The sequence below is a fragment of the Apium graveolens genome, chromosome 4 (assembly GCF_009905375.1).
Source record: "Apium graveolens cultivar Ventura chromosome 4, ASM990537v1, whole genome shotgun sequence".
NCBI classification, from domain to species: domain Eukaryota; kingdom Viridiplantae; phylum Streptophyta; class Magnoliopsida; order Apiales; family Apiaceae; genus Apium; species Apium graveolens.
Genome location: NC_133650.1, coordinates 292,118,995 through 292,191,083, shown reverse-complemented (window position 1 = coordinate 292,191,083; position 72,089 = coordinate 292,118,995). Strand labels below are relative to the sequence as shown.

The window sequence follows — 72,089 nt, the reverse complement described above, 5'->3', positions numbered from 1 at the left end:
TTGGTGATTTCTTATTTTGACGGTGGTGATTATATGTTTGACGGTGGTGATTTTTTGGAGGTCGCCGGAGGTAGTGGTTGCCGGAAATGGTGATGTCCAGTGGTTGGAGGTGGCGGTGGTTGGCTGGTTTAGAAAGAAGAGGGGGAGTTGATAGTTAGTGAAGATGATGTTGAGATTTAAAATGAGTGGTGTAGATTAAAAGTAACTTTAAATTTTGTGTGGTGTATATTAGATCTCATATCTCATTTTAAAATGGGTTCTCATTTGAGTAAGACCCCATATATATATAGGAAGTTACTCAAATGAGAACCACTATTATTGTGAGAACTGAGATCTAATCTCAGCCCTCCATTTTAAAATATTTTTATATTTTTCTTTTTAATCCACACCGTACATTTCTCTCTCCTACTCCTTCACCCAACTCAATCTCATTTCTCTCGTCGACACCCTACACTTCTGCCCTGTCTCTCTCCACCCTACACCACCGTTTTTCCGCCACACCATCGGTAATCACCGAACCACCACCCACATCCACTGTCCTCTCTCTTGATATTCACCATTCACCCACGAGATCCCTCTCTCTCTTCTCCACCGTTGTCATACCCGTACTTTCACCGTACCCATACTTTCACCAGCAATAACAACCACGACCTGCTACACATTCCGCCCCACCTCTTACGCCGTTGCGCCTCCTTTCTCCGCCCCTCGTTGTCACCACTTCTCCGCCCACAAGCTTTCTTTTTCCTCCATTCTTTTTCAACCACCATCTCCGACGAAGCCAACCTTCTCTCTTTTCGTGCTCAGATTTGGTGAAATTTTTTATGGTAGTGGTGATGTGGTGGTTATAATTCTGCTGTTATATTTTGTAAATAGATCTGATGATTTTTGTTATAGTAATGGTGATTGTAGTTGATGAACGGAGTTGGTGGCCGGATCTGGTGGGTGGAGGCAGTGACCAGTTGTGGTGATTTCTTTGTTCCGGTGGTGATTTTTTGTTTGTTGGTGGCCGGATGTGGTGATTTTTATGTTTCTGGTGGTGATTTGATATTTTGACGGTGGTGATTTTATGTTTGACGGTGGTAATTTTCTGGAGGTCGTCGGAATTGGTGGTCGCCGGAATTGGTGGTCGCCGGAAATGATGATCGCCGGTGGTTGGAGGTGGTAGTGGTGGGTTAGTTTAGAAAGACGATGGAGAAGGTGATGGTTGGAGAAGATGATGGTGAGATTTAAAATGAGTGGTGTAGATTAAAACTAGTTTTAAATGTGTGTGGTCTAGATTAGATCTCATATCTGATTTTAAAATGAGTTCTTATTTGAGTAACTCCCTATATATATATATATATTTATTAATTTATTTTATTTAAATTTCAATTCTATTTTAACTTTTGAAATTGATAATATAAATATTATATATTAATATGTTATTGACATGATTGAAAATTTAAGTCTTTTTAATTATTATATTTTAGTTTTTAGAATTAAATTGTTGTTGACGGATATCGAACTCTGACCTCCTGTAGTAATTTTAAATTATCCCCCTTTTTGTTTTATATATAGAATATAATATGTTAAAGTATTATTAAAGTAATTAGTAAAATATAAAAATCCTACAAACTAGTAAAGAAAAACTAGTAATTATTAAATTGTATCTGGTACATGTGTTTCCCAGGTGATGACAACAAAACATAACTAATTTACTGAAAGCAATGTTAATTTTATTTAGGTAATTCAGGAAATTTTAACTTGAGGTCACAACATTCCAATAATTTAACCCACAAACTCAATACATAGGTTGATAAATCACTAATATTGCACATGAAAACAGTTGTCTAAATCATTTCATCCATTGGATTACAAGATGGATATTTGTAATAATTTTGTACTTGAACACCGCGAGCTAGTGCAGAGAGAACTCATCACATGTATTTGGTAAATAGAGGATTTAGTGTACGTATGACTGTGTACCTGCAATGATTCATATGTGGTGATGCCTCAGAAGAAACAGGGAATAAGCACTTATATATAATGAAATTGATGCCTTACCAGGAAGCAGTGAGGCCGACGATGATGATGTAACCGGAGGACCCAGGTGAAGCTCTAAATCAACTTCTGCCTCAGACATCATCTGGCAGGGAGGAGTGTTTCCAGATGGTGGTTGGCCCTCAGGAAAGTTAAGCTTTGCCCGGCAGCATTGTCGTATGCTTCTGCAGCTTCCACAGCAGTGTCAAATGTCCCCAGCCAGTGACGGTGTCCTCGGGGTTGCCGTATCTCAGCTACCCACTTCCCCCACGTTCTTTGTCTAACACCTTTAAACTTACAACTAGCATTCTCCGGGCCACCTTTTCCCTTCATCTGCCCCTTCTTTGAGCTGGCTTGAGCCTTTTCAGGCTTCCCCTCTTCTGAGGGTGATGGAAAGACCACCTGGTTGGACATCTCGAATACAGAGATTGAATTCAGAGATGGCTGGTGAGTAGATTTGTAGAAATGATTGATGGAATGATGAAAATAGTGAAGCTTATTCACAGTATTTATAGCAAAGTAGTGATGCTACGTGTTGGTGTATCGGGGAAGAGAAGACACTTGGCAAGCGGCTTCTTTAATCCAGTTACTCATTTTACAAGTACACCTCAGTCCTCAGCACAAACATTTGGCGAAGTACCTTGCTCGCCATGCATGCAGATGAGGATTACTATATAAAGCTAGACAATTCTGAAAAGTAAAGCAATTAAGATTGGACTCATTGCATTGAATGTACTCTACTTTAATTGATAAGGATGAACTCCTGGCAGTACTAGGCACAATATTTGAAATGAATAGCTTTTAATCAAGATGCACATACTTCATTCTTTGCAAAGTACATATGTAGTGGTAAATTATAAACTTCTGCGGTAAATAAACATAGTTGCTCAACACAAATTGTGAATATTGCCACTTAAAGAGGTCGTGCATTACTTGACTATTCATTCAGATTTCATTTGGCCATGTTTGTTGCTCACTATGCATGCAAATGCTGAGCATGCAGATGTAGTTTACTGAACATAGCTGCAAGACAAAATAGAGAAGTAACTGAAATGTAGATTATGACGCATTCTTGGACTGATTGCACTTGATGCCGACACATAGGAGATAGAAATAACACAATTTTTTGGTTCTCTGGTTGATTTGGATATATGAACTCGTTGAAGTGCTAGCACAACATTTGAAACCAATAGTGTTTTTAATTAATCACAATTAGCTAGCATGCACTTAAACTATACTTTTCATATTACAAAAAACAGAGGTAAATCAATTAATTCAGCAATTAGGCATACATGCTGAACCAAACTGTGAGCCATGTCAACATGCTTAAATTTATATAAAAAATACTGGATTCCGTATATATTATTAATCAACACTAGAAAATGTTTTGGCCAAGTTAAACTGTACAACACAGATGCTATCGCCTAGAAATCATATAAATGCATCAATGCAATTTAGCGAAAAAATTAATAATTGCATAAATGCAGAAAAACAAATGGCCGTCTGTTTAACACTTTCTAGTTTTTTACTATACCAGAAATTCGTTTTGATAGCGACACTTTCATCAAACTATTGTGTAATCCTTAACTCTTTGGTGATATATGGTCCATTTTCTACAAGTAGCACAGGACAGATCTTTCTTTCTGAACGTTGGGTTCATTTCGACTTAACAAAATAAACATAAATCAGCTGACTCCATTCGCATAGCATCTATGTTACGTAATGTATATCATACTGCATGACTTACATCGAAGTCTCAAATGCTATATAAATAGTTCCATACATCCATCAGAAATACCGCCATCTGCGCGTTGAGACTGTGACAGCTAGCGCTACTACAGCATGTCCAAATATTTGTTCCGCTTTGCAAAGAACAACAATACAAGACTTTTTTAATCAGCATTTTCTAACACGTCAGTTCCCTTGCAACAAACGACATGATGAACCATTTTTCATACCTATCTCTAATCATTATTGCATATAAGTACCAAAAGAAGACCCAATTTGCATTGAATTCTATATAGGTCTCTTCCGCAAGAACGTTCAAATCTTTTCATGAAATATAAAATTGGAAATGGTGTCAAAATGGTGATATTAAAGTTAGTTCTATTTTAAAGCCCATTTATTTAGCTAAAAAATCTTTATAAGCTGCATAAAATATAGTTTAATTAGAACTACAATGTTTTACTCCTTTAGAATGGTGTTGAATGCAAATGGCAGAAAACATATACTTTAATTTAGGTGTGGTAGCTAAATAACCTCAAGAGCATGACTTTTAATATTTCTTAATATTCACAATGCAATTAATGGCCGTCCAGATAAACAAAAAAGTAAAAGGTAACAATCTGGTAATATACAGAAAATACACTGTTACCAGCCTGTGAAATTTGCATTCAAGCATATGTAATGATTAGAAGGGAGAAGCTCAAAAAGTGGTTTGTGGTTCCCCAAGCTTGGAAAGCTCAAGAATTACTATGGTTATAGGCTTATACGTAGGGACGGTAATGTATGACAGGACTGAGACCCGGTGTGATTTTCGACACGATTTACAAAGAGAAAACACAAAGATCATACGGACACAACTATATCAACTCAAATGAGCCCAAAACTCACTCATTTATTACAATTATTAATTATATTACCTCAAGCTTATATATTCATTTATAGCAAATTTTGAAAGTTATACGTTAGAACATCATGATATCAGCATGTTTACGAACATATTACTATGTGTTAAAAAAATGAGTAAATGACACTTTTCACCCCTTATAAATATTCACTTTTTCGGTTTGATCTCAAACTTTTAATTTTGGCAGAATGCATCCCATAATTTTAAATTTCACTTCATACTGCCATTTTTTAATAATTTTCGTCCAAAATAACCGTTATTGTCAGGGGTAAAGTCGGAATTATTTTTTAACTTTATATAATGACGATATGCACCCCATAGTTTTAATATTTTGACGATATGCACCTTATATAGTTTTATAGTTTATACTTTATTTTAAATTTTCATAACTTTTAAAATCGATAAAAATATATATTAAAAAGGTAAAATAAAAAACAAAACATATAACAGACAAACTGGCTAGGGTCGAGTGTGATTTTTTTTAAAAAATAAACCGAAACCTAAAATTAATGCTATAAAAATGATCCAAATCAAAACCAGATGCTATAAAATTAACGAAATCTTGAAGCCAAACATAAACATAAAAATTTTGTGGTTTTTAGTAAATTATCATTTATGAAATCCAAACCAAAGCTAATAAAGTAGAAAATTTTGGTTTGTGTAATTTAGTTAAGTGGATTCCGAGAAAAAGAATGTTTAATAACACTGCATGCATTTTACGAATTTTTAATTTGATACATATTTTGTAGCTAACTTATTATAAAAATAAACATAAGAACATGAATCAAATGAAGTATTTAGTAACAGTAAAAATTTTGAAAAATTAGGAAACTTATAGTTTTAATAGAGATTTATTATAAAAATATTAAAAAAAAATAAAAAATAAAAAATTATAAAGATTGTGCCAAAAAGTGATATCAAAACCTAGACACATATTTGATAAAAAAATATCTTTTGATATTATTATTTAAAAATATGTATAATTTAAAATTATCTGCATATTATTTAAATTAAATTAATTTGGATAAATGACTTTATGTGATTTCTATTCAGATTTAATAGAGATTATTTATATTTTAATTATTTTTAAGTGAAAAAATATTATCTAATATTATCATACAAATTTATATATTTTTTGAAATGAGTCGAAATTAAAATCGGGGTGTAATCTGTTACAATATTATAAATACGGGGTGCACATTGTAATAATATAAACATAAAAAATTTATTCCAATTTTACCCTTAAAAATTGTTAAAAGAGGTGCGATATGAAACAAAATTTAAAGTTGAGGGATGCATTCTGCCAAAATTAAAAGTTTAAGGTCAAACCGAAAAAGTGAATATTTATAAGGGGTGCAAAGTGCGATTTACTCTAAAAAAATTAGTGTTATTAGCATCTTCTATTTCTATTAATATTTTCAGTATCTTCTTTCTAGGAAGTATGTTTTTTTCTATATAATTTGGCAAGCCTTTCATTGTTTGTAATCATCAAGAAAGTTGTAAGGAAGTAGTATTGCTAATATAGCAGCTACAGATATGCAAAGATTCCTTCATTGCTAATATAGCAGCTACATATAAGCAAAGATTCCTACTCCTATCTATCTATCTCTTTTATACTTGGCTTTACGCCCCTTGGTCTTTCTTTTCTCGTTTATATCATATACACATATTTTAAAAAACCGGGATATGGTATCGGAGCTATCCTATAAGGCAGCAGCAGACAGTATTTTAATTGAGAGAGAATAGAAGTTCCAGTTTAAACTGGTTTTACGAACCTGGTTGCATCTGTTCAAGCATCCAGAAATTCAAAAAGCCTTTTTTTTAAACAGGAGGAACATACTACTGGAAACAGCACTGAAAGACGATCCATAAGCTGTAATTTCTCCACCAGAATTATATCTTTACTAAAATCATAGACTTGGAAACACTTAAACAGGTATGGGAAAAGCTTCGAGGTGAGTACGAGGGCAATAACAGAGTCAAAGCTGTCCAGCTCCTTACCTTATAGAGAGAATTTGAACTGATGAAGATGGAAAGATGATGAATCTGTTGAAGATTATTCTGGCAGCTTAATAGATGTTGTAAATTAAGTGAGGCTACTTGGCGAAGCATTCAAAAATCAAAAGATAGTTGAAAAAATCATGGTTTCAATGCCTCAAAAGTTTGAAACCAAGATCTCTGCAATTGAAGTTATGTGACCTGCAAAACCCAACAATTGCAAAGATAACCAGCAAGCTTCATGCACAAGAGCAGAGAATTTTAATAGAAGTGACGAAGCTACTGAAGGAGCATTTCAAGCAGATTTACCTTAATTCTCTGCTCTTGTGCATGAAGCTTGCTGGTTCACACTCAGTCTAATGAACACTATACTTGGCAGAGTGACAGTGAATTTACCACTCACATGACAAAATCTATGGCAATATCTACCTTAAGTGACAAATCAGTTCGCCTAAACTGAAGCTGGGATATGATGAGTGCTGCAGGCGAAAGTAAAAGGAACAGTTACTACTAACACCAAACGAGGTACGAAAGTAATTACTAATATTCTCTGCATTCCAGATTTTGATCAAAATCGTCTTAGTGTTGGACAAATGGTTAGGAATGGATATGAAGTCTACTTTAAAGATAAATTTTGTTTAATCTATGATGTAAATGGAAAAGAGGTAGCAAAACTAGAAGTGAAATGGAAATAGATTTTATCTTAAGTTTGATGTAGTTGAAGGCCATGTATTTAGTGTTAAGATTGATGAGAGTATAGTATGACCAAAAGATATGGTCATTATAATTACCTTGAAATTCATGCAAGAATCTGGTGCGGTTGAAGATGTCTGAAATCACAGGTAATGTCGAAATTTGTGAAAGTTGTGAACCAGGAAAGGATCACGGAAAATCTTTTCCTCAGATTTTAGCCAAGAAAGCTACTGAGAAAGTAGAATTAATTCATTTAAACATTTCTGGACCTATAAGCACAATGCATTGAGCAACAATGTTTATTCTACTCTACTTATTAATGATTTCAGCCAATGACATGGGTTTAACTTCTAAAATCCAAATCACAAGTGCTTCATGTGTTTAAAATCTTCAAAAATTTGGCTGAAACTCAAATCAGACAGATAATTTTAAGTTCTCAGAACTAACAATGGTGGTAAGTATATCTCCAAAGAGTTCAATGTTTTCTGTGAAAAAGGTGGAATTGTAGATCAGCTTACGGTCCCATACTCACTGCAGCAGAATGGAGTCTCCGAACGAAAAAACAGAACAATGATTGAGTTGGCAAGGTGCAAGTTATTTGAAAAGAAGCTACCATATTTTTTAGGGGATGAAGCAGTCAATTCCTCTGCTTATTTGCTTACTAAATTACCAACAAAATCAAATCAAGGCAAAACACTGATAGAGGCATGGTCTGTTGACAAACCTTCTGTAAACATCTCATTATATTTGGCTCTTTATGCTACTTTCATGTGCCATCTGTCAAGAGAGAAAAGCTTGATGAAACGGCTGAAAAAGGGATACTTACAGTTATGCAGCAGAAGCAAAAGGGTACAGAATTTATAGCTTGGGTGAAAAGAAAATTGTGATAAGTAGAGATGTGCACTTTGATGAACAACCGTACTGGAATTGGGATTTTAACAAAGCGCATTGCAAACAACTCAATCTGCTCCTAAGGTGAGCTCAGTGTCAGATGTTGAAGGAACTTCAGACAATCGTACATCGCTTTTTTAAACTAAATTGATAGACACAATATTGAGAGGATCAAAACAGGTTCATCCCAGACTATATGAATAGAATGAGTGAAATTAGATGATACTTCCTCCGTACCTTATTACTTTTCTCGTTTCATATGTCGGGATTGTTCATAACATGAGACAAATTATTAATTTACGCCTAATCTGTAAGAGTAGATATAGTCACGAGTGATCTTGTTTGATTCATATTTATGAGTACTTTGATACGGTGAAATTTTAATATTTTATATTAATACAAAATTAAAGATATTAACTATCAAAAGTGTGCGTTGGCAAACATGATAAAGACAAACGGGAAAAGTATTAAGGGACGGAGGGAGTATTGTAATAACTAAGGATTCCAAGGTTAGGTACTTAGTACATTTGAATCAAAACTGCGTAGTTGAAGTGAAAGCATAGCATTTAATTAATTATACTCAACATTGTTGTTTATCATAGTAGTTGCTAACTTATTAACTTATCAAAAGTTAGGCAGCAAAAGAGCAAGGATATAGAGTAAACAAATATAAGAAATACTTTCGCATAGCTCAAATGGTTAAGGACTTATCCAGAGTATGGCTCAGCAGTATTATTTGTTAGAACCAAGGCATATATTAGTCCAAAAAAATACACGTAACACTTGAAATTGATACCTTGATTTCAGTAACAATCTCATAGAGATCAGCTTCAGCAGAAAGAAGAATACAGTGAAAAGGAGACTGTTGATCTTCACCTTGTTTCCAAACCATCAAACCCAAAGCGCTGCTAACACTCGGTTACCGCACTGAAGCAATAAGATCATCTTCCAGGGAATTAGAAGATGGGTGTGAATTTTATTTCTGTTCCTATCATTTTCTTTTCTAACAATTATTTAATTTGTCTTCTGGGTTTTTATAGGTTTGTATTATTGCATATTTGCATGCATAGACCAATTTAGGGGCGTTTGATGGTCGATGAAAATGAGAAATTGAGAATGGAAATTTGGAAATGGGTTAACGGGGAAGGGAATAAAATGGAATCGTTATATAAATTGGTGATTTAAATAAAAAAAAATTATTAATCAATTTCAATTTATAATAGGGATCTTTAATTTAATATTTTAATTCTCCGTTATTAAATAAACTAGCGTAAAAGCCCGTACAAGTATTGTTGTAAAAAGCGCAAATCGGACTTAAGTGGTGGGGTCACCTTCTAGTGCTTAAACTCTAAAACGAACGCTTAAGCGGTTTTAAAAGCGGGCCATTAATCGAATTATAAATAAATAAATATATTAAAAATAATGAATATTTTCGAATAAAGAGATAACATCCACATGTTATAATAAATCAATAAAATGATCATTAACAAAGTAATAATTAAATTAAAAAATACAAGTAATATTTAAAAATATCAAATTACACCTCTTTGAAAAATAATATTTTTCTTTTTCTAATTATTTTTAATCTCCGTTTAATTTAGTCACAAACCGCTTAAACGGTCAAAATCCGCTTAATTCCGCTTAAAGTCGCTTAAACCCGCTTAAACTTTATTAAACGCTTAATTATCCGATTTTGTATTAATCCAAACGCTTTTACCTCCGGTTCCGCTTAAGCGTTCGCTTAAGCGTCCGCTTAATGCGCTTTTTACAACACTGCGTACGAGTCACGGACCGACATATATATTTAAATATTATCTCAAAAAAATTGTATCTATACAGAAGTGATTTCCGAATACGACAAATGATATTGTCTTACTTCTCTTTATTTTCATATATATTATTAGAGCGGTATTAGATAACTTAAGTGGTGAGAGCTGATTTTTTATCGTAGAGTTCGATTTTAATTTATTCCGAGAATTTTGAGATTAAATATTTATTGTATGCTATATGATCATAATTAATAAAAAAAATCAAAACTATATTATTATAACAAAAATATTTGAAATTTGTTTGTAGGGATATGAATCGGGTTACTTCGGGGTCGGGAAGTAATATCCCCGCCCCTAATCCCCTGATAGGGAGTAAAATAAACTCTGATTGCGTAATTAATATCACATTAATTATACCTGAATTGGGATGACAATAAAGCCCAATAAAAAGGGCTCAAAACCCTGAATATTAATTAATTTCGTAATTAATTTATAGGGGATAAATTAGTTGATAAGTAAAGTCCAGATAAGGACACAATTCCTTGGAGATTGGTCTCCAAGAAATCTCATAGGATAAAGAATTAATATCCTGCATTATATGACTCCAAAATTCACTTTAAATCTGAGACTTGTCCACCAAGTCCCCTAACCCTAACCTAATTCAAAGGCATCTCATGCCTATATAAGGGGTCTCACCCCACAAATTAGAACTACGTTTTTGACTTGATCATTGACATATAGCATGGTACGTAGGCATCTTGTTAAGGCAGATTGAGTCACGAAACACAAGAGCAGTCAAATCGAGTCTCGAAGCTCATAAACCCTAGTAATAAATATAACAATTAATATATCCTAGTTTTCAATCCATAACATTTGGCGTCGTCTGTGGGAAAGTATAACAACAACCATGGCGAGAACACGGAGTGGAAACAGCGCCCTTGAAGGAACACCGGTTGGAACAACTCAAACGATTTCGTCGACGGTGGAGATATCCCCACACTCGTCCTACGCTTCTACCCAAGGAGGAACCCCAATAGGGGCAACCGAGCCTCAGCCACAAGGGACGAATCCCCCGGCTCCTCAAGGGATGAATTCCCAATTTCAGCAGCTACATGCACCTGTAAATTCTCGACCCGTTGGGTATGAGTATTCCACTATTGTGACCGCTAACCCCCTTTATGGGATGCCCTTGTACCCCGAGGTTGGAGGAAGTGGACATGCAAATCGGAGTGAAGCGCATGGGAAGACGCCTCCCTGTATACGCGGTTTGACTCTTTTTCCGGAGGATCAAGAATTCTTTGGGCCTTACACTGAGAGAGACTCCGAGTCTTCGGATAATAATGTGGCTCCAAGAAGGAGGCGTGCTAGTAAAGAGCCGATGTCTGATGGTAATCAGTGTCCTAGGAGCACCCGAGGGACGAATTCCCAAGAAGTACAAGAGAGGATCAGGGCTTATGAAGCTGAGATCCAAAGGTTGAAGCGCGACTTGGAGGCGCACTTAACCCAAGACCCCTACTACCTCCGAGGAGGAGAGATCCTCCTCCAATCATAGACCTGGATAGTCCCATACCAAGAAGGGCTATTGCCCCAAGGGCTGATCCAAGTGATCTCATGCCCCTAGGAGATCATGATGATCCAACTCCACCATTCACTGAAGAAATAATGAATGCCCACATCTCAAGGAAGTTTAAGATGTCCACCATCAAAGCATACGATGGTACTGGAGATCCCGCTAATCATGTCAGAACATTCTCTAATGCACTATTGTTACAGCCCGTGAATGATGCTATTAAGTGTCGGGCATTTCCTCAAACTCTATCGGGAATGGCTCAAATGTGGTATAGTCGTTTGCCTCTGAATTCAATTGGGTCCTTTAGAGACTTAAGTCAAGCTTTCATTAAGCAATTCATCAGTGGAAGAGTGCATGAGAAGAGTTCAGCATCCCTCATGAGTGTTGTGCAAGGAGCAAAGGAGTCCTTGAGAGATTATCTGAACCGTTTCACAAAAGAAGCTTTGAAGGTCCCGGACCTCGACGATAAGGTAGCTATGATAGCACTGCAGCAGGGAATTAGGGATGAATTCTTCAAGATGTCATTAGCCAAGCGCCCCTGAAAGCATGTTACAGCTCCAAGATAGGGTCGGGAAGTATATCAAAGTGGAGGAAAGCATGAGAAAGACGGTGGTGAACAACGAGCCCGCTGGAGGCAAGAAGCGAAAGACTGATCTAGAATATAATGCCAAGGACAAGTATCCTAGAACTGAGCTAAGTTGGACCTGGACAAAAGTTCACCGAATATGCTAAGTTGAATGCTCCTAGAAGTCAGATCTTAATGGAAATCGAAAGAGATATGGATGTTCGTTGGCCTAAGCCCTTGAAGGTTGATCCTACTAAGCTAGATAAGAGCAAATATTATAAATTTCACAAGGATGCTGGTCATGACACTGATGAGTGCCGACAACTGAAGGATGAGATTGAATTCCTCATTCGGAAAGGAAGGCTGAGCGTATACTGGGAATGGAGAGAAAGATGAAAGAAATAACAGTGGGAGAAGGAACTTCGATGATCGAAGGAGAGATCAAGATGATCAGGGGTGAAATCCCCAACCTCGGGGACCGGTGATAAACGCAATCTTTGGAGGACCCCGACCCCGAGGGCCAGTGATAAATACGATTTTTGGGGGACCAACTGCGGCGGGCTCATCTAGAAACTCAAGGAAAGCCTATACTAGAGAAGTTATGCATATTGTCGGGAAAGCCCCGAAGAGTGCTAGGACAGGAGTTACAATGACGTTCGATGATTCTGACTTGGAAGGTGTTAAATTTCCACACGGTGATCCTCTGGTCATAGCACCGATAATAGGGAACAACCCTGTGAAGAGGGTCCTAGTAGACAATGGAGCCTCGGTGGACATTTTGCTTCATGATAACTTCATAAGAATGGGTTATAATGATTCTCAATTAACCCCAACTGATATGCCGATTTATGGATTTGCTGGAGTAGAATGCCCCGTAGAAGGGATAATTAAGTTACCAATGACCATCGGTCAGGAACCAAGACAAGCGACACAGATGTTAGACTTCGTAGTGGTAAAAGCTGGATCAACTTACAATGTAATCATGGGAAGAACGAGAATACATGCTTTTAAGGCAGTCCCCTCTTTTTACCATTCAGTGATGAAGTTTCCCATCGGAATGGGATTGGAGAAGAGAGAGGAGATCAAAAGATGGCAATGAGTTGTTATGTGGCCTCTCTTAGGGCAGATGGAGTTGGGGGGCAGATTCTGCTTATCGAAGATATGGATATTCGTGAGAATAATGAGAAAAGAGGGAAGCCAGCAGAAGATTTAGTTCCGATTCCTTTGGCTCCCACAGATCATGAGAAAGTAACCTTCATAGGAGCATCACTAGAGGATCCCCTTATAGGGAAGTTGGTAAGGTTTTTACAAGAGAATAGTGATGTATTTGCATGGTCAGCAGTTGATATGTCTGGAATAGACCCGGAACTGATCACTCACAAGCTGAATATGGATCCAAATCGGAAGACTGTGAAATAAAAGAAAAGAAGTTTTGCTCCGGAGAGGCAGGAAACTATTAAGCAAGAAGTAGAGAAGCTCTTAAAGGCCAGTTTCATTGAAGAGATACAATTTCCAGAATGGTTAGCAAATCCTGTAATGGTAAAGAAGGCTAATGGAAAGTGGAGAATGTGCGTGGACTTTATTGATCTAAATGATGCATGCACAAAGGATTTTTTCACATTGCCAAGGATAGATACGTTGATAGATGCTACTGCTGGTCATGAGATATTGAGCTTCATGGATGGATTCAGTGGATACAATCAGATCAAGATGCATAAGGATTACATCCCAAAGGTATCATTCATTACTGACTTTGGTGTTTTTTATTATCTTGTTATGGCGTTTGGTCTCAAGAATGCAGAAGCCACCTATTAAAGGTTAGTAAATAAGATTTTCAAGGATCTTATTGGCAAAATTATGGAAGTTTATGTTGATAACATGTTAGTCAAGAGTTTGTTAAAGGTTGATCGCATAACCCATTTGAGGGAAGCCTTTGAGGTGTTGAGATATCACAAAATGATGCAAAATCCTATAAAGTGTGCTTTCAGAATGGGATATGGAAAGTTTTTAGGTCTGATGGTCTCCAAGAGGGGAATCGAGGCCAATCCTGATAAAATAAAGGCTATCCTGGATATGGAACCACCACGTTCCATAAAGGACGTTCAGAAACTCACTAAAAGAGTTGCAGCTCTAGGACGTTTCATATCCAAATTCGGAGACAAGTGCTTGCCATTCTTTAAATCCCTGAAGAAGGTTAAAGATTTCGTATGGACTGAGGAAAGCCAGAAGGCATTTGAAGAATTGAAGAAATATATGGTTCAAGCCCCGTTGTTGGCCAAGCCATCCCTGAATGAAACTTTATACTTATATTTGGCCGTTTTAGAAAATGCTCAAGCGCTGTATTGGTTAAGGAAGAACTTAAAGTCCAGAAACCCATATACTATGTTAGTAAAATTCTTCATGGAGCTGAGTTAAATTATTCAACTATCGAGAAGTTTGCTTTAGCCTTAGTGATGGCTTCAAGGAAGTTGTGTCCTTACTTCCAGGCTCATAAAATTGAAGTGCTAACAAATCAGCCCTTGAGAAACATCATTCATAGTCCTAAAGCTAGCGGGAGGCTGATTAAATGGGCAATAGAATTGGGAGAATTCGACATCAAGAAGTCGGGGGGCAAGAAGATACTATAACTCAAGACATAGAAGATGATAAGGGAGACAAAGAAAAGGCCGTTACATAGAAGGAATATTGGGTTCTCTATTTTGATGGAGCATCAAAAACAAATTCAAGCGGAACAGGGCTAATTTTACAAAGCCCAGATGGGTTCCTGATTAAATACGCAATGAAGCTAGACTTCCCAACTACAAATAATAAAGCAGAATATGAAGCTCTGATAGCTGGCTTCGGCCTAGCAGGAACATTGATGACTCAGTTCGATGAATGCCATATTGAGCATATTCTGAGAGAAGAAAATGCTAAGGCCGATGCGTTGTCCAAGTTCGCCTCATCGGAAGTAGAAAAAAGTTCTAGGAGCGTGTACTTTCGTGTTTTGAAAACACGCAGCATTGATGTTAAGTTTGTTGCCCCTATAGAGCTTGGGATATCATGGATATATGCCATTAAGGCCCACATCCAAACTGGATGGCTCCCAAACGATGTGACGGAAGCACGAAAATTGGTTGTACGAGCACTGAGGTACTCTTTAATTGACGGGATTATATACAAGAGATCTTATGTGGTTCCCTACCTAAGGTGCCTTAGGCCCGACAAGGCACGTTTAGCCCTCGAGGAATTACACGAAGGTAGTTGTGGACAACACTTGGGGGGCAAAGCCCTTGCGTACAAAATAACTCGTTTAGGCTTCTATTGGCCGGAAATGATGGCTGATGTCAAAGGCTATGTGAAGAAGTGTGATCATTGTCAAAAGCATTCACCAGTTGTCCGACAACCCCCTGAGATGCTAACTTCCATTAACTCCCCCATTCCCTTCGCTATGTGGGGAATGAATATTCTCGGGCCATTTCCCATGGCCACGACACAAAGGAAGTTTTTGATTGTGGCTATTGACTACTTCATTAAGTGGATTGAAGCCAAGCCTTTGGCTAAGATTACGAACAAGCAGGTCCCACAATTCTTGTGGGAAAATATCATGTGCAGATATGAAATTCCTCGCATCTTGGTGACCGATAACGGAATACAATTCAATAACGAGGAATTCAAGAAATACTATGAGGAGAATGAGATTGAACTTTCACTTTCGTGGTGCACCCTCAAGCCAACGGGCAAGCAGAGGTGGCAAATCGAATTATCTTGGATGGATTAAAGTAGAGGATTGAGAAGTCCAGGAATAACTGGGTGGATGAGATACTTCCAATACTTTGGGCATACAGGACCACGTGTAGAGTCACGACGGGAGCAACGCCCTTTATGTTAGCATATGGGGCAGAAGCGGTCTTTCCAGTGGAGATATCACATTCATCTCTGAGAATCCAAGCCTACAATGCTGAGGAAAATGAGGAAGGGCAAAGGTTAGCCCTACATTTGATAGATGAAGTGTGAGATGAAGCACATGCAAATATTGTAAAATACCAAAAGAAAGCTTCTTTGTACTACAATCTGAGGGTAAAAGAAAGATTTTTCAAGCAAGGTGATTTGGTTCTAAGGAAAGTGGAAGCTTCCGGAGCAGGGCAGAAAGGAAAACTCGCCCCGAATTGGGAAGGACCATACAAAGTTAAAAGTGTTCAAGGAAGAGGATCCTACAAATTGGAAACAATGGATGGGGATGAAGTGCCAAAGACTTGCATGCTCAAAACTTGAAGACTTATTATATTTAACTCTTTAGAGAGGAAGTTCTCACTTACTAATATTTATTAAGGCGGTAATAAGGTTCAAAAGTTCCTTGAGCTTAATAGCTCCTTAGGATTTTTATTTCAATTTGTAAGGTTTGAACCCGAGATATTTCAGGATTTTGATATAATAGGATATGTCTCATATTTTTAACATTTAAATTATGTTCATATGGTTTATTATTTTAAATTGATATGTCTCGAGTAAATACACACAAATTAAAGTATGAAAATCCGAATAATAAGGAAACAAAACTACTTATAAAGCCCTGAAAGGTGAGTTCAATACAAGCATAAGTAAAAGATAAAATCCAGTAAGGACTTGGATAAACCCAAAAATGGCAAGTTATAGACAAGCATAAATGAAAATAAAAGAGCCACGCAGGGCTTAAATAAGATAAATCGAAACTAGCCTACTCCTCATCGCGCTGATCATCCACTTGAGGCTCCTCCCTCTGAATCACCTTGTTCTCTCCAACAAAGCCCTCCTGATGAACCCCGGAGGTAATAGCAACTGAAACCAAGTAGGGACTTCTAAAGTCCACAAAAGGATCAAACAATCCCGGGTGCTGAGCTACCACAGAATTAAGGTCCAAACCCTTAGTGAATATCCCGGGAAAGATCCGGTCATCATGGTCGTCAATAAAGTCCATGAGAGCATCTGACCCCATATAGTCATCAATGGCAGTGGATCGGCTTATCACGAGTTTCTGATTTTCAAGTTTAAGTTCGGAAGCCTCCTTCTCAGCAGCGACTGTACGAACTTCGAGCACTTTCTTTTCCTTCTCGAGACGATCATTTTCTTTCTTAGTTGCGTTATACCTTTCCCGAAAATCTTTAGCTTGATAAATGGCTGACTGAAAGTGAGCATTAAACTGAAAAGAAAGGGTTGGGTTAGGATAACAACAAGCGAGAAATCACAAACTTGGAAAAATATAAGTGAAGCCAAGTATAAAATAAAACACTAACCAAGAATGATGCATGAGCGCCCTTTAGCTCAGTCTCATCAACCATATCATTCATATGAACGATGTCCACTAAATCGGCAGCAGGGATTCCGTTCTTCGACCATTCGGCCGCTAAGGCGAAACTCGAAGAAATTGAGTCACGGTCATAGATGCGCCATTCGGGCCTGAAAGCAATGACAGAAGAGCTCTCGGCATCTCGCCTCTTCTTCTCCGCATTAGCACCATAAGTGAGAATCTGTGGTGATGGAGGTTCAGGAGGGTTAGCTTCTCTGATTCTCCTTTGATGAGTCATTTGAGTGACCTCATCGGGACCCCCAACCCCGTGCCTCCCATTAATATTCGTGGCAGCTGAGAAATAAAATATAAAAACAAGTGTTGGAATAAGAACGAATGAATTTCTAATACAAAAGCATTGAAATGAAAGTTACCCTCGTTACTGACTAAACTAAGACCAATAACTTTGAGATTAAATTTATTTAGTAAAGCCCTGTGGTGGGTCCGTCCCTGATCTTTACAAAGTTCCTCCTTTTGCAATATTTCACTCAGAAAAAGCATCTTATCAAAAGACACTGGATCGGTAACTTGGCCAAATTTAGACCTGAAAAGTTTACCCCAATCTCCACATTTCCAACGGACAATTATGAATTTTTTTTCGCCATCCGCGAATGGACTCGGGGGAAGAGTCAGTTTCAAAAATACGAGGCACCCCGGGACTGTGTTGTATAGTAATTTAGCCCGATCGGGTCGATGGGCTATTCCGAAACAAAAATATACTCCTAAACAGGGGAATGCTAAGAGGATACCCTTTTTGGAGACATAGTACCATAAAGCAATAAATTATTATCCATGAATTAGGAGTTAGTTGACAAGGATTGATCCTAACTTCCGCTAATAAATGAACAATGAAATCATGGATGGGGAATCGGAGACCCGATATGAGGGCACGTTTATAAACAAATAGGTTTTCTTTATGCCAGTTACAAGTTCTATCAGCTGGTTCGGGATGAACAACCTCAAAACGGGGTTTAATGGCAAATTTATGAGCTATTTTCCGAGCCTTAGATTCATTCAAGCGAGAAGGAAAAAGAAAAACATGCAAATTTGAATTATTTGGGAAAACATCTCATAACTCTTGTAACAATTCCGAAAGAGGATAAACCTTACGTTCTAAAACGAGAGGGGGATAAGAATTACCTCTCCCAAGAGATCTAACAGCGATCTTTGCAGCAATGTCCTGTGACGAACTTTCAGCCATTTTGAATCTTAAAGATCAAAATTGAGAAAAATGATGAACTAGATGAAGTCACCTCAAAAACAACCCTTGATCTTCAACAAAACTCCCTTCGATCTTCGAAATCTTCAAAACTTCAATGGAATGGCGAACAAACGCTTGAATCTTTGGATTAAACTCCAAAATACGCCTTGAAAATCTAGAAAAACTCAAGAACACTTGAAAAAGGAATTCTTTCTAAAATTACTAAGATTTTGAGAAAGCATCTTGGAAAGAATTTTGGTGGAAAAAATTTTATGAATTGGAGGTGTGGATGAGAAGTCCAATATTACCATTCTTATATAACAAATTCTAGCAGGTCATTGTGACCTACAATAATAGGTAACATGTGAAGAAAGAGGGGAAAATTCAAATTTAGGCTCCAAAGAGAGAGGGGGGGGAATTCAAATTTAGGCTCTAAGGAGAGAGGGGGGAATTCAAATTTAGGCTCCAAAGAGAGAGGGGATATTTTGAATTTTAGGCTCCAAATAGAGAGGGGGGAATTTTGAATTTTAGGCTAAAAACCAAATTCAAATTCAGGCTCCAAAATTTTTGGGAATATAAAATAAATTATATTAATGGTAAGAATGGCCTAAATAATTTCCGAATGGAAATTTCCTACCAAGAAGCAAAATTGCCAAAACAATCCCGAATGGAGGCGAAGTGTTCCAATTGAAAATATTTACTCGATAAAAGTATAAATATTATTCGAGTGAGATTTTTCATAAAGGAAGAAATATTGTAAAAAAAATGAAAAATAAATTTTCCGGCAATGAATTTTCAGTCAGGTGACAAAAAGAAGAACCATTTCTAAACAAATGGTTAAGCATGCGGGCCCAAGGACTTTTTAAGAAGAAATTTCCAGGTGAGTTTTTCCGAGTAAGAGCCTAAATTGCAGAAGTGTACTACTTTCAAATCTGGTGGGACCCGTTGATCTTAAAAAAAAAAGTCAACAAACATTTCCCAACGGAAATTAATTTTAGGAGAAATTTCCTGATGAAGATTCCCGAATGAGGTTAAAAAGCCAAAAGTTGGTCAAGTTGGCAAGCTAAGAAAAAAAGGAAAGAAAAAAAAAAGAAAAAGAGGATTATATAAAAACGAGTTTCTGATTGGAATTACTCGGATAAGCTGCCAAAAGACCATTTCAAAAAAATGGTTGCTTAGTTATGTGGACCCCGTAAAATTAAAAAATATATTTGGAAAAGGAAATTACCGAGTAGGAATTTCCATAGGGTAGGCAAAATTAAAGGATGAAAGCGAGACCCATCTGAGAAGTCAATAACTCTTTATAACAATTCTCGAATGGAAATTACCGAGTAAAGCTAGGCGCGTGGGATTTAATTTTTCTTTTGAAAATTAAAAAACGGGATGAAAAACAGAAAATAATTTATGTTTTATTTTATCAAATTCTAAAAAGATCTTTAAATAATATACATGTATATATATATTCTAAATTCTGGAGAAATTGTATTCTTGGTTATCATTTTTTTTGAATATTTTTGATTAATTCGAAAATATACTTGGAAATGCCGGTTGATAAAAAAAATAATAAATTCTGAAATAATTTCTTGAAAAATTCAAGGAAGCCTTAAAAAATTACAAAAATCCTGAAAATTAAGAATATTTTCTGGAAATCAAGGGAAAATCCCAGAAATTAAGGGAAAATTCTTGAAAATTAGAAAAAAAAATCCAGAAATAAAAAAATCCCAAAAATTGAGGGAAAATTCCTGTAAATTAAGGAAAAATACCAGAAAATTCCTAAAAAGAAGGAATAAGGTAAGGAAAGTAATAGGGAGGTTCCAAAACAACCCTGAAACTACGTACAAGGCAAATCGTTGTAAATGTGTAGGTCGCTCTACACTTTACGCAAAACTGATACCCTATAAGGGAACAAATGAACTTAACTTCTGCGAAATCTTTTACGGTTTCCCAGAAGTTGGGGGGCAAATGATAGGGAGTAAAATAAACCTTGATTGCATAATTAATATCGCATTAATTATACCCGAATTGGGCAGACAATAAAGCCCAATACAAAGGGCCTAAAACCCTGAATATTAATTAATTTCGTAATTAATTTATAAGGAATAAATTAGCTGATAAGTAAAGTCCAGATAAGGACACAATTCCTTAGAGATTGGTCTCCAAGAAATCTCATAGGATAAGGAATTAATTTCCTGCATCATAGGACTACAAAGTCCACTCTAAATCTGAGACTTGTCACCAAGTCCCCTAACCCTAACATAATTCAAAGGCATCTCATGCCTATATAAGGGGTCTCCCCCCACAAATTAAAACTACGTTTTTGACTTGATCATTGACATACAGCAAGGTACGTAGGTATCTTGTTAAGGCATATTGAGTCACGAAATACAAGAGCAGTCAAATCGAGTATCGAAACCCATGAATGCTAGTAATATATACAGCAATTAATATACCCTAGTTTTCAATCCATAACATTCCCGAACACCCCTTAAATCCTTAATGGATATTCTTTTCATTACGGATCCCCGCCAAGACGGGGATTCCCAGGGGGATGCGGGGAAAAAACTAAAAATAATAATTTTTTATTTTTAGTATATTTTTAAATAAAAAATAATCTATTAATTTGTAATATATAAAATTTTTGATAATATCTCATATTTTTAATATCAAATCATATTAATATTGATTTATAATATAAATGAATAACAAATTAAAAATATATATTATATTATAATGTAAAAAATTGACTAAAAAATTATAGATTATTTTAGAAATTATTATAATTTTTTAAATACTGCTTTTATAAAAATTCATTGAATAAAATATAATATATATATTATATATATAATCGGGATTGATTAAAAGAATTTATAAATATGAAATAAGTGAAACAAATTAGAAATGAATATGAGGTGAGGGAAAAAAATATGAGTTGGTGACATTTTTAAAATTTTATAATAAAACTACAAAATCTAAATAAAAAGAAGGCACCTAAATAATATAAATCAATAATTTATTTACTCAAAAATTAAAGTAGTAAAAAAAGATTATGATAAAAGGAGAGAATGTAAATTATCTAATAAGAAGCACAATGACACTGATATGAAATTTTTGAGAAGGAAGTTTGAGATTCATTCTTAATAGATACAACAATATGCCTATTTTTAACAAAAATAGTGTGAAGATGGTATTTTTATAATTTTCAACATAAAAGGGCAAAATTATAATTTGATAGCCATTAAAATAGCTTAATATGCGGGTGAAAAACCACAATACCCACTATTTGGGGAGAAATGTCCAAAATGTCAACTGGCGGTACTATGTGCCCAAAATACCCACTGAACACGCATGTGGGGATGCGTATTAAATTTTTAAAAAATTAACAAAGGATACGCATATTAAACATGCGTATTCACATTTTGTTTTTTTTGAATACGCATGTTGAACATGCGCATTTTTCTTAAAAGTAAAAGTGAATAAGCAAGTATAACATTCGTATATTTTATTAAATTTTGAAATGTTGAATACGCATTTCTGAAATGTGTATTCCATGGATATTTTGGACGATCCGCACACATCTGGGCATTTTGGGGGTTGAAGTTCAAAAATGGTGTATTTTGGGAATTCTTTCTTAATTTGCCCAGTGAGATTCTTTGAACTCTTAAATGTGTTCTACATTTTTTTGGAAAAAAATGTAAATATTTGATTTTTCACTTATTTTCGAATAACTTTTAGGAAAGAAAAGAAAAAGAAAAGCGGCAGACTTGATAAAAAATTTCTTTAATTTTTATTCAAAATCTTTTTTTCTTTGCAGTTGTCTTCAAAATCTTCTTCTCACTTTTACAGAGAGAAAGAAAAATAAGCATTAATCTATTCTTTCCTTTTTTCTAAAGATTTGGGAGTAAAATCGTATATTTGTCATTAATTTTTTCTTTCCACTTTTAAAAAAAATTACCAATAAAAGAAAATAACTCATTTTTCATTGTGTTTTTTCTTTTTTTAATTTTGGAACACACTATAAGTGATTCTCTCGAAATTAAAAAAAAAGCTTAGTTATTTTCCTTTTATTAGGTGTCTTTTTTCTTTTTCTTTATAATATTCAGAATTTGTATATAATTACTTACAAAATTAACTTCACATTCTTCAAGTAAATAATTATGACAATAATTTGTTTGCACTTAAAAAGGTGCCGTAAAATCTAACATAAATCATAAAATGTATAAATTGTATATAATAATTATTTTAGACTTTTTAGAGTATGCATGGCTACTTGAATCATGAATTTTAAGCCGCGGAGTATTTGTATACACAAATTATTATGGTTCATTTGGATAATGAAAAACTATTATCCCGTCAAAATAAGCTATTATAATTCCATATCTTTACCATGTATTTCAACTTTTTTCTTTTATGATCTAACTAATCACTATTTTTTAACATTTAACATGACTAAACGAATTGAACTCGGATGAATTTTTAACGAATTCGGATAAAATCTTAACAAATTAAACATTGATTGGTATAAAATTAAGAATCTGAGCTTGAGTTCGGTAGTATTAGAACCGAACATGAACGGTTCATGAATATATTGAACCGAACACGAACTGTTTGTAAATATTATATGTATATTTTTCTAAAAAAATTAATTTTAAATAAAAAAATACATCAAACTATTTATTAAATATTCTTTATCAATAAAATAATTATTTGAAATCTATACTATATTATAATAACCGGAATGGGGTATAATTTGGTTCAACGGTTATCCCCTAATTTTGGTTATTAAAATAATAAATAAATAGTGTTATATATCCGTTAAACTACTAACTTGTTAAACTACTAGACATATTACCTAATTTATTCTACTAAACTATGACCACAATTTATCCTATTATTAAAAAATAAATAAACAGTGTTATATATCCGCTAAATTACTAATTGTTAAACTACTACTAAATATAGTCTACTTATCCTACTAAATTACGATCACTTATAATTTTAATTATAAATTTATATTATTATATATTTATATAAATATTTTAAAATTATTATATGACGAAATAAAATAAAATATTTAAATATTAACGGGAACCCGTGCATCGTACATGATTTAAGCTAGTAATTATAAAATATAATTGATATATATATATATTATTAATAACACATATTATTTATACATATAATATTACAAATATACTACTCCCTCAATCCCACCCATTGTTATCGTTTTTTAGAGATGGTCCGACACGCAGTTTAAGATAAATATAAAGTATAGTTGTATAACTTTTTTTTAAAAAAAAATATTTTTTGAATAAAAATAGAATGTTTAAACTTTTATTCAGAAAAAAGAAATTTTTAAAAAAAACGTTATAGAACTATACTTTCTATTCATCTTAAAATACGTATCGGACACTCTCTTAGAAACTATAACAATTGAGAGGAACGGAGGGAGTATTTTTTCGAACCGAACTCGAGTTTAACAAACGCACTGAACACGAACCAAATTCAAGTCGAACACTTTAAAAGTTTGGTTCGGTTCATTAAGATTATCAGACAAGAAACGTTGTTCGAATTCGAGTTTGATAAGTTTGTTGGACGAGTTTATTGAACTTGAACTAGCCGAAAGAATTTAAAGAACAGCTCGATTCATTTATAGCCTTAAACATGGCTCTTAAGAGAAAAAAAAATAACTACTCTCTCCATTTAAATTTAATTATCCAGTTTGACTTTTACACATAATTTAAAGTACATTAACCGCATATTTTCGTTAATTATTTATCAAATTTTCTGATTAAAGGAGGTGAATACACTTTGAGGAACTAAATTGGGACGGAGGAAGTAGTTGTTTACTTTTACATTTTTATGTATTTAAAATGTATCCCGTTTTTGTTTTCTAAGTCAACATGACGGTGAACAATAAATTGAAGTATAATTTTGTTTTCCCCGGGATAAATTGTTGTATTTCCATGTACATTATCATATTTTGGTCTTGCTAAAATATAATCACGGCAACATACTGCAACAGCTGTTGTGGAGGTATTCTGGGAACTTTCAATAGATCACATTTCAAACATGAGTACAACCTCATGAGTTTTGTTGACTATAGCTACATGATTATACTTGTATCCATTTGGCGAGCTGTTGTATTGACATGACCAAACCAAGGTTCCAAAAAAAAACCACCCACAAGACTTTTCCAGAAACCCAAAAACAAGAGGACATTGAGCACAAACGTCGCAGAATAGTCAAACCGAGTAGCATTTGCCATACAATGCCAATTGTACTAACATTTCACGACATAATTTGAGATCTTGAGTAATTCCGAGTACGCAGATCCCACACTCTAGCTCTTCAAAAAATCCTTCAAAGAGAACTGTGGAAGACCTTCCTACAGCATAAAAACAGTAGAGAATAAGCAAAGCAGCGGGAAAAAACAGTAGAAAGTAAGCAAAGCAGATACGATCGTAATTTAGCAAATGTACTACCATCTTTCATCAACAGAAAGAAAATGTATTACTCCGTATTAGTAGACAGTAGGGGATATAATACTCAAGGCCAAAGCTAACTGGTCCTGCTCTTGATCTAAGCATTGTCTAACAAATACTGTATGATAAGACTCAAAGACCAAGCTTGTCTTGTCCTACTGATATTTGCATAGTGTTTTTATCCGTATAATATAAAAAAAATCTAATTTTTAAAGTATAAATATTAAATTACATATATACCTTGAAATAAAAGCTCTAACCTCATAAAATGTTTCCATAAATTAGACAGTTAGTCAAACCTACCAAATTTTAATAAGTTAAATATGTTACTATGTAAAGATTCATAAATAAGCTAGTCCCTAGCTTGTTAATAAATGAATTAGTGTTCAGGAATATGTTTCTTATGTTTATAGGGATGGTTGTTACAGATATCGTAGTAGGAATATAGCACTCACTAAATAATAATTTTAACAAGATTCATATAAATTTGGATGATAAAACTCGCTACGGATCACATTAATGGGGGAAAAACAATACTTAAAGCTACCTTGTCCTGCTCTTGATCTAAGTACTGTCTGACAACTACTGTCTGTTGTATTAGCCGTTCCACTGCTGGATAGCTGGGTAGGTCGGCATGTGCTGACAAAAACAAAAGGCACAACAAAAGAGCACATTAAATGACTCCAGAAAAAAAAGGTAATACCGATTAATATTGTTAAGCTAGAGAGCTTAAAGGAGTAGGATAAGAACTGAAACACACCAAGTATCGCTCTGTTCAGGCAGTCCGCAACATGTTGCCGATACTCAAAACTAAGTAAATGAAACATAGGTGATTTTTCTGGTTCTTCGTAAGCTAGCAGCGCCATGAAATCCTGTAGAAAAGAAAATTTTCTCTTCAGTGATGATCCAGTAATTGGATAAAAAAATGCCAAAGATAATTCTAAAACGAAGGGTACTTACTTCAAGCTTTTCTACATACTTCTGCACATCACCAAAAGGAGTTAAGTTTGTTTTAGCGAATTCAACAGCTTCTGTGCTGCCATGAAAGAGAAATATTTTAAATGGAGAGGACATGTGACTCTGTAAACAAAGAGTTTAGTGTTGTACTCTACTCACCATCTTCTGGAGCAGACAAGCTCGACAAAATGAAGGGTCAGAAGATCAAAATGCAAGTCCTTACTTTTATCCAGCAATCCAGGAGCAAGCTGTTCAGTCAGTTCAATGGCTTTTAGTGCATCCTCCTCTAGTGCCAACATATAAACTCCTGAAAGTATTTCAACATGTGCAACTTTATCAAGCACCTCAGACAGAACAGTCGTTTTATTTGAACGACGACACATAGCATCACAGATTCACAATGAGGAGTATAAATGGATGCTTATTGCCTTATGCTTACTATACTAGTCTTTATGATTCATTTCTTTAAAAAGGTCTAACAGTCAGCAATGTGTACCAACTACCAAGTACCAACTATAAGCAACAAAGGTTTCAGGAATAGGAAGGTCAATAATGTATGCACGCTTCAATGTTAATATTGTGGTAACTTTTTTTTTAAAATTCATATACATAATCTCATCTTGTCCGCTGCTTGTAGCCACACAAATTACTCAATAGCATATTATCAGGTTTTAAATTGTAAATATAGAAAGTTGTTAGTCCAATTACATGAAAAATATGAAGTTGCCATCATGCAGGTCAGCAGGTCACTATTATATTTTAGCAGGTATTTTCCGTCACCCAGTTAAACTTGCTTTAAAAAAAGTATAACACTCAGTAGCTTGTATTAGGTAGTCATTACCTCCTTACTATGATCCGGAAATAATAATCAAAAGACTTACGCTTTCTTTTTTCAATATCCTCAACAGGATCAGCAGGCTTCTTCATTCCGGCAGTAGCAATAAATGATTCTACGGTGTCTTTATAGCAGTTATGCACAAGATATGAAAGAACAATGTTGTGGATGTCATCATCATTGATAGTCTGTAAAAAACATACAAAACAGTGAAAATTTATAAGTTCCAAATTCAGGATAATTTTAACTAGAATAGATAGAAAAAGGTTGTGAGGGAACTTCATAACACAAAAAACATAAAGCGGTAGAATCACATATCTGGTTACAGGTAATAAAGCCATGGCCGGGGTCTGATTCCAATTTTAACTATGTTTATTACAAAGAATAGAGTTATAGATAGAATAGAGTTACAAATAATGGAGTAAAAGAACATTAATCAAAATCTCCAGTTCTAACAAAATAAAATCTTAGTATCTTATAGAAGTCCACTAGTGGGTCATCTTTTGTCAGACTCAAGGCATAATAGATCAATTGAAGCCTATCGACATCCAGAAGACATGGATTGAACGGACACTAAATATTTGTTTCCTGCATTTATATATCTATTCGGAAGCAGATGTCTAGCCGATAAAGTTTCTACCAAATGCACATGAAAGATAGGTACATAATTTCAATTTAAGTTTGTCTTCGAGACAGGCAACCCTCCTCAATAGAGTACGTGCTTAATACAAGTGCTTGTTATTAAGACCTTGTTATTGTTTATGTGAAGAAACATACCAGAATCATCAGTTTATTACACACAAAACAAAATGAGTTAGTTAAAAAATGAGATATAGGTAACAGGTATATTGTATACATGTGCACAACACATTACACTCGGACAAATCCTCCAGGTGAAAAAATAACTGAATTAAAAAAATCGAAAAAGTGGAACACAGACTTCTAGGTTTTTTCCACACAAAGCTAAAGATGGAGAAATCATAATTGTGCAAACATATTGTTCTAGTTTGTCATTACATTTGTCGAGTTCTTTTAAGGAAAATACATTTCCATCATCTTTAAACACAATTAACAGCATAATTTAGATAGATTTAATACATTTATTCCCGCGCATTCGTGGTTTTAATGCTAATGTACAACAGTAAATTCCTTCAGCAAGTATAACAATAACAACAATAACATATTTAATACAACAAAGAACCGACTCCTGATTAAAAACATAAAATCCTGCAACGCACATCTATGGAATCTCCTAACTGCACCAAATTAAAATCCCTCAATGCCACATATCAATAACTGCCTTACCTTAATAGCAATCGGCATAATTAATCATCACAAAATCTCGAAAACTATAGAGATAAAAACCTACTTTATCCTGAATTGTAAACATATATAAAGTCCACAACAATCCTAAATTAGCAAAACAATAAATCAATTAAACTAAAACAATTATAGTTGACATAGGTTAAATAAAAAAATATCAACAGAATTGGCGATACAAAAAGCAATCTATACATACAAACATATACAATGACTTACAGTGTTTTGGTATTGACGCGGATCGATGTCCATAGCTTTACTTATCTGTTAGTAGGAGTAGAATTATGTGTGTATTTGTTTGTGTATATACACACAAAATTGATAAAAGAAAGCAATGATTGTGATTGTGGGTTGTATGTATATATGGAATTCCAGTGTGGTATACAAGCTGGCAATTCAATTATATATCCACGACCCACGTAATTGTATGTATCGTCCAGGGATCGAAGAAGAGATATGGTATCTTTTTTTTCATAAATTTTGAGAAATACCGTCCCTTTTTTATTACATTAATAATATATTTAGAACTATATTTTAGATTTTAATTTTAAAAAATATCAAGAGTACTTAATTTTATAATTTTTCTTTCTGATTTTATTATTTTCTGAAAATAATTATAGAAAATACGGTTTACAAGGGAAACAACATCTTTTTATATTTCTTAAAAATATAATTGATGTTGATTTTGTTTGTATTCGAGTTGAATTTGTTTGCAAAATCGTATTTTTGGGGAAAATATATTAAAATATCATATTTTTGCAAATAAAAAAAAGTTGAAAGAAGAAATTTTCTTTTAATTGAAAAAGACCTCCTTAATTTAATACTTTCGTTTATTATTATTCATATTTTGTAACTTGTGAGAAATTTTAAATTATATAAAAAATGATTTATTTCAATTTTTTGCAGTATGTATATTTAGTAAGTATTAAAAATATATTCATCAATAATTTTTAATTTATTTTTTAAATATAGTATACCATACCAAATTGTTATACCAATGTATCAAAAAAAAATTAAAAACAGTTAAGATAAATTGAAAGTGGGTGTAATTTTGAGCGTCGGTTTACTTTCTAATATGGTACGTGACCTTGTTTGTAAAAAAAACCCACCTGACCTTGTTTGTAAAAAAAACCCATCCCGTAATGGGTTCTGTCGAACGAAAACAACACTCTACATCCAAATAAACCAATTCGTTTATTTTCATTGGCCAAATTAATCAAATTTTCAATTCAAATTATGCATATTAACTGTTAAATATGATTTGTAAAAATTGCAATATAAGAAAATGTAAATAATCTTTTTCCACATACAATTTTTAAAGTTGTAAAAACGTAAATTAATAACTTTTAATAGTTAATCAAAATTCGACGAGCTTGACAAAAAAATCTAACTCTTTGAGGGGGTGTTTGGTTCAATAAATCTGGGTATGAGGTATGGGGTTGGAATGGAGAAAACCCATACCAGGTGTTTGGTTAAAAAAATTTTGTTTTAAAACTCATTCCTGAAACCCATGAGGTATGGGGTTTAGAAACCCATGTGAATAGGTGGGTATGAGCTAAATCAAACTCTTGGGTATCATTTTCATTATTTTTTCTGGTCTTTCTTTTTAACTAAAGTATAATTCTTTTTTTAGCTCTAGTTTTAATATTGATGAATAAAAAATGTGAATGTATATTTAATTTTCTTAAATACTACGTAAAAATATTTATAAACTCATATTTTAATAAGAAAAATTATCAAAAATATTAGCTTTTTTTATTTATTTCTTTTTGCAATTTTACTATCCTCTAATTTTTTTGGCAAAAATATAGAATCAACCAAAATCAAGCAGACATACAATTAGTTGAATCAAGTTTTTTTTTGTTGCATTTGAGGTTACATGGAGTGACATAAATTCGTTGAAAATTGCATCTAATTGAATCAAGTTGCATTAAACAGTATTTTCGTAAAAAATTTGGAAAATAGCATTTTTTTTTTAAATAAAAAAGTATTTTTACAATTTTTAAAAAAAAATATAGTATATTTGTAAAAATATCTTTAGCCTTAGGTATTTTTCAAAAAAATTATATTTTATTGTCAAGTGATCGTGTATAATTTTAGATTTTAATAATAAAATAATGTCTTTTGATTGTTGATTCCAATTAATTTATCAAAGAGATATATTCTTATCCTATTTTGAACCAAACAGGTGATATCAAGTATCAAGTTTCAAACCCATATCAGCTTAACCCGATTCCTGATTCCAACCCGATACCACCCAACGAATCAAACGACCCTGAGTGGGATGAATTCCAATTTCATTCTCGAATAATTCATTATAACTTCAACTTCATCGAGTGGATAAACACTGGCCTCGTGGCCTGGGCCAGCTACAAAAGTCAAGTCTTTATACCAAGTCTTACAAAATTGACTATGATTAGATTTCATGCCAAACCCCCAATTCTCTCACTTAATTTGAAGTTAAATAGTATAAACAACACATCTTCAATTAATCAGTGATACCCATATCGTCGCTGGTAATAGTTAGTTAAGCAGCCAATGAACGAAAACCGTACAGAAAATATTTTGAGCCATGAAGTTAATAAAATGAAAGGCTTGGAACAGTCCAGATGCTGTCTAATGTCCCTTCTTTTCTGCTAGACTTCCTTTGGATGCAACCCAAAAGCTTGCAAAACAGTTACAAATTTGCCATCAAACCTGCAGAGGGATATTTAAAAACACATGGTTATACATATAATAGTTGCTATATGAGACTTGGGTATACGCAACAGGGTAACTATGAACCCAAATTTGGCAGTAAATTATAACAATGAGATGCCATACAAGAAATAAAATACTAGACTAGAGCGCAAGTGCCTCTAGTATAAAAGCTAAGTAGCTAACTATTTGCTTGCTTCATTATCTGTACATTACTGACAAGTATCGATCACTTGCGTAGTTGGGCCAATAATAACTGCAGTAAACATACATGAAGAAACCTCACCAAGAGACAGGCCTGTTTAGGAAGATATTTATCAACATCTTCCCGAACTTCATGCCATCACATTCCTATGTTTTTTACTTTTTTATAACTCGTAAATACAATGGATGTGTTGGTAAATACCATTCTTTATTGACAAAAATATAGAGCACTCAATTTTCAAGCAAGTTGCCAACTGCGCTAAATGGCAAATTAAGCCTAACATGATAGTTGTAAGTTTCGGTGGTATGAAATTACTTAAGTATCGCTAAAGATGAAATTGGGGTTTTGTGGCAGAAGAGCATAGAGCTGGGTAGCAGAAGCAGCAGATCTTCTGCGACCAAGAGAAAGTAAATTATAATGGTTAAAATAGCCTATAATTCGACAAAAATGATCAAATTCCTCACGGACGTTTAGCCCTCTATTTAAAGTCTTAATTTATAGCTTTTCTAAAATTAGCATACTTTATGTAAAATAATGCTAATTGTTTAAGACCAAAATCATTGTTAAGTTATACATCAAACATAATTACGACGATCTTCTGTCCTTTTTTAAGGTTAAACAACTCTTTCAAAAATTACCATACAGTAACATGTGTGATATTCATAAACATATCTAGTAGCGACCACATATTATATCTTGTAGAAATAAGTCAACAGAGGGTTCTCACTTCTCATAGAGCCTCATACGTCGTTTCACCCAACGAAACAGTAAATTAGCCAAAATTTGGACATTGCTAGGTACTCAATTTTCTATCATTTAGCTAGCTGTCCAAGTATGCTGAACACAAGACTAATCATCTTGGCCAAGTTCACACACAAACTAACTTTACAACTTCCCCAAATTCATATCCAACTATTCAACAAAATGTGTCAGAGGAGTAGCTAAACCAATGTGTATATCTTTCAAGTCTACCACATGACGTGTAATACATTTATATTCCATAGTTGTAAGTTCTAGCGGTATGATATTTAATAGAGTATCACAATCCATTACATGTTCCTAATAGTTTTTGTTTAGGTCTTAGCAAATAGCATAGTTCTAGGTTGTAAATTTTCAGACACAATTATATTATCTTTCGCAAGTAGTAATTACAAAGGTGTATGATACTCAAGATGAAATAAAAAGGAAAATAAGCTCATACCAGACTTACATTCCAAGAACTCACTACTTGTCTTTACTTCAACAGTCAAAACTTGAAGTTTTACATATTAGATGAATTACTGTGTTAAACTTACCCATCAAGTTCCCACAATTGCATACTAACTTCTTATTCAGTTGACTAAAGCACCAGTTTGAATTCCTTTGCCAGCAAATCATCCCTGTGGAAAACAATACCATGTGTAAACAATCAAGTCACACTACATTGTTTAGGAAGCAGATATATAATATATTAATACCAGCTCTCTGCAGGTGTCCCATGTACATTGTACACCATTAAGATGAAAAGTCACTATCACTAGGCCATGCACTTTAAAAACAAATGATAGTGTTACATGCAAATTGCAGAACTCACAAAAAATAAAAGGTCAATTCAAGATGTAAAGTAGTAAACAGAAAAGTTTTACCTCTCCTGCTGTTTCTTTTGTTTTTTATTAGACCTGTATTAGCAGCATGAGGAAGCTTGACCAGGGATTCAACGGATAGAAATGCCATGCAAATCTCAGGAATATTACGAATACATGCATCCTCAAAAGTTCTTTGTTGAAGGTCGTAGCAAAAGAGCTTCCCACCAAGGAGTACTTGCCAAAGCACTTGTTTGCCATCTTTTGAATATGTAACAGGTGTAGGAAACTCAAATCTACTTATATCAACGATTATTGCAACAGAAAATTGCTTGGTCCATGATTCCTTTACACCGTAGGTATTCATCGCCCAAATATCAATGTGAGACATGTCATATATGCAATGCAAACAAAGTTTCCCTCCTAGTTTACCCACATTGACCAAACAATTCTTATCAGGAAACCGAGGGTGCGGGACCCCATGAAATTTCTCAGTTCCAAGATGAAACCCAAAAATATAAACAATCCCTAAACCATCTTTATCACTCACTAACCAATGCACGGAACAATCAACAAAAACACCATGGCAGGAAGGTGCACGCTCATGAGCAGCAAAACGTAAACGACAATCATCAAGCCTCCGCCACGAATCAGATTTAAGACTATAAATCTTAACCTTATTTCTAACCTCATTATAAAACTGAGAAATGTGTAACAGCTTATAATCATCATTAACATCATCATACCCAAAACCATAGCAGACATATTGTACCTGATTACAAGGCTTAACCGCAAGTTCATACTCCGTAACGGGTAGGTCATAGTGTTTTCGGGTGGATGGATTCCAGAAAACTATACTCGGGTGTTTCAACAAACAAATCAAACCGTTGCAAGAACCGAAAACAATGTTCCTATCTTCAGTTGGAGTATCGAACGGATTGCGTGAAAGTTATTGTTTAAAGGGATGATTTAGCAAAATAGATTCATCAGGAGTGTTCAATTTAGTAGAGTATATGTTAAGAGTATCCCAGATAATAATATTTTGATTTGATTTACTACATTTTATTAGCTGAGATTTAATGAATTTTGGGGAATCAATTAGGGCACAATAGTGTTTGGACACGCACCTGAAGCGGAGTAGAGATTTTACCGGCAAACGTGAGAAGATTTCGCCGTCGAGTAGCTTCGGTGAAAGCTGCCGTGTGTTTGACATTGTTGTGTTTTGTTTAGGGTTTTGCAAGAGCAGTTTGTTTTGTTCACTTCGGTTTCTAAAAAATCTAGTAATAAAGTAATTTTTTGTCGGTTAAATCAAAAATTAAGTTGATATCTGAATATATGAGATTATATTAAGCCCAAAAGGACCAAAACTAAAACAATATTTTTTAATATTTAAGAAGTAAAATATTTCAATTTTCATCTTAACAATTGAATTTACATGATTTAAGCCTCAAAGTGTTAAAAGTTGTTGTTGCATTACGAGAGAAGATGTTATTATAAAAATTTTATATGTGTATTCTTACCGTAAAATTCAAAAATACATAATCTAAGGAGAGTTGATGATGGAATTAATAACTACTTGTAATTAAAAGTTGTAATTGTTTTTCTTCCAGTAATTTTAAGCCTATTTTTGTTATGCCAGTTAACTTTTAGCAAACTTTTTATTAGACAGAACAGTCAATCCTAATATATTTTTAGAAAATAAACGTTCAGATGAATGGAGTGGGTTATAAATAAATAATGCAGTATCTGATTAAAAGAATGTAAACACTTTAATCAACTACAGAAGTTATAGAAATGAGCATTGTTTGTAGAACTACGATACAATATATCAGCACTCAGGTCGAAAAAGAAAGACTTGGAACCCCATCCTTGCTGTAAACTTCATGTGGGTGCATTACCAAACTTGCCAGTTGTAAAACTAAAGAACTGTAATTAGAGGTGGCCACTAGTGCGGTCCGGGCGGTCCGGGTCGGGTTAATTACGGGTTGAGCACGCGAACAACGAATACTGAACCGATACGCAAGTTGAACGAATCGGGCCGGGCCGGATTCGAACTGACAGACACAGACTCGTAACCGGCACAAGATTCGCGAGCCGTGCAGGCTGAGCCGTGCGGGCTTCGCGGGTTGGAGTTCAATTTAATTTTTTGGGCGGGATTGGTCTACGTAGCCATAACATCACTCCAAATCAGTTATGCACTGTATATTTTTGTTTTGATATTTTTTTCAATTTTAATTTAACAAGTCAACATTAATAATTATATTAAATAAATTTAATTTTAATCGATTAATTTTATTATTTTAAGTTATTGGTTAAAAGAGGACGGTTTAATTTTAGGTTTCTAATAATTCTAATTAATTATAATAATTAAGCAGGGAGAATATAAATTTTGAGAAGGTTTTATTTTTAAGAAAATAAAATGGTTAGGGAAAATAATAAAAATCTGGTTGAAACTCGGAAAAAGAAACAGAAATAGGAACGGTGGTCGGTAGCGGAGACTGAAATTGAGGGAGACGGAGAGAGAATGAGAGTTAGAGGGAGAGAGAGAGCATTAGAAATTGAGAGAGACTGAGAGTTAGAGTTAGATGAAGAATTAAAATTAGAGTGAGTGAATAAGGCATAGCTGAAGGTGATCATTGATGGAAATAAGGCAGGTGCGTGCAGCATAACCGCGGGCTCGTGCGGGCTGTGCGGGCTGTGCTCAACGCGCAGCTCGTGCGGTTTCGGTCCGTGCGGGCTCGAGCGGGCTTGTGCGGTTCCGGGTTTTAAATTTACAATTCGTAATCGGTTCATGTAATTTAACGAGTTGGGCGGGTTTGAACCGGCCCGTTTAGTGCCGAATTTTTTCCGGTTTTCTTACGAGCCGGTCCCGAATGAGCGGTTCGAACCCGCACATTTGGCCGGCTCTAACTGCAATACATATATCCGTACAAAATACCCAAACTTCATATCTAATTTAAATAAAATGCAATATCATTGGCATGAAACAGGATTTATCTGGAGTCATATAGTCATAATTAAATGAAAGACGGATAAGATGCTCTCTAGTCTCTAGTGTTCCTTCTTTTCTGCTAAACTTCATCTGTATGCAACCAACAAGCTACCAGAACAGTTTCCAAATTTGCCATCGATCCTGCAGAGAGATATTTTCAGACCACTTAGTTATCCATATAAATAGTTGCTATATATGATACTTAATTATAGACACCGGGGTAACTATGTGCTCAAACCTGAAAGTAAATTTATTACAATGAAATGACATGTAAATATATTTAATACTAGACTATAATGTAAGTGCCTCTGGTATATAACCGAACTATATGCTTGTGTCATCCCTTTTACATTTTCAGATGAGTATCAATCACTTGGGTGTTGGGTCAATTGTTCCTGCATTAAACATGCATAGAGAAACCTAACCAGGAGGCTGGTCTATTTTAGAGTCAACTTATTCTACAAACTTTCTACCATCAATTTCCATTAGCTAGTTTTTTACCAGCATGCATCATTAAAATATACACTAATATAATTATGTAACCTGTTCAAAATATATGTCTACGAACAAATAATTATATAACCAGTTTAAAATACACACACACATACATACATGATTATATAACTAAAATCATTTTAAACTCATTTTACAATGTCATTAAGATGAATTATGGTTCTTCGCAGTTTCACAAATCTCTCCACAAATGATAATCGTAACATGACTCTGAAGTCGATTTCATTAACAAATCTAGGAGCTACTACACATTATATCCAAGGGGTACCAAAAACTCATGCATAAACTAGTTCATTCTTTTTCTTTTCTTTTCTTTTTTGGCAAACAAATAGACCATTCAATTTTCAAGCAATGTGCCAATTGCCTGAGCATGCATGATGCACCTAAGTGGCACACAAATCCACAACAGAAATACTGCGATAATTATTGTGCTGATGCACTGGAAGTAAACAACATAAATAAATGGTCTCTCATAGACCTGTCCCTGTTCATGATTTCTTAACAAATTTTCAAAAAAATTATGTGTTACCTAATTTCAGAGTCAAGTATGATAAAGTTGTGTCCAAGTTCATACTGGAATCAACTTTACACTTTAGCAAATTCGTACTCCCCAAAGTTTACAAAACAGTCTTGTAATTACCTATAATCTATCTGTATATCCTCATTCTTTAAATTTGTAGGGTAATGAATAAATTCAAATTATACTGTTTTTAGTTTTAGTAGTATGACTTTACTAAAGTGTCATGATCCACTATCAAAAAAAAAGTTCATGATAGTTTCCTAATTTTATTAGATTAGGCCTTTGGCAATAACATAGTTCTAGGAGGCAAAGTTTAAGATGTAGGTATATTATCTTTGGCCCAGATGCAAAACATATGCACATTAGAGAACTGGAGTACTTCAAATTCTTTGTGAACACAAAAGAGGATACAGTTAGAGAACCTATTGTTGTCAGTGAGAAAAGCGGAAGGATATGGAAATTTCGAGGACGATATGCACCCGTACAACAACTAAATCAAAGACCACAGACACAGAGCACCATTCTGCCGGCTAGAAAAATTGCTCCAAAAATAACAAACAGGATTGATATTGAGAAACATAAGTAGTAGCTAATACACATCTATCTTTTAGAAAATACTCAACAGAGGGGTTCCCATAGAGCCGCATCCCTCATGCACCGTCTCAGTCGTTTCACCCCAACCAGTGCAGTAAATAATCCAAAATTAATCCAAAATTTTAACTATACTGAGAGCGCTCAGTTTTCTATTAACCTGCTAGCTCTCATAGTATGCTGAACACAAAACTAATCTGCCAGTTGTCCTAGTACGCTGAACACAAAACTAACTACCATGGCGAAGTTCATAAACAAGCCAACTTCACAACTTAACAACATTCATATCCATCAATTCAACAAAATGTATCATATGATATGAGTAACTTCCGCCAATGTGTATAATGCTCAAATATACATATGATGTGCAATACATATATATTTTAAAGTTGTGATCTATAATATATTTCTGGAAATGTTAGTTTAGGTCTTGGCAAATAACATGGTTCAAGGTTGTAAATGTTTAGATGCAGTTATGATTTGGCAAGAAGAAATTACAGAGGTGTACGATACTCAAGATAGAATAAAAAGGAAAGTAAGCACATGCCAGAATTACATTATATGAATTTAGTAATTTACTTCCAACAGTTATAAGTTGAACTTTAACATAAAAGATGAATTACTGCAGAAATGTGTTGTAAAACTTACACATCAAGTTCCCGCAATTGCATACTAATCTATTATTAGTTAACTAAAGCACCAGTCTGAATCCCTTGGACAGCAGAAGAAAATCCTCTCTGTAGAAAACAATACTACGTGTAAACAGTCATGTAAAATAAAATTGTACATGAAGCAAAGATATTGTATAGTAGTGTTTTGTAGAATCCAATCCAGTCTATCACTAGGAAATGCACTTCAAACAAATGCTAGTGTTACATGCCAACTACAGAGCACATATAAAGACTAAATAATGAATTCTAGATGTAAATAGCAGTAACCTTAGAAGTTTTACCTCTTCTTGCGCTCCCTTGTGTGTTTTAACAAACCTATATTAGAAGCATGAGGTTGAGGAATCTTGACCAAGATCTTCACAGATAAAAATGCCATGCAAATCGAAGGAATATCAGGAATACATGCATCCTTAAAAATTCTGAGTTGAAGGTCATACCAGAAAATCTTCCCCGCATATGTTACTTGACAAAGCACTTGGTTGCCATCTTTTGAATACGTAAAAGGAGTAGGAAACTGAATAATTCTAAAATCAACATATAGTTCAACAGAAAATAACTTGGTTCATGATTTCTTTTTACCATAGGTATTCATTGCCCAAATATCAATGTGACTCGTCTCATAAATGCAATGTAGACAAAGTTTGCCTCCTAGTTTATTCAAATTAACAAAAACATTCTTGTCGGAAAATCGAGGGTGCGGAACACCATGATATTTCTCCGTTCCGAGATGAAACGCAAAGATATAAGCAATCCCAAAACCAGATTTTTCACTCACTAACCAATGCACGGAATCATTCAGGAAAACACCATTGATCGAAGGTGAGCCCTCACGAGTAACGAAACGGAAAGGACAAGCATCAAGTATCCTCCAGGAACTAGATTTAAGATTATAAATCCTAACTTTATTTTTAGCCTCACTCAAGTACTGAGTAATGCGTAACAACTTATAATCATCATTAGCACGATCATACCCGAATCCATAACACACAAATTGTATCTGATAAAAAGGATTAACAGGAAAGTCAACCTCGGAAAAAGGTAGGTCATCGTGTTTTCGGGTGGATGGATTCCAGAGAACAATACTAGGGTGATTTAATAAACAGATTAAACCATTACAATAACCCAAAACAACAGTCGCATGACCGTCATCATCAGTTGAGTAACCGACTAATCTAAAACCTTAAGGTATTATAGAGGAAGACCCAAATTAGATCATATATTTAACACTCCCCTCACTCGAAAGCGCATTTATGGGTCGAAGAGTGGAACACCGGCACCATCTTTGGGGCATTAATTGTGTTTAGTGTTTACATTAAATTGTGAGAATGTTGGGGTGGCTGAGAATCGAACCTTAGTTCTCCCGTCAGCCTAAACTCTGATACCATGTTACCTTTTATGTTTAAACAAGCATGAAAAAGGTAGAGTAATAGCACCCAAGAACTTTATAAATTTGGAAAAGATAACTACAAAATGCTTAGGAATAAAATCAGGAGCTAAGGTCCCTAATATCAGTACAGAGACAGTGCATAACTCTAACAAACTATCACACTGAAATTACCACACTATCCCTAGACTTGAAGCACAAACTATGAGTTGTAAGTGGTCCTCAGTGAGAGCAGGAGAGTAAGGTTGAAAAGGCAGGGCCCTACAAGATCACCAACAGGTGCAGAAAATGCTAACATAAAATGTGACACCTTTCTACTTTATTATGCAAGGGAAAATATTAGAGATGGACTAGGTGGCTGCTCCTTGAAGGTGTATCATCACTCCCCCTCAAGTTGCACGACAGTGGGAATAGAAGTGCAAAGCTTGTTGAGTAAGTAATTGTGTTGTTTAGCAGACAAAGGCTTGGTCAGAATATCTACTAGCTGAGCATGAGAGGGGACATACTGCGTCACAATGGAACCTGACTTGATCTTGTCACGCACGAAGTGACAATCCACTTCGATGTGCTTTGTACATTCGTGAAGTACAGGGTTTGCAGCAATGGAAAGGGCTGCTTGATTGTCACATTTGAGAATGGTGAGTGGAAGATTGTGCAGTCCAAGATCTTTGAGAAGAGTAGACAACCAGGTGATCTCATACGCAGTAAAAGCCATAGCACGGTACTCCGCCTCTGCAGTTGATCGAGCCACAATGGTTTGTTTTTTAGATTTCCAGGAAATTGGTGAATCTCCAAGTAAGATACAGAAGCCAGAGGTTGATTTTCGTGAAGCAGCACAGCTGGCCCAATCACTGTCACAATAGGCAGTGACTTGGGCAGCAGAAGAAGGCAAGCAAAATGTCTTGATTAGGATTGCTTGCAAGATATCTTAAAACACGCTGGCAGCTTGCATATGGACAGAAGTGGGTGACTGCATGTATTGAGCTAGAACATGAACGGGGAAGATGATATCAGGTCTAGTAGAGGTGAAGTAGATTAGGTGTCCTAACAGTCTTTGATATACTTGTGGGTTCTACAGAGGTGTGCCCTTTTCAGGAGTGAGTTTGAGGTGCAAGTCCAGAGGAAGTTCAAGGGGTGTGGTGTCGAGTAATTTGTACTCAGTAAGAAAGTTTGTTGTATACTTTCTTTGAGAGAGCCTGATTCTGATCTGCTGATCTCCAACCCCAGAAAGTAAGTGACATCCCCCAAGTCCTTCATGTTGAACACTTGCGAGAACATGGTTTTGAGTGACTCAATTGAGTGATTACAGTTTCCACATATCAGTAAGTCATCAATATAGATCAAAATCAGCGTAATGGAGTGATCTTGAGCAAGAATAAATAAACTGTAATCTGCTTTAGATTGAATGAATTTCATAGAAAGAAGAGTTATTGAGAGCTTACTGAACCAATTTCGCGGTGCCTGCTTCAACCCGTAGAGGGATTTTTTTAGCTTGTAAACCAGTGTACCCGCAGTCAATTTGATTGGAACGGAATCAATAGCTATCCTGCTCCCAACACCAGTATACCCCTTAGGCATGTGCATATAAACTGTTTCATCCAATTCTCCATGTAAGAACGCGTTACTAACATCCATTTGTACAGCAACTCAGTTCTTGATTGCAGTAACAGCTGGAAGAGCTCTAATAGTGGTCATTTTCGCCACAGGGGCAAATGTTTCCCCATAATCCAATCCATGAATTTGTCTGTAGCCTAAAATGACCAGTCTCGATTTATATTTATCGATAGTTCCGTCTGGCAAGTACTTGGTTTTGTATAGCCACTTGCACCCAATGGCTCTTTTTCCTGATGGAAGAGGCACGACATCCCAGGTGCTATTTTTCTCTAAGACATCCAGCTCACAGTTCATGGCGTCGACCCAGTGTTGGTGAGACACAGCTTGTTTAAAAGATACTGGATCAGGATTAGAGACAAGTGTTGACAGAAAATAATGGAATTGAGGTGAGACAAGCTGAGTGGTAACTTGATTCACAGAGGAGACATAGTCTTGCAGAGGAGACATAGTCTTGCATCCAATTGAGGTTTTTGAGTCTGCCTTGTAGACCTCCTGGTAGGAATAATATTAGAGGCATCATTTGGAGGATCTTGATCATTGGTCTGCAGATTTTCAGTATCGGAATCAGATGTGTGAACATGTGTTTGAAAGTTATCATCATAGTGAGGATTGGTAGGAACAAAGGCCAGTTTAGTTGGGGGAGGCTACATATAAGGTTTATCAGTGTTTGGGTTTAAGGGCATTATATGCTCTATAAAGATCACATTTCGAGACACAAATATTTCATTAGTTGTGAGATTCAGGAGCCTGACACCTTTCTGTGAAGGGGGAGAAACACACAGGGAATACCCTTGGGTTTGAATTTATCAGCTGTATGATCATTATTTGTGGCGAATGCAAGTCACCCAAAGACCTTAATATGATCTTAGGTGGGTTGGAGTTCGAACAGCACTTCATAGGGGGTTTTATTGTCAATTATAGAACTAGGAATTCTGTTGAGAAGATGTGATGCAGTCAACACACAATCACCCCAATACTTAAGATCTAATCCTGATTGAAAACGCAGAGCACGAGCAATTTCAAGAATGCTTCTGTGCTTCCTCTCGACACGAGCATTCTGCTGCGGTGTATAGGGACATGAGGTTTGGTGAATCATTCCAGAATCAGCAAAAAAGGACTTGCTATTTGTATCACACAGCTCAAGAGCATTATCTGATCGAACAACTTCTATGAATTTATGAAATTTTTTAGTAACATATTTACAAAATATTCTCAGACTATCCAGGGCATCATTTTTGTGTTGTAACAGGTAAATCCAGGTCATACGGGAATAATCATCAATAATTGTGAGAAAATAGTGATACTTATCTCTAGTGCAGACCTTGTACGGGCCTCAGGTATCTATGTGAATCAATTGAAAATAAGAGGTGGCACGAGGGGTTCTTACAGGAAAAGGCTTCTTGGTGAACTTGGTCATAGGACAAGTGATGCAGATGCTCTTGGAGTCAGCAACAAATGGCTTGAGCTCTGGAATGTATTTAAGTTTAGAGCCAGGTGCATGACCTATTCGGTGATGCCATAGAGTATACAAGTCTGATGAAGAGGTGCGAGACAAGTTGCTTGAGGAGCCAGCAGTATGACACTGAATCTCTGTAGGACTCGCATGATCTAGATAGTATAGGCTTCCTTGAGCATAAACAATAGCTTTGGTTTCTGAAGTCCTTGAGTCTGAGATGACACATGTTGTTGGATGAAACTGCACTGAACAATATTGTCTTTGGCTAGTTTTTGAATGGATAGTAGATTATGTTGGAACCTTGGCACAAACAACACATCTTTTAAGGTGAGACCCTTCAAGGTGAAATCACTAATGTGTAAAATTGTTGCAGCAGCCCCTGTTAGCAGGTGAATTGTATAGTTGGGAGGTGCTACTCTCACATTTGTAAGGTTTTTTAGAGAGTTTGTCATGTGGTCAGTAGCCCCGGAGTCCAAAATCCAATCAGTTGGATTAGCATTCACCAAACAACAGGTAACCATACCAGAAAAACAATTATCTAGTTCATCATCAGTCTCTCCCGCTTTTGCAGATTGCAGTAAGCTCGTACCAGGCATTAACTTTAAAAGTTGTTCAAGTTGCTGAGAGGTAAAAGTAACTGAGCCAGAGTCCACCTTTTCAGTACTGCCTTGTGCCACATTGACTTTCCTCTAGCCTCCTGGTTTGCTCCATTTTGCAGGTTGACTATCATCATCATCATTTTCATTATTGTTTGGTAAATTGGGTGTATTGCATTCTATTAAGGGGTGATTTAGAAAAATGGGTTTATCGAGAGTGTTGATATTAGCAGAGTACATGTTTTCAGTATCCCAAATACTAACATTTTGATTTGATTCACTACATTTAAGGAACTGGGTTTTGATGAAATGAGGGGAATCAATTAGGGCATAGTGATGTTTCGAAACACACCTGAAACGGAGAAGAGATTTTACCAGAAAACGTGAGAATATCTCGCCGTCGATGAGCTCTGGTGGAAGACGTGGAAGGTCCGACATTGCTGTAGCTTAGCTTGCCCGAAGGGTTTTGCAAGAGCGCTTTGTTTTGTTAACTTTGCTTTCTAAAATTAGCTTATACTTCACTGAAGAGTAAACGGGTGGTGGCCTTATTTATCATTTTGGTGTATATAATGGTCCAAATTGTTATTTTTGAAAATTAAGGCCCTATTTGTCACCTCATAATGGACAATCATGTAACGTTTTAGTTTTTTTTTCCAAAACCTAAAACGTCACTTCGTGTGACGTTTTACATTGATTTTTTTATTTTTAAAAGGTGGCAAAACGTTACTTAAAGTTATGTTTTGGTTTCTAACGGTACATCATTTAGCGTTTTGCCCCCCAAAACACCACTTTATGTCATGTTTTACATATATAATTTTTTAATAAAAATTATTTTTAACCTCAAATAAAAAATTATTAATTTCTAAAATACTAAAAAAAATATTTAAATTGTTTCTAAAACAAAAGGGGATAGGTGAACCCTTAAATGTTAAAGATTATTAAAATTAAGTTACACTTTTAAATTTAAAATTATTTAATTTAAAATTTACATTTGTGGTAATATTTATTAATTTTTTTAAATATTTCTAAAACCCTTTGGATTGTTGAACCCTAAATGTTAAAAATTGTTAAATTTTGGTATAATATTTATAAAAATTGAATATGTTTTGGCTCGTACAGGAGTATGTATGTACGAGCTCAGAATTCATTTGTAATCATAAAATATATACACACACATGGTATGCGACGACGACATAAGCATCATTTCGGTTATGTGGAATTGTCACATTCAGCAACTTCCCTCGATCACATTACACATATTGTCACATAAAATGGTTTAGCATACACAGACCATTACTGCAAATTTAATATTTTGAATCACATGTCATAACAGAAACAAAAAGTACATAAAGGATCTGGAATAACAAGTCATTATAAAAACAAACATAAAAGGAATTCTTTCAGCAAAGAGTTCAGATAATCTGTTATGTCCCTTCAATTTGAGCTCCAACTTCCTCATAGTGCAACCGCAAAGCTATCCAACACAGCTGCCACTGCACCAATGATCCTGCACAGAAGGACCTTTCACAAACAATCAGTTTCGTATAGGCACCGGGGTAATTATGCAGTTAAATTTGGCAGTAAATACTACGATAAAATGTCATGATCCGAGTTAAAATTCTTAATACTAGAATGTAATCACCTCAAGGATGTTACCTAACCTGACTATTTACTTGGCTCATCACTTTAACATTACTTAATGAGTAATGAATATATACACTTCAATAGTTAGGCATAAAAAAAATTACAAGAAGAATATAAACAAAGTCATTTGATAATTTATCAACTTCTTCCTAGAACTTCCCTTTCCTTCCATCCATTTCCTATATATCGTCATCATTTTAAAAGCACAAACTACGGTATGTATTAAGAATTAACTAAAACCAAAAACATTTCAAGTCATATGTCAAACATAATAAAGCTAAAACTATGCTACTTTACTGAGGTTTCACAACACTTTCCACAAATGAATAGTACTAACACATTGATGCAGGACAGGAACATGAATCGAATATAGTAATACTGGATAATCGAACACGCATAATAATATCTACCTCAATTGGTTTCTAAACACAGGAGCGACTAAATCGCGTCTCTCAAACCAAGGGAAATAAATCTCTGATAGACCAAGGCGCATATCAAATTGGGGTAATCTAAATAACTAGGCCTACCAGCCTATTCTTGATATATAAATAATCTATGAATGCTAACTACATATTAAGTATATAATGAATTATATAAAACCTCCCTTCTACTTTTACTTCCATTCCTCATCACAAGTCATTTGTATAAACATATCTAGTAGTATATGCACTCTGTTATGTAAAAATAGAGCAACAAGTGGATACTCATAAAGCCTCATCAATCCGAATCACCTCAATCAATACAACAAAAAATCCAAATTTCTGAAGATTTTAGAGCACCCAGTTAAGCAGCAAACTGCTAAACGCAAGCCAAAACAGAAACATTGTGATAATCTCAGTGCCGCAAGTAAACAAAAACAAATTATTGGTTTCTCAGAGGCACATCCAGGCTCCCTTCTGATAACAATATTAAAAACTCAATACTTTCCCTACTTATGCAATCATTCTTATCACGTTAAAATACAAGTTCAATAAAAGTAAACAAGCCATAATCATCAAATTCATATGCAAACTGACTTTACAATTACCACAATTCATATTCTTCGTGTTCATGTGAAGGGTCTTGTGACCTGGGAGTACCTATAACCGATCTTTATATCTTTATAGTTTAAATTTGGGTAATTCATTTGAATCTGTATAGTTGTAAGTGTTTAAGATATGACATTATCAAATTATTATCACGGATCTTACCAATTAGTTTCCTAGACGTACAGGAACCAGTTTAGGAATACTCGAATTAGTTCAGGTACTAGCCAAAAAAATAGTTTCAGGTTGTATAGGCACGATAATGTTTGACAAGGGATAACTATTGAGTACAGAATTTGAAGATTATATATATAATTAGCTCCTGTGTAACTTACATTTCAGGAATTAACTAATTTACTTAATGAGTGAAAATTTCATTTCTACGTAATTAATGTATTGCTACGGAAGATATTGTAGAACTTACCCTTCAAGTTCCATTAAAGCACCAGTTTGAATCCCTTTGATAGAAAATCGTCTCTGAGGAAAAACAATACCATATGTCAACTATCAAGTTATATTAAATTGTATACGAAGCAGAGCTATTGCTATAAAACTCTATACAGGTATATAGTGTTTACCATCAAGGCTAGAACTCACTGTCACAAGGCAGTGCACTTTGCACAACATAAACTAGTGTTCACGCCTATTGCAAAGCTTTAATAAAAAGTCAAATTTAGATGTAAATAGTAGTACAGAGCAAAGAGAAGCTGTACCTCTTGTTTTTCCTCCATCCTTGTTTTGAATATACATTAGCAGCATGAGGAAGCTTGACCAGAGATTCCTCAAACACAAAAGCCTTGCAAAACATTAAAACATCAGGAAGACATGTGAATTTGACTTTTTTGAGTCGAAGGTCATACCAAAGAAGGTTCCCACCAATGATTTGTTGCAAAAGCACTTGTTTTCCATCCTTTGAGAACGTAATTGGTGTCGGACACTCAAAATTTCTAGCATCAACATATTGTGCAACAGAAAACAACTTAGTCCATGATTCCTTGACACCGTAATTATCCATAACCCAAACATCCATATGACTCTTGTCATAACTGCATATCAGACAAAGTTTCCCTCCTAACTTATCCATAGTCCCCAAAAAACTCATGTCAGAAAATGGAGGATGCGGAACCACATGATACTCCTCAGTCCCAACATGAAACGCATAAATTCTCGCAATCCCGCAACTTAATTTCTTATTCACTAAATAATGCAAGGAACCTTCAATAAAAACCCCACGGGGACCAGCCGCGAGGTCAGCAGTAGCAAAACGAAAAGGACAATAATCAAGTCTCCGCCACGAATCAGATTTCAAACTATAAATCCTAACCTTATTTCTAACCTCATTATAAAACTGAGTTATACGAAGCAGCTTATAATCATCATTCACATCATCATATCCAAAACCATAAACCTCATATTCAATTATATTACTAAGATGCACAGCAAGGTCAATCTCGCAACTGGGTAGTTTATAATATTTTCGAGTTGATGGATTCCAGAAAACAATTTTAGCGCAAGACGGGTCATTAACTAAATCAGCTCTCAACAAACAAATCAACCCGTTACACGAACCCAAAAGATTGGCACGCTCTGCAAACGGAGTATCTGAGGGATTGGGCTTATGGTAAATTTCGAAAGGATGGTGTAGTAAAATGGGATTATCAAGTGAGTCTAATTCTACAGAGCTTATTTCAAGAGTATTCCAAGTTATTATACTTTTAGGGTTTAAATTGTATTTTAGCAGTTGAGATTTTATAAATTTTGGGGAATCAATTAGGGAACAATAGTGTTTGGACACACACCTGAAACGGAGTAGAGACTTCACCGGTAATCGTGAGAAGATCCCGCCGTCGATTAGCTCCGGCGGTAGCTTCGAAATGTCTGACATTTTGTGTCTTCTGGGGATGTGAGCCAGGGTCTGGAGGGTAATAGCAAAAAAAAAGGGTTTTTCTCGTATATACCCAAATTTTACAATTTTTTTGTAAAAATACTGTTATTTTAAAATAAATTGTAAAATTATTATATTTCAAAAAATATTTCCAAAAATACGGAGGTTGCATTTGCAATCATATCTGCAATTGCTAGTAACCATATATGCAATCAAAAATGCAAATTTAAAAAAATATGTTAAAAAATATATTTAGTTGCAAAATAAGTTGTCCAGTGGGTTGCAAATGGCGAAAAATAAGTGTCTCTGCGGGGTCAATACTAATACCACAAAAGTAACCATAAAATCAACTAAAAACAACCCCCAAAATCAACAAATCATATATGGTTTGTAACTAAACTCTTTTTCGAATTAGACCATCCACATTCATCATATTAGACCTAATTCGCTGCGTATTCGCAACTAAACTCTTTTTCAACTTCACAATCTCCGATCTCCCCTCTTTCTCTCCACCTAGGGTTTCAATTTCATTAATCAGTAGAAAAATACAAACAATGGTAAATTATTTTCACAATAGAACAATTTATTCCAGCTTATATATTTACCGAGGATGGAATGTTCGTGTGTAAATCTTACATTCCCTTACAGTTATTCAATGTAACCACTATTAAGTATCAAAGATATAGAAGCTTGATACTTGGCCTTGTACTCACTCCAGAGCTGATCAACTGTTTTGCCTAAGAGCTCGACAAAGAAATTGTCACTATAGGTATCTCTCATCTTGTTGAGTTCGGCCACAAAATCGCACCTGAGACTATTACATTAGTCCAAGAATAAAAAATTGTTGTTTTTATTTGGTCATCTTCGAGTGTGTGGATTCGGCTGCTTTGTTAGAAGATGAAGACATATATGATTTGTGTGTGGATATGGGAAGGAGAGAGAGGTAGCGAGAGGAGAGTAAGAGAGAGGGAAGAAAAGTTAAAAAAAGGAATGGGAAGATGAAGATGATATTTTTGTAATTTAATTACTTGTATGTTTAAAAAGACAGTAAATTTGCAAGATTTTAAGTAAGATAGTAGAGTTGCAAATAAATATCCAAAATTTGGTATATTTGTCAAATTCCCAAAAGGGGGGTGAAGGACCCATTTTTTGGTGGGAGATGGAGTTTATGAAATTTAAAATACCCATTTTACTTTGGAAAAAGAGGTTATTTCAAAATTACGTTTTTTAATTTTTTTTGTAAAAATACGATTTTGCAATCTGCTACAACTAGATGCAATCTCAAATACAACCCGATACAAGTTCAAATGAAATCAAAAAAAAATTTAATACTTTTCAGATAAGTTGTAATTACTTTTTGTTGCAAAACCGTATTTTCGAAATTTTTTATAAATATGATAAAATTGTAAATAAACTTAAAAAAATAGTATTTTTGATAATTTTTCAGAAAAATACCCATTATAAGTTGGTACAGCAAATTTTATCCATTTAAATTCGCATTCATGAATTGGTTATTCGTGTTACACATTCTTTAGTTAAGTACATATACGCATTTATGAGTATCATATATAACGGGTTAATAGGCTAAAACATAATTGAACTTGCAGTTGGGTAACTGAATTCAAAAAACTTGCAGTCAACTCATTAAATTGATAAAAACTTGCATTTAGGTAACTGAACTCGAAAAACTGCCCGCAAGGACTTGATTAAAGAGGGGATAACTATCCTCTTGGTCACAAGTTCGAATCTCACATGAGGAGAATTTATGATTATGCTTCCTGAGACAAAGTCTGCCACTTAAATGCGGTTTACCTTGGTTCACGTGATTTGCAGGCTATTACGTGAGCCCATGGGGTTTACCCAGTATGCACCCTAAGGGTAGCGGCTGGGGGTTCCCTATGATAAAAAAAATCGAAAAACTTGCAATTAACTCATTAAACTGATAAAAACTTGCATTTAGCTAAATTTCGTTAACGTACGATAACGGAATGAACGGATGTTTAATCAAAAAATTTAAATTCTATAATTTATAAATTTCATAAAAACGATAATTTAAAAAGCTTCATAAATTTATAAGTAATTTTTTAAAAAAATAAGTACTTAATAAAGAAAAATAATTGATTTATTTAAAAAACTAATTGATTTAAGAAAAAATTCAATGTATTTATTTAGCAAAAAACACTTATTTAGCAAAGAACACTAATTGATATATCTAGAAAATAAACTAACATAACGATTTTTTAAAAAAAAATATTAACTGATTTATTTAAAAAAAGAAATGAAAACCATTAATTGATTTATTTGAAAAAATAAATAAATAAACTAACAATTTCCGTTGAAATGAAAGATGATTTAACGTTTATGCAATTTTTTTAATATTTAATGACTAAATTGCAAATTAAATGTAATTCAGTGATCCGTTAGCAAGATTTTTTGGTTCAATGACCTACTTGGAAGTTGATGATGAGTTCATTGATGTTTTAGCCTATTAACCCCATCGGATACGTATTTGTCACTTGGGTATTGATATGGATATAAAATACATCCTAAAGACACATTAAATGTCAAATTAATTACAATTGGGCTTCTTTTCTGAATTCCAGTACAGACGTGTCTGGTCCAAACTTGTAGCATACTCAAGACGACCCATGTAGACATGGCCACCAGCAGAGGTCGTCAAGGTCCATGAACATAACTGTTCACGGACTAGGCCTAATACGACCGGAAGAGCAGATACATGTGTCCAAAATGGACTCAAAGTCCTACACAGAAGGTTCTGGAGTTCCTTCCCTTATAGGACTCCTAATCACCATCGAAGTTGGAGACTTGTCCACCAAGTCTCCCAACACAAGTCTAACCCTAGACTCACCTCTTGTTAGGAATATGGCATAGGCTTGATGATAAGTTCACCAAAATACCTTAGCATATTTAATTGAGTGTTTTTTTAGCTCTCGGCGGATGATCACTCTAACATCCGTTGAGAGTGTAGCTTATGTTTTGATAAGTTTTGTAACACATTCCTGCATACTACAATACCTTGGAGAATCTAGAGGTTGTAGGATATTCAAAGTCATGTTGACTACTAGATTTATATGCAAAATAGGTTGGATAATTGTATATATTAGATGCCTTGTAATTCTGCATAAGTGAAATAGAGTTAACTGCTATGGAAGAATTTTAACGGATGATTCTACAAGTTTTCAACGGATGATCCAAGTCACATTCAACAGATGATCTAATAAAGTTTCGGCGAATGATCCAACACAATTTCAACGGATGATCCAGTGAAGTTTCAATGGATATTCTAATTCAAATTGCAGTTGATAGTGACTTGACAATCACATGGGTTGATTAGATGCAAACGGAATGTGGCAGCCTATTTACTGGTTTTAGAGAACAAAGAAGCATTTCCATTTCCATGATAATTTAAAGATATTCAAAGATGCTGGATTGAGAAATGAAGAAGCATGTAATTAGACTAAGACATATTTGTCTTATTAGTTTGTCTTTTTATAATGTAACTTGATGATATATAAACTGTTAGGTCACACAACACTGTAGAAGGGGGTTGAATACAGTGTAAAATACAATCAAATCGATTTCGAACACAAGTAACAGTAAATATATATATTCAATATAATAAACTCTGTTACAATAGAACTGTTCTCTCTCAGTGATGAACAAATATCACGAGAGCTGCTAGGTTACAATGTATGATCTTCTCGATAATGATAACACATGGAGTGTAAACCTATGTCTGTGTTTATATAGTACACAGTTACAATATAACTTCTAATTGATATGGAATATAATTATGTCTCCTAAAATATATCAATCAGATATCTTATACAAGTCTTCTTATCTTCAAACTCTTTCCATGCATATATTCTTTTGTATTAGTCTTGATCTTCTTTCTTGTAAATCAGCTTCCTTCCTTAACTGTTAGTCCTCCCGTACTTATGTTCTGATATCCATCTTCTGATATTTATCTTCTGATAATCTAAGTTCTGATATCCTTAAGCTCCGACTTCTAGTAAGTACTGATTCCAGTAAGTACTGATATTTCCTGTTTGTTAAGATCTGAAAACTAAACATGAAACATATTAGACATGACATCTCAAATATATCTAACAATCTCCCCCAACTTGTAAATTGTGCAAAAATATACAAGTTAATAGATTTAATGATGTCAAAAACATTTAAGTTCAAATGCAATGAGAGTTTAATAAGACTATTAACTACAACTTACAGTCCTTGTAGCTTTACCAACTTCACTGGATCAATCTGAATCCATAATAATTCTTAACAAAATCTCTTACCAGTTTGTCTTCAGCTTTTCTCAGAACTTCAACTAACTGTGCTTTGACCTGCATCAGTTCTTCATCTTTACTATCACCAATTTGATAAATGGCTGTTCTGAGAGCTTGAATTGATGTTCTTTCAAGTCCATCACCAAGTACGATAACTCTAGGATGTGAAGAGTTTTTATTATAATATAAGCATTTTCCTTTCAGATAACTTCCACCTTAGCAGAGTTCTTCAGCATAGGAATTTCTCTTCCATCACCTTCAGTAATCATTGGTATATACTGAGAAGTCTTTGTACCAGAGATTCTAAATAGATCTCTTATAGCCTTTAAAATGTATTCTGACCATTTTCTTGTAACATCAAATTTTACTTCCAGAAGATAGTGAATATGTTGAAGTTCTCTGACAGACTTCTTTAGCACATCAGTATCAGCTAGTCTGTAAGTTAATCCATCATAGAGAAATAAAATCAATTTCTCCTTTAAATTATCCTTATCATGAGCATCTATCACAATTTGAGCAGACAACACTTTGTCAAGGTGCTTTTGTTTGATTTGTTCTCAACATGAAAGGATCTCTTAAAGTAACTTCTACTCCTATTTGTATCTTCTCTTCATCAGAACCTAATCCAGCTTTATCTCTAGGTTGCTTGGATCTCAATCCAAATGTTTCGAGTTGATTCAACATAAGATTGGATTTTGGTTCAGCTGGAGTAGCTTTCTTCCATAACAGCATCTTCTTATCAGCAATTGTCATCTTTTCCAAATTAACTTGATTAGATTTTTTTTTCTTCTGTAGCTTGTTGTTCTTCATTCTGAACAACTTGAGCAGTGTCAGAGGTTATTTTAGATTCTTTAATTATCTTTCTTCTCTTCAGAATTTGAACAGTTTCATCTTCTATCAAATCATCATCATGCATTGTAGTTTGATAGACTGGAATGGAAGAACTTATCTTTTTCTAAATCTTTAAAGGTTTATTAACCTTTTCTTTTCTTTTTGACTTAAGATCAATCTCAGTTTGTGATCTAGTCTTGGACTTTGAAGTCTCAGAATTTGACTTTTCCCTGATCACAATGCCTTTTTCCTTAGGCCTTGGAGGTTTCTTTGCATCAGAAGCTTTAGACTTAAGATTTGTCTTCTCAGCTGCAAATCTAGCTTCTTCCTCCTTGAGAGTTTCCAAATCCATTCCTGGATTTTGTTTCAGAAATAATCTTCTAGCTATCTCCTCATCAAGTGTCTAGATTTTAGGATTTTTATAATAAACAGTAGTCTGCTTCCCTTTTAGCTTCAGAGTTTGTAAAAACTTCTGAGAGTCTTTAGATCCTGACTGAATCAGAATATCAGAACTTGACATCAAACTTTGCTTATCAGAACTTGATTTCATACTTTTAGCATTCATAGCATCAGAACTTGACTTGTTCTGTGTAGAAGATTTTCCTTGAACTTTTCCTTGACCTCTACTCTTATCAGAGTTTCCCTGGTCATCACCTTTATCATCCTTTTTCTTCAGTATTTTCAGTAGGTGAGCATTTGGACTTAATTACCTTCTCCCCCTTTTTGGCATCTGTTGTGCATATGTTGTGTACTTAATGGTTTCATAAACAAAACATCTAAGTGGATTTTACTTAGTGAAATAATGTAGCACTCGACGGATAAGAATTATAGTCCCGAAGGATAACTCATTATAGTCCCGACGGATGTTATCTAATTATCCATCGAGTGAGTAGCTTATGTAATAATAAGTCTGTAGCACAGTTCTGTATACATCTTTGTATAGATTCTGTAGTAGCCTATAAGCCATGTTGACTTTAACTAGATATGCAGAATAGGTTGATTAATTGTATATAAATGATGTCTTGTAATTCTGCATAAGTGAAATGAAGTCAAGTGCCAAAACAGCTACCGACGGATGATTAACAAAGCCATCGACGGATGATCAAATGACTATCAACGGATGTTTAATATAGTAGTCGACAGATGATCATTGAAGCCATCAACGGATTTTCAGAAAGTCAACGGATGATCATATATCCAACGGATTTTCATAGAATCCAACGGATGATCATGTAAAGAATTCAAACAGCAGTTGAACAGTGAAAGCTGAGCACAGCCGTCGAGATGTATACAAATCTACTGTGGAAGCCCATTAACTGGGTAATAGAGGACGAAAAGCAGCAAAGCTTAAGACTGATAGTTTTTATATTTATTCAGTCTTTTTGACTTTATAATCTTGGTAATATATAAACCAAGAACGTAGCAAATAGAAAAACAAGTGTTGAGAAACAAAAATAGAGAAATCTTTGTAAGCAAAATCCTTAGCATTTCCCTGTATTCTCAGCAGTTCGATTTGTAAGCAGCTGTGAGCATTCTTGCACACAGAGTCCTCTCGATATATAATATATATCTCTGGTGGAATTGTTTAAATCCACCAGAAAGTTTTTTAAAGACTCTTGTTTTTAATTACTTATGTTTTGATTCAATTAAGTTTCTATTCCGCATTGTGCTAATCAAAACATTTATATCTATATTTGATTTGAACATTTTTATTTCGAGAAAAAGGTTCAAGATTTCCATTCAACCCCCCTTCTGTAATTCTTGCTATATTGTTAAGGGACTAACAACATCATTAGAAAGTAAGAGAGAAAGAAGAAGTTCAACTGAAGATTGGATTTCTTCCAATTGAGCTTTCTGAGAAACTTGGTTAGCCAGGACCTCAGCAATTTGGGCCTGTTGCTTCTCCTGAATCTTCTCAATGGCTTCAATTTTCTCAAGAGTAGGTCTGATATATCTGTTCTTGTCAAGCTTGATCTGTAGATCTAGCTTATCACCATGTTCCTTTAGTGTATCAACCTTTTCATGAGTAAAAGAATGTAGACCTTGAAGATGTTTATTAGATAGAGCAGTGATCTTGAGTTGTGTATTTAAATCAGCATTTGTGAGCAACTCATCAGCTTTAGCAATATGCTCTGTCAAAATGTTAGAACTTGGAATGAAATCAGTGTCATTCCACTTCTTGGTCCACTCCACACCTCTGTGAGTATCCTCCCAAGGAATAGGTGCTTCCTGTTGAACAAATTTCTTCACCAATTCTTCCTTTCCCAGAATGGGAACTAGAGACTCAACAGATTCATTATCTTCAGAACTTGAGAAAGACTCATTATGTTCTGACAGCACAACAGTGTGTGAAGCAACTAGAGATTCAGGAACAACATCATTTAAATTCTGAACATCAGAATTTATCTTCAGAGATGGTTTGGTTGGTGTAGATGGTATCTCAGCATTTAAAATTGGAAAATGAGTTGAAGATTGCTGAGCTTCTTTAGATGGAGATTCCAGATAAAGAACATTTGGTATATTCAAATTATGAATATCTATTTCAGAAGTTGTAGTTTGCTCTTCAGCATCATCTGTAGCTTTAATAGGAGAGTATGAGGTGTTGACACAGTATCCTGAACTTGAGTAGGGAATGGCAGAGCTTCAATTACCACAGGTTCTGATGAGATCAGAGATTCCTGATCCCCTTCCTCAGCTTCAGTTGAATCCTTAGATATAGGCTTGGCCTTGTACCTTTCTGCCCTCATTTTCTTTAGTCTCCTTTCCAGTGAAGGAGTTGCTTTAGCAGCTTCAGAACTTACAGATTTCCTCTTCAAAGTATCAGAACTTTGAGCTGCAGTTTCTTTCTGAGAACTAACATTCTCAGCTCCAACTATCACAGCATCTGATGCATGAACCCGTGCTTCAACTATCACAGGTTCTGATGCATGAACCCGTGCTTCAACTGTTTCCTCAAATCATCACAATTTATTATTGACCATTATTGTAATCAAAAAATTCATCAAAGGATAAAGTTCAAATAGATGAAGTAAAGATTAACAAATTACAATTAGAACATTCACAGTCACATAATATGAAAGAAACAGAGACTAAATCTTGCAATTAAGGGAAATTCCATTAATATATCAAACGAGTATATTTCATGAAATTTATAGATTACATGCAAAAATTACAAGATAGTCTTAGTGTAAGAAAACCTATCGACAAGTTCCTCCTGCTGCTGACAAAGAGCACTGCAAGACGGATGATCTGTTCTTGCTGAAGGAGAGCCTCTCTCCTTTCTTCTTCCAATCGATCAAGATGGAGCTGGTAGTCCATCAAAAAGAACAAGAGGTCTGTGTGAACCTCTTGTGGAACAGAGTTCCAGAGCTCTTCAGGAATGGCGGTGACATGCCACTCCTGTTGCCAGTCATCACAACTCAACTCTATATTGAAAGTTTCATAGTTCATGAACAAGTTGAAAAGAACCATTTTTGTTTATAAAGAAGAAAAATGATAAGAATTAAATGAGAGAGTGAGTTTGTGAGAAAATGGAAGATGATTTGGCTGAGATGAATTGTCGATTTAAATAGCCAATGGAATACCAAGGGACGCGATGACTGTTTAACGATTAAGAGTAAAAAATAATGATGCCTCGTCTCCCTAGACCGATATGTAATAATAACAGTCAGTAAAAAGTTAAAGCATGAGTTACTGGGCACGAGAAATAATTAACAATTACTGTGCACATGTAGTTTGTCAAGAAAAACACGTTTACCACTAACCCATAATGATTATGACTGTTTTTATCTTACCCAAATATATTCTGATTTAAATATGACTGTTTCAGTTTTTTTACCACAAATAAGTCAAGTAAAGAATAATGCCACGTAAGCATCAAGGATTCCATCAGGATTTAATATCAGAACTTAAACTTATATCAGATTTTAACAGTCATCAGAATATGGCTTCTGTACTCAAAAAGTGAATATCTTTTTCTGTGATTCTTCATACAAATACTGACTTGTTATCTTCAGAGTTTAATCATCAGAATTTCCATCAGAACTTGTCCTCAGAATTTATGCAAATGACACTTAACTGTTTGTCAAAAACAACTTAATCACCACAGTAATTTTCATCATTCATATGGAGTGAAAGTGTGTGCATTCAGCAGAATATCAGATAAAGATTAAATTATGATAAACTTCAGTACATCTTAGAAATAAGGCATAACTAAGAAAAGTGCTTAAAATCTGTCATCAATCATGAAGTCTACTATAGAACAAATTTATGCAAGAGTCCACCTCAACTGTTTGTGCTCATTTTATACATCTTTTAAATTCCTTTTCACAGTGGCTTCTCAGTGTACGTGAGTCACGATTGCTTATCAGAATTTATGCTGTTATCATCGTATTTCTCCAGTAATCAGAGAATATGAAAAGTCACCAAGAAAATTTAATTACTTTTCTAATGCATATTACTTAATACCAGCAATGCACTTGGGTCTTCCCTTCCACATATTTACTCTAGATCTCAAAGGAGTACCTGACTTTTATTTCCTTTCCTTTTCTTTTCTTTTGATAAGTGAGGCTTATCAGCATTTAGTTCATTCTTAAGATTTACTGAAATCAGAATCTGACAGATAAGAAGCAAGAATCTAGTTTGTGACTTAGTAATAAGATACACAAAGTAAACTTGACTAAACTCAAAATCAGAATTTTCTTGTGTTAATGAGTTTCCACATAAACAACTAATTCAAACATGGGATTTCTAGTATGTTAAAGACTACTAGATCAGCATCCAGCATAATTATCCTCATTGGATTGAATAGTCACAGAACATTCAAAACACTATCAGAGTTTAAAGATCCACATCAGATAACAATCAATATTTAATGAATTTCAATTAAAGAACATATTTCATGAAGATAAGACAATCTGTAAACACTGATCATAAAGTCTGATGCATGAGAACAAAAACTAAGTAGATTTAGAGAAAGAACCTGAAACCATTCCAAATTCATTTACAGTCTTGTAAAAGTAGCTTCACATAGTGGTTTTGTGAAGATATTTGCTAGTTGTTGATCTGTTGGAACAAAATGCAATTCCACTATACCTTCCATCACATGTTCCCTTATAAAATGGTACCTAATGCTGATGTGCTTTATCATTGAGTGTTAAGCTGGATTACCTGTCATAGCAATAGCACTTTGATTATCACATTAAATAGGGATTTTAGAAAATTCTAACCCGTAATCCAGTGATTGATTCTTCATCCAAAGAATCTGTGCACAACAGCTTCCTGCAGCAATATATTCTGCTTCTGCAGTTGATGTGGAAATTGACTTATGTTTCTTGCTAAACCAAGAAACCAATTTGCCTCCAAGAAATTGGCAGCTTCCACTAGTGCTTTTCCTGTCTATTTTGCATCCTGCAAAATCTGCATCTGAGTAACCTATTAGCTTAAAATCCGATTCTCTAGGATACCACAATCCCAGATCAGCTTTACCCTTAAGCTACTTGAAAATTCTCTTCACAGCTATTAAATGAGGTTCAATTGGATCAGCCTGAAATCTTGTACAAAGACAGGTAGCATACATGATATCAGGTCTACTTGCAGTTAAATAGAGTAAAGAACCAATCATACCTCTGTAGTTAGTAATATCTACTGGTGAGCCAATATCTTTATCTAACTTGGTTGCAGTGGCCATGGGAGTGGATGCAGTTGAACAATCTTGCATTCCAAATTTCTTCAGTAAATTTCTGGTGTACTTGGTTTGACAGATAAAAGTACCTTCTTCATTTTGCTTGACTTGAAGGCCCAAAAAATAACTAAGTTCTCCCATCATACTCATTTGATATCTTGACTGCATTAGATTTGCAAACCTCTCACACAGTTTGGCATTTATAGAACCAAATATGATATCATCAACATATATCTGTACCAAAAGTAAGTCCTTTTCATGGTTGAGGTAGAACAGTGTTTTATCAATTGTACCTCTGTGAAATCCACTTTCCAGAAGGAATTGAGTTAAAGTCTCATACCATGCTCTAGGAGCTTGCTTAAGGCCATAAAGTGCTTTGTCAAGCCTGTAGTCATGATTTGGAAATTTTGAATCTACAAAGCCTGGAGGTTGTTTAACATAGACCTCTTCTTCCAATTCTCCATTAAGAAAAACACTTTTCACATCCATTTGAAAGACTTTAAACTTTTTGTGAGCAGCATAAGCCAAAAAGATTCTTATGGCTTCTAATCTAGCAAATGGTGCAAATGTTTCATCATAATCAATACCCTCCTGTTGAGAGTAGCCTTTAGCAACCAGCCTTACTTTATTCCTTGTAATTATGCCATCACTGTCAGTTTTGTTTCTGAACACCCATTTTGTGCCAACAACTGATCTGTTCTTTGGTCTTGGCACTAGGGTCCAGACTTTATTTCTTTCAAATTCCTTTAACTCTTCCTGTATTGCTTCCACTTTCTTTGGTTCAGTCTGAGATAGAAAAGAGTGATAGAGACATTCATTTGATGTTGCAGTTCTAGTTCTGACACCTGCTTCAGGATCTCCAATAATTAAGTCAGGTGTATGTGATTTGGTCCACTTCCTTGCAGATTGAAGTTGACTTCTAGAACTGGATCCTCCCCCATGATCCATGCTATCTCCATCAGCATTTTTTGATGCTCCCCCTGTTGTTATACTCTCTGAGACTTCAGAATTTGACTTGGATCCTTCAGGATGTGAAGTATCAGAGCTTCCATAATTATCAGAATTTGACTCATCAGAGCTAGATGAATCAGAACTTGAAGAGCTAGTGACAGGTCCTGATGCTTCTTGAGAGTCTTGAGATGTGGTAGGATTTCCAGCTTGTTCCCCCATGACAGGTGCATTTTCCTTTGGAGTTGTTACCACAGATTCAATGATATCAGTACTTACAGGATCAGAGTTTAAGTCATCAGAATTTACGGAATCAGAATTTAAGTCTTCATTTTCAAATCTCAGCTGATCGTGATCATTGAAATCTTCAAGTCCAGTAATCTTCTTATCATCAAAAGATACATTGATAGATTCCATGACAACCCTTCTTCTAAAATTGTAGACTCTTAAGGCTTTTGTGGAAAGTGGATATCCAACAAAAATTCCTTCATCAGCTTTTAGATCAAATTACAGCTGCTCAGGATGAGTCTTAAGAACAAAACACTTGCAACCAAATACATGAAAGTATTTCAGATTTGGCTTCTTTTTCTTCACCATCTCATATGGTGTTTTTCCTTGCTTGTTTATGAGTGTTGCATTCTGTGTAAAACAAGCGGTCTACACAGCTTCAGCCCAAAAGTAGGTTGGCAGCTTTGCTTCATCAAGCATAGTTTGTGCAGCTTCAATGAGAGTCTTGTTCTTTCTTTCTACAACTCTATTTTGCTGTGGAGTTCCAGGTGCAAAAAATTCTTGTTTGATTCCATGCTCTTTGCAGAACTCTTCCATGATTGAATTCTTGAACTCAGTGCCATTATCACTTCTTATACTTTTAACAGAATCTTTGACCAACTTATCCAGCTGTCTGACATGATCAGTTAGAGTAAATACAGTTTCATTCTTCTTGTGCAAGAAGTACACCCAAGTGTACCTTGTGAACTTATCCACTATAACCATAACATATTTCTTCTTTGCAATAGACATGACATTGACTGAACCAAATAGATCAACATGCAGTAAATGATAAGGCTCAAGAATTGATGACTAAGTTTTGCTCTTGAAAGAAGATTTTCTTTGTTTTGCCTTTTGACATGAATCACAAAGGCCATTAGGAGCAAATACTGATTTTGGCAGTCCTCTCACAAGATCTTTCTTTACAAGCTCATTTATGTTGTTGAAGTTTAAATGAGAGAGTCTTTTGTGCAATTCCAGCTTTCTTCAATTGATGCTCTACTCAACAGACAGATTGCAGAACCATCAGAACTTGTTGAAAGTCTGGCTTCATAAATGTTACCATGCCTGTAACCTTTCAGAACCACTTTGCCTGTAGAATTGCTTACAACTTCACAGTGTTCTTCAAAGAAATCCACATGATAACCTCTCTCACAGATTTGACTCACACTCAGCAGATTGTGTTTAATTCCTGAGACAAGAGCTACTGTTTCAATGATGACATTCCCAAGATTAATAATGCGATATCCCGGAGTTTTTCCCATGTTGCCATCTCTATAAGAAACTCCTGGGCCAGCTTTCTCCGCAAAGTCTGAGAGCAGGGCTTTATTTCCAGTCATATGTCCTGAACATCATCTATCCAGTACTAGGATGTTTTTCCTGTTGCCCTGCAATCACAAAGACCACTAATGGTTAGTTTTAAGGACCCAGACTTGCTTGGATCCTTTGGCCTTTTTAAGTTTGTTAGCATTTGCAGTGGATTTAATATCAGAGTTTATGCTAACATGTTGTTTATCAGAACTTATATCAGACTTTGCATCAGACTTTACACTAGAAGGAATTAAAGCAACTTTCTTCAAAGAAGGTTTTATTTGATAATAATCACAATATAAACTATGTTATTCCTTACAAGTATAAATGGAATGCCATAAACTTCCACAATGAAAACAAGGATTTTGTGGCTTAAACCTAACAGACTGACTCTTAACTCCTGACTTAGGAGGTAAAGAGTTTATATTCTTATTCTTCCTACAAAAAGAAGCAAGATGGTTAGAGTTTCCACAGTTATAACATTTCTTTCTAGGAGCATTAGGAACAGGCATATAATTATTGCTTTTATTCACACCTTCCTTTCCATTCCTATTTTTCCTAACTGCCTTAACCTTGTTGACATTTCTTGTTTCTTTCAGCTTATACTTAAGCTGCTTTTTTGTCATTAAGCCTATGTTGACTTCAGCTGGTTTATCCTGTTCTAATTTTTCAGAAGTTGACTTCTCCTTAACTTCTGTCACAAACTCTTTCATCTTTTCAGAATCAGACTTTACAGTTTTAGCTACAAACTTAACATGATTTACCTTTGGCTTAACAGTTTGTTTAACAATAATTGGCTTAATTTATTCAGTTCCTTTTTCACTTTTATCATCTCCATAACCTAAGCCCTCTTTCCAGTTTCCACTACTTAATAAATTCTGAGTTGTTCTGCCAGAGTTAGTCCAAGTCCTGATAATCTCTTTTTCTTTTTCTAACTCAATTTTGAGAGATTTATTCAATTTTAGCAATTCATCTCTAACATAAAAAGCATCATCTCTCTCTTTCTGAGTTTGATGGAACATAACTAACTCTTTTTCTAAATAATCATTCCTTTTTTTATAAGCAAGATTTTCAGAAGTTAATCTTTCACATGTTAAAGTTTGATCTCTGTAGCTAATAAACATGGTTTTAAGATATAATCTCAGCTCAGTAATCTCATCAGTATGAAAGGCATAAGTTGTTTGAGGTACCTTCAGTTCAGCAGTTTCAGGGCAGCCATCAGCATTTGCCATCAAGGCTAGTTCACCTCACCTTCAGAATCTGAAGTGTCTGTCCAGCTTTTCTTCTTTGTGACAAGTACCTTGCGTTTGTCACTTTTTTCTTTCTTGTATTCAGGAGATATGTGGCCTCTTTCACCACAATTGTAGCATTTGACATTTGAGTTATCTCCTCTGTCAAACTTTGCACCTTTGCCTTCAGATTTTCTGAAACCTTTCTTATCAGTACTTCCACCTTTCTTGAAAAACTTCTTTCCCCTTCTGAATTTTCTGTAAGCTATCTTTGTGATACCCTTCACCATAAGAGCACACAATTTCATCATCTCTTCATCAGCATCTATTTCAGGTAAACTTTCAGTTTCTGAATCATCATCATCAGAACTTGATGATTCTGAATCAGACTTTGTGATGAGAACTTTTCCTTTGCCTTTCTTTGAGACAACCACTTTGGGGAATTCCTCCTTAGCCTTAAGAGCAACTGTCCTTGACTTTCTCCCATATCTCTTGCTTTTTTGATCCATCTCAAGTTCATAAGTCTTGAGCATACCATAAATTTCATCAAGAGTAGTTTCATCAAGAGCATAGTTGTCTCTTATAGTAGTAGACTTCAAATCCCAACTTTCAGGAAGAGCTAAAAGGAATTTTAGATTTGAATCTTCAAGATCATATTCCTTGTCCACCAGTGACAGATCATTCAAGAGTTTGACAAACCTGTCATATAATTCAGTTAATGACTCATCAGCTTTTAAGTCAAAGTGCTCATACTCTTGAGTGAGTATAGTCCTCTTGTTCTTCTTGATTGCATCAGTTCCATGGCATCTTGTCTCCAAAGCATCCCATATCTCCTTTGCAGTCTTACAATGAATTACCCCGTTTGACATGACATTATCAATGGCACTATGCAGCAAATGCCTTACCTTTACATCCTTGGAAATGGATGAGATATCTTCAGCTGTATACTCACTTTTCTCTTTTGGTATGGTCTTTGCTGGCTGATCTGCAACTATAACAGAGAGCTTGGTTGGCTTATGCGGTCCTTCATTAATTCTGTCAAGGTATTCTGGATCAGTAGCTTCCAGAAATATAGCCATCTTCACTTTCCATATGCGATACTCAGAAGGTCTCAGTATAGGAAGCCTAATAGTCTCATATCGACTGTGGATTTGAGTGTTTTTAGTTTTTTCAGTTTTGGTGGGCTTGGTTGGATTTTCTGCTTCTTCAGACATATTTGTTTGGATCTTTACTGTATGTGTATTAACAGATAGGCTCTGATAACAATTGTTAGGTCACACAACAATGTAGAAGGGGGTTGAATACAGTTTAGAATACAATTAAATCAATTTCGAACACAAGTAACAGTATACAAATATATTCGATATAATAAACTCTGTTACAATGGAACTGTTCTCTCTCAGTGATGAACAAATATCACGAGAGCTGCTAGGTTACAATGTATGATCTTCTCGATAATGATAACACATATAGTATAAACCTATGTCTGAGTTTATATAGTACACAGTTACAAGATAACTTCTAATTGATATCGAATATAATTTTGTCTCCTAAAATATATCAATCATATATCTTATACAAGTCTTCTTATCTTCTAACTCTTTCCATGCATATCTTCTTTTGTATTAGTCTTGATCTTCTTTCCTATAAATCAGCTTCCTTCCTTAACTGTTAGTCCTCCCGTACTTAAGTTCTGATATCCATCTTCTGATATTTATCTTCTGATAATCTAAGTTCTGATATCCTTAAGTTCTGACTTCCAGTAAGTACTGATTCTAGTAAGTACTGATATTTCCTGTTTGTTAAGACCTGAAAACTAAACATGAAACATATTAGACATGACATCTAAAATATATCTAACATAAACCAAGAGTAGCAAGTAGAAAAAATCAATCAAGTAAGCACTTGAATTAGAGAAATAGAAAAGGCTGTATCTGTGAAGAATTTCTCTGTTCTTTGTGAGTACTTGTAAGCAGCTGTGTATAATCTTTGTATCACAGAGTTCTCGATATATATATATATATATATATATATATATATATATATATATCTGCTGGATAAGTTCAATCCACCAGAAAGTTTTTAAATACTTGTATGTTTGATTATATCAATATTTTCATTTCGCACTTTTGCTTAATCAAACATTATTATATATATTTGAGTTAGAGTTTTTCTTGAAATTAAAAAGAAACCAGAATTACATTCAACCCCCCTCTTCTGTAATTCTTTGTTAGATTGTTTGGGAATAACAATTGGTGTCAGAGCAAGCTCTTGAAGTACAAAGAGTTTAAAGATCACAACAACTAACAAGATGAGCAGAAAAGATGTTGGAGTAAAAATTCCATTTGTAGAAAAAGACAACTATCACCACTGGAAGGTGAAAATACACCTGGATCTTCTCTCTCAAAGTGAAATTTATGTGGATTGCATTGAGAAAGGCCCTCACGTCCCTAGAAAAGCTGCTACAAATAATGAAGGAGCTGTAGGTGATGAGCAAATTGTTCCAAAGCCATAAGCAGAATGGACAGATGAAGACATTGAGCGAGTACACAAAGACAAAAAGAGTATGAACATTCTGTTCAATCATCTTGATGGAGACATGTTTGACAATGTCATTAACTGCTAAAGATGTATGTGATACAATTCAGATCATTTGTGATGGAATTGAGCAAGTGAGAGAAAACAAAATGCAACTTCTAATCCAGCAGTATGAGCACTTTCATTGTGAAGACAGTGAATCTTTAAGTGACATATTTAGTAGATTTCAAAAACTACTAAATGCACTAAAACTGCATGGAAGGGGTTTATTAAACAAAAGATTCAAACCTGAAGTTTTTTAGATCTCTACCAAAGGAATGGAAGCCTATGACTGTCTCTCTCAGAAACTCACAAGTTTACAAGAAGTTTACCTTGGAGAGACTGTATGGGAATCTAAAGACTTATGAACTTGAGCTATAACAAGATGAGCAAATGGAAAAAGGAAGGAAGAAGGGAGGATCTATAACACCGGTAGCTGAGCATGAGAGAAGAAAAGAGATGAAGGCTGAAGCTGTGGAATCTACACCAAACTTAAGGGTTCGTGAAGGCATAGGAAAAGGGCTAGTAGCTGAACTTCAAGATCATCTTAGTCAAGAGGAAATGGAAGACATAAATGAACATTTAGCTTTCCTGTCAAGAAGGTTTGCCAAGCTCAAATTCAAAAAGAATTTTGGAGCAGGCAAGCCAAATAGAAATGTTAGGCCCTTAATCAACTATAGAGGGGGGATGAATACAGTTAATATAATTAATTCGATAAGGCTTCAACAGAATCAACAGTTTTTATATTAATCTTATAAAAACTTATTACAATCATACTCTCTCAAAAGGATGAACAAATATCCTTGAGAGCTGCTAGGTTATGCGAAAGATATAACAATGTCATAATGCTTATAGCATGAACCTAATATGTGCTTTAGATAGAGCACATCTACCAATGTATAATGAATCCTATTCTATAAACAACAAGGAAACCTATACAATTGCTTCTGAGATAAAGTCTTTCACCGACTTGAGTTCTTGTTTCCTTTTCCTCCTCAAAGATCAACTGATGTGACAAATACTGATTTTGTCATCTATTGACATCATCATCTGTTGATATTATTATCCATCGAATATCAACATCCGTCAATGTCATCATCATCCGTCGATGCAATCATCATCATCCGTCGATGCTTGTAATCCTTCGATGTTTGTAACTATCATCCGTCGATGCTAGTAAGTATCATCTTTCGATGCTTCTGATAGTTTCTATTTGATATCATAAATTGCTCCTAACAATCTCCCCCAACTTGTTCATTATGGAATTATGGACAAGTTCCAATTGATGATGTCAAAATTATCTAAATACGGGAATCAAGTATGCATATTCAATCTTGCTTCAATGAATATCAGACTTTACTCTTCATCCAGAATTGCTTCTTTAACTTGAGCAATGTCAGAGGTTAATTCTACTTCCTCAGCTCAGAATGCTTCAACAATTTTCCTTTTCAACAACTTTGGCTTCAGACTTTAAAACTTTGACTTCTCTCATCTCTTTTCCTTTAAGCTTCAAGTCAACATTTATTGTATCTTGTGATCTGAGATCTTCTGTTTGACTGATTTTCCTTATAACTATACCTCCGCTTGGTTTGTTAAAAGGATCATCTTCATAAAATACTTGAGAAATTTCAGCAATATCAACATTTGCTGTTTTCATGGATTTTTTGAAGTCTTCCTTTATTTTCCTTAGCTGTTGTCTTGAGAAATTTAACTTGCTTCAGTACCAGCTCCTATCTCCAGAATACCTTAGTCTTCATCAACAACAGTTAAATCTTCAACTCTTCATTTATTTCCTCCTTTGTCTATCCTTCTGTCCCCCTTATTACCTCCATCAGAATTTTCAGCATCAGTACTTGACAATGACAGATGTTTGCATTTAGATTTAATAATTTTCTCCCTCTTTTTGGCATCATCACCAAGCAGTAGAGAAAGAATCAGCTCCATTGAATTCTGTACTTCTGTAAGTTGAGCAGACAATTGATCTTGTTTAGCTTCCAATCTAGCTTGATATGGCTTCAATTGAAATTTGTCTGGCAACCATTGGTGAAATTTGTTTCTGAATTTCCTGATGAGTAGTCAGCTTTGAAGCAATCAAAGATTTTTTAATTTGATTGATTTGAGTAGTAGTTGTTTCATGAGCCGTGTGTAAGGATCTGACAACTAAAGTTGATGATTTCAGATGATTCATCATATTAGGATTTGTAATCTTCTGTTCTGCTATTTCCAGATGTGCAACAGCTCATGTTCTGGAAATATGATATATATTATCTTTCCAATGAGCATTCCAGAGATTATCAGAATAATCCTTTTCTTTTGTAGCATCTAACTCTTTTAGTTTCTGTTGTCTCACATGCATAGGCATATCTTCAGGGAAGAATAGATCATCCTTAGGATCTATAATAGTATTGGAAACATTAGCTTCTTCACCATCATTAGATTCTTCAACAACAACCAGATTTTGCACTAATTGCTGAACTTTATCACCAGTTTCAGCATAAAGATTTGAATGAGAAATTGGTGCAATATATGATCCAGTATTTTCAGAAGCTTCCACACCTTTAGTAGTTAGCTCCACATCTTCAAGTATTGTAGATAAATGAATTGGAGCTTCAACATTTTCTTCCAGAACTTCAGTTCCTGTAACATGCTGTGGTGATTCTGAAATGAATGAAAGTTTATGAATGGACTGTTGTGCTACTACATCTTCAGCAACAACATGGATTTCCTCCGACGATGGTAAAGTAGAGTAAATGGACCATTTTTCAACAAAAATAGGGATTGTCTCACGTGGTGGAATAGTAGAATATATGGACTGCAAGAAAGTATCAGTACTTAGACTTGCAGGGAGATTAATAGCCTTTGATACATCATAGTTTTCCTAAGATTCAACAGACTGCTGTTCAGCATCTGTTTCTTTATTACTCTGAGCATCTGCAAACATATAGCAAATTAAAACTTAATCTCTCTATTCTTTTACAATAGTCTCACTACTCCTCACACCACACATCTCATGACTTTTAATAGTCAGAGCTTCCTCACAAGGATTACTAAATCATATCTCTCATCTACCTGTCCTTTTGCTAGGAAGGATCCCGCCTCTCTTAAATTCCGTTTTACTTTCAATTTTTTCACACATCTCACACAAAAAGGCTCAGAAAGATTATCCTACAGAAATAAGATGTAATATCCGGGATATTGCGTGTAATTATTTTTATCAATAAATGATATTTATGTGATTATTATGTGATTTGTGGTGAATTATCTGATGATGGGTGTGGATATGTGGATGCTTATATGTGGTAACGTATAAGTATGTTAATTTTATTATGACCAGAATAAAATATAGATAATTACGATATTTTTATGGTAATTTTTGGGCTGTTATATGATTTTATATTAATTTATAAATTTATTAATTATTTTCTGAATAATTATAAAATTATTTTATAAAGCCGGAAATCGTCCAACTTCAACCGTTTTTACGTTTTTAATAACCCGAAACTTTTCCGAAAACTCATTCCTAACCTGATCTGGTAATTTCGGACATTTTCCATGTTTTGACTTTTTCAATCCGGATTACGGTTTGACCCGTGCGCGGTCCGGCGCAAGATTTTCGATACGATAATCATTTCGGTGAATCAACAAAACCCGTATTCTCGAAAGACGAGATATTATTACATTATTTTCATATAAAGTGTTTTATAAGAAGCCCAGTTTGGATAATTATCAAATACGGGTACCAAATTAGATCATTTTTGGAGTTACTTAGCGACTAAGTAACTAATTTATCGATCCAAAATGATCCAAAATGAACCAATATTCCAAAAATATATATAGCCCTTTTATCATTTCATTATATTCGTATAATTATAATCAGTCAGTAAAACCCTGTAAAATACAGAAAAAATATCGAATTCATGTCGCGTTCTTGAAAATCAAACGCACGAACGAAGGCGTTATTGAACTCCGATTCGGGCGTGCAATATATCAAATCGAAGCTCTCGAAAAGACCTTTCTGAATCAACCATTAGTTTTGGTGTAGAAATCAAGGTATTTTTCTGATTTAATTATTTTATTTCGAATTATTTATGAATTAAAATATGAATTTTTGTTCTTGATATTTTTGATATGATTTGATGGCATAATCATGTAGATCTTTTCTTCCTGGTCATTTTGATATATTATATATCAAAAACCGAGTTCAATAACATATAGAAATTGATGTTTGATTCTGAACACTTGAAATTAGGTTTTATATGCATGAATAAATTCAATCGAAAATTGGAATTTTTATAACGGTTGATTCTGGATATGTTTGATGAGTACCAACTGTTAGATCGTGTTATAAGCAATCGAACCATGTAAAGAAATCAGAGTTTGGATGCCGGAATCAGTTGGTCGGAAAACCTTCGAACTCGCCGGCTTTAGTGGCGAGTTCGTCGGAAAATTTGTTCCAGGGGTTATAAATCATAAAGAAGACTATCCCTGTGTTGTTGTTATGTTCATGAGTCGATTGGGATACAAAATAACACCAAACGATTCAGGGTTTGCATGAATTAAGCTCGTCGGAATCTCAGTTTTTCTGACGGGTTCTGTTGTTCTTGAATGACCCGGTCGGGTCGATTTCGACCCGGGAAATAACCCGGTTTCAATCCAAATTTGTCCTAAATCAAATTTGTACATCTGTTTTTACACTTAGGTCACTGAAGTTACGGAGTTTTTACAAAAAATGGATTGATGTTTACTTTATATTAAAAACGATATTTGTATTATTTTAAAAATCAAAAAATTGTTTATTTAGTTATTTTAATTTCAGAAAAATTATTTTAATTATTTATTTATTCAAAAATAAATCTAATTTATTTTATTAATTAATTTTAATTAATTTTTAATTATTTTAATTAATAGATTAATTTAATATTAATTGATTGATTAATTTTATTAATTATTTATTAATTTTAATTAATTTAATATATGGATTTAATTAATTAAAAATTGATTTAAAAATCCTGAAAAATAGTTTCGAGCTTTAAAATATTATTTAAAATTATTTTTAAGGCTCGATAATTATTATAAAGTTGTTTTAAAGTCAAATTCGGGTGTTCGAACCCTATTATTTAATTATAAAATGATTCGTAGTCCAATTTTAATTACAAAAAATATTCAAAAATTCGTAATAAATATATGGAAAATCATTTTAACCTCGAATCTTCTTTGAATAATTATTTTAATTGAATGTCTTATGTGCTATGTGTTATATGTGATCTAATTGATGCGTAATATGATTGTACGTGCATTGTTTGACTGTTTTATTCATAACTTTCAATCCGTACGTCGGATTTGGGTAAAACGAAGGGTAGATGAAAGCTTATGACGTCTATGTGATGAATAGAATGATATGAGATTAAATATTGATAGATACTTGTGATGCATAGCAGAGTAGGCGAGGCATAGAAAAGGAAGCCAGTGATCAGTAAATAGAACTGAAGTGTATAAAAAGAAAGTAAGTGATCGATGAATAGAAGCAAGGCATAGAAAAAGGAAGGAAAGTGATGGAAAAGTAAAACTGTTAGATGGGTACAAGTAAAGTTGGAAATCATCGGTGATAAGGCAAGTACTTCTGAACCTTTCTTCAAGATATATTGTAAATATTTTCAAACTATCTCATAACATGTCGGTATTATTCAAAATAACTCCTATTTTATATTGCAACCACTTTAAACTATTTAACCTTGAACCTTGATTCTTATTGATCTTGAGCCATAAGCCTTATTCTTCATAAACCATTGATTGTTGAATTCCCAGATACGAGCCAGACACATACGATACTACCCCACAAATACATATCTACCACATACTGATTTCTGATATTGAATTGCTTGACATACCAACCCTTATTCCTTGTTTAACAGAAGACCAATCCTTGGAACCCTTGAACCCTTGGTCTTCTACTTTCTGATTCTTTCCTTGATTGAAAGCCAATCTATTTGAATTCCTTATTTTAGAATAAATGTTGTTTATGATTCAGCTTATTGAATTACATTGGTTATCATATTGAATTGTTTTAGAATTGGATGGTTTTATAAATGTAGACCAGATTCGTGGTTGGACCAGATTCGTGGTCATAATAGGCCAATACGTGCTTTGGATCCAGTATATAGAGCAAAGCTGGGAGCCTTGCTCGCGGTTAGTGCGTGACTGATCATCAGCCTAATCTTGGTTTTTAAAATGAAAAGTGAATATCCAATTCTAATCATTGCTTATTCAGAAACTTGATTCTTCTGAATCATTTCAATTGGTTATTGTTTAACCTCTGTTATTGCTATTATGACTTGCTGAGCTAGTTAGCTCACTCTTGAAAAGTTTTTTATATTTTCAACAGTTGAAAAGGAAATTGTTGGTAATGAGGATTCCCAGTCCAGTGTGCAAGCTAGGATTCCAGGTTAAGTTGGATCGAGCTAGTAGGAGCTTTATATTGTAGATGAGTTATGCAAGATTGTAAGAACGATATTATTATTAATTGTAAGTTGAACTAGTTGGGATTTGATACGATATAATAAAAGCTAAGACTGTGGCTTGTTTTCATACTTTAACCTGTTGCGGTCCGTGGTTGTGTAAAGAAGGGTCAATACATATAATATTTTATTTAAAGGTTTATATATTGTGTTTGTGTGTTATAAACCCTAAACTTCTGACCCGGTTTTGGAGGGCGTTACAGTTTGACATCAGAGCCATAGGTTATAAGTCACTGAAACAAGCCTAGATTGTCGGGAATGGATAAAGGGTTAGGAATAGGATTAGGAAATAGAAAGATAGGATGTCGAGAGGTTGAGTGCGACCAAATAGTAAGTTTTAGTGCGATCCATGATGAGATTCAAGATCCTTACAGGTTGGTATGAACTAGTATACTATTCAAGCAATCGTCAAGGACATGGTATGGCACTCTAACTGAAGTTACAGTTTAATATGAACTAGTAGAGTCATCATATTAATAACTCTCTTATCACTAGGCACAAACATAATGTTATATATGTTCTCTGATATAATGATAATGTTATATGTTGGTCTACTAACAAAAACTTGTGCAAGATTATTTGCTAAGTAATTGCATAGTAGGTATGGAGGAGCATGTTGGAAAGGTTACAATTCTTTTTGGAATTACTTCAAGCAAGCCATTAGGATAATTCTTTTAGGAGCTCAAGCAAGCCAAAATAACAATTCTTTTAGGAGCACGAGTAAACCAAAAGGATGATGGCAATACAAGTAAGTATAATGATCTTCTGAAGATGAAAAATTTAGAACATTCTGAACATGCCAAGACTACTTACCAACAGAAACCACTAA

At 34.6% G+C, this 72,089-nt stretch overlaps 4 protein-coding genes and 1 long non-coding RNA gene across 6 annotated transcripts; all 5 read right to left on the bottom strand.

Moving 5' to 3' along the window:
- Positions 1-6,493: 6,493 nt before the first annotated feature.
- On the bottom strand, positions 6,494-9,259 carry LOC141717222 (uncharacterized). Its single transcript, XR_012573559.1, has 4 exons — positions 9,027-9,259; positions 8,064-8,116; positions 6,956-7,125; positions 6,494-6,847 (listed from the first exon to the last, which is right to left on the bottom strand). It is a non-coding gene; the product is annotated as an uncharacterized LOC141717222 (long non-coding RNA).
- A 7,485-nt stretch (positions 9,260-16,744) lies between these two features.
- On the bottom strand, positions 16,745-18,872 carry LOC141717221 (uncharacterized). Its single transcript, XM_074519315.1, has 3 exons — positions 18,580-18,872; positions 17,387-17,733; positions 16,745-17,292 (listed from the first exon to the last, which is right to left on the bottom strand). Exons 1-3 carry the CDS (start codon positions 18,638-18,640, stop codon positions 16,831-16,833), a joined length of 870 nt encoding a protein of 289 aa, XP_074375416.1. The 5' UTR covers positions 18,641-18,872; the 3' UTR covers positions 16,745-16,830.
- A 5,779-nt stretch (positions 18,873-24,651) lies between these two features.
- LOC141721209 (uncharacterized) lies at positions 24,652-28,673 on the bottom strand. Its single transcript, XM_074524019.1, has 7 exons — positions 28,454-28,673; positions 26,961-27,102; positions 26,239-26,386; positions 26,083-26,158; positions 25,883-25,994; positions 25,670-25,761; positions 24,652-25,025 (listed from the first exon to the last, which is right to left on the bottom strand). The coding sequence occupies exons 1-7, from the start codon at positions 28,484-28,486 to the stop codon at positions 24,981-24,983; spliced, it is 648 nt and encodes a 215-aa protein (XP_074380120.1). The 5' UTR covers positions 28,487-28,673; the 3' UTR covers positions 24,652-24,980.
- Positions 28,674-30,655: 1,982 nt separating this feature from the next.
- On the bottom strand, positions 30,656-33,644 carry LOC141719837 (F-box protein CPR1-like; the record flags this gene model as incomplete). The annotated part of the gene is made up of 3 exons (XM_074522206.1): positions 30,656-30,931; positions 32,432-32,515; positions 32,762-33,644. Coding segments are annotated over 3 exons (987 nt in total), but the record flags the coding sequence as incomplete, so codon positions are not given.
- Positions 33,645-44,229: 10,585 nt separating this feature from the next.
- Positions 44,230-48,556, bottom strand: LOC141721207 (F-box protein CPR1-like). Of its 2 annotated transcripts, none has more exons than XM_074524018.1 (3): positions 46,418-48,556; positions 46,129-46,181; positions 44,230-44,556 (listed from the first exon to the last, which is right to left on the bottom strand). In XM_074524018.1, the coding sequence occupies exons 1-2, from the start codon at positions 47,587-47,589 to the stop codon at positions 46,142-46,144; spliced, it is 1,212 nt and encodes a 403-aa protein (XP_074380119.1). In that variant the 5' UTR covers positions 47,590-48,556; the 3' UTR covers positions 44,230-44,556; positions 46,129-46,141. The 2 variants fall into 2 exon arrangements, with proteins under 2 accessions (XP_074380119.1, XP_074380118.1); XM_074524017.1 differs by having other exon boundaries at positions 44,230-44,542; positions 46,418-48,554.
- Positions 48,557-72,089: the final 23,533 nt, after the last annotated feature.

Bases quoted from the DNA above. Each gene is read 5' to 3' on its own strand.
- LOC141717221 (XM_074519315.1), bottom strand. From the start codon at position 18,640: ATGGCTGAAAGTTCGTCACAGGACATTGCTGCAAAGATCGCTGTTAGA. The intron at 17,734-18,579 runs GTAATTCTTATC...TTTATTTCTCAG, and splicing joins TGTTAGATCTCTTGGGAGAG to CTGCCACGAATATTAATGGG. The intron at 17,293-17,386 runs GTTAGTGTTTTA...CTTTCTTTTCAG, and splicing joins GCGCTCATGCATCATTCTTG to TTTAATGCTCACTTTCAGTC.
- LOC141721209 (XM_074524019.1), bottom strand. From the start codon at position 28,486: ATGGACATCGATCCGCGTCAATACCAAAACACT. The intron at 26,387-26,960 runs GTAAGTCTTTTG...AAATACTTTCAG, and splicing joins GGATATTGAAAAAAGAAAGC to GAGTTTATATGTTGGCACTA. The intron at 25,762-25,882 runs GTGTGTTTCAGT...TGTTTTTGTCAG, and splicing joins CCTGAACAGAGCGATACTTG to CACATGCCGACCTACCCAGC.
- LOC141721207 (XM_074524018.1), bottom strand. From the start codon at position 47,589: ATGTCAGACATTTCGAAGCTACCGCCGGAGCTAATCGACGGCGGGATC. The intron at 46,182-46,417 runs GTACAGCTTCTC...GTTTTTCCTCAG, and splicing joins GGATGGAGGAAAAACAAGAG to AGACGATTTTCTATCAAAGG.